The 72,089-nt window shown below is 44.0% G+C and overlaps 1 protein-coding gene and 1 pseudogene across 2 annotated transcripts; both read right to left on the reverse strand.

Moving 5' to 3' along the window:
- Window positions 1-12,393: 12,393 nt before the first annotated feature.
- Window positions 12,394-14,528, reverse strand: LOC310795221 (trypsin-3 pseudogene; annotated as a pseudogene). The gene is made up of 3 exons: window positions 14,321-14,528; window positions 14,062-14,198; window positions 12,394-12,543 (listed from the first exon to the last, which is right to left on the reverse strand). The product of its transcript is annotated as a trypsin-3 pseudogene (transcript).
- Window positions 14,529-32,727: 18,199 nt separating this feature from the next.
- LOC310795223 (extracellular calcium-sensing receptor-like) lies at window positions 32,728-48,473 on the reverse strand (the record flags this gene model as incomplete). The annotated part of the gene is made up of 7 exons (XM_083657286.1): window positions 32,728-33,638; window positions 42,992-43,115; window positions 43,245-43,463; window positions 43,940-44,455; window positions 44,676-44,961; window positions 45,148-45,363; window positions 48,370-48,473. The coding sequence occupies 7 exons, from the start codon at window positions 48,471-48,473 to the stop codon at window positions 32,728-32,730; spliced, it is 2,376 nt and encodes a 791-aa protein (XP_083513412.1).
- Window positions 48,474-72,089: the final 23,616 nt, after the last annotated feature.

Below are 72,089 nucleotides of genomic sequence, written 5' to 3' on the forward strand. Positions count from 1 at the left end.
ACATTACATTGATGGAATATGCCGAGAGAAAACAGCATCTGTCATGCACGAGTGCAAAGGCGTCAAGTCAGCCAGAATGTAGGTAGGTTGTCCGCTTTAGCTCTTTTAAAATAAAACCCTCATTGCAACGTTAACATTTTGAGTGATGCTTTACAGCCACAGTTTCACTGCATATAATCTTAACATCACAATGAGTATTTTGATACAATGTTTGCGGCTTCGATTGTTGAAACACCCTTTTCTCCTCCAACGTGCATCAGTAAGGCTATTTACTTGTTTTTAATTGACATTATTTTTAAAGTTTTAACCGGAAGTTTCCATTTTGTTTTGGCTGGCCTGAAGCTGGCCCTGTGCAGCCATCTGAGAAGAGAAGGGAGGGGGAACAGACATGCTGAAACTTAGGGGGTTGAGAGTGCCATATAAAAGTTTGAAAGGCGATGCTGCTGCTGCTACCTCCTGCTGCTTTCCTGGGTAACAAAAAATGTGTACTATTGGGACTTTTGATGTAAAAAAGGTATTAGTTATTGAATATACTGATGCGGGCATTCCTTTCTTTACTTTGAGTCTCTTTTAATCCAGGCCCCAACCCTATACTTTTTTGACAAAATCTTCCATACGTTTATGGACGATTAGATGGTCATTGTGCTTTTGGCTTTAATTGAGTGTTCCTGCACTGTAGAACCTGCGTTAGATACAAGTGTATATTTATTGTTATTAGCTTTGAGTGTTCAGGCGGCTTTGCTGTAAATCCTGTTCAGATGCAAGTGAGTCTTAATTATTATTCTGGTCTTAATTGTGTGTATGTGATGTTATGCATCCAGGCCCGTCATGTCATAATACGCCTATGAGTAGGATATGACAACACATTCTCACAACAACTCTGCATCACCAAACAAAACCACAGAATCAGCACCAACAACATATGGTCACAATATGCTGAATTTGTTGAACTACAAGTTTGCCCAAGAGATTTTTTTCCCCATATCTAACATTAGTGAAACATACATTAGTGAATCATACTGGAACATGACAACCATCATTCATTCCTTTTTTTAAGACGGCATCTCGCGTGCTACATGCGCTCGATTCCTCATTAGCCTCGCCCGCCCTGCAGCTCGCATCCACAGCTCGGCCGCTGCGCATCTTTGCCCGCCCTGCAGCTCACCCGCTATGTGGGTTCACCTACTCTTATGACATCACAATGCTATGACATCACTGATGTGACATCAGTGATGTCACAATGATTTCCCAATGCCTATGTATGAGATCACTGATGACATCTTCAGTGGGACAAAAATTTAAACAGAGAGAGAACATACAGCTGACCTGTTTTAGAGTCTGTTGAGCCTTTTGAGTCTTTTTTTTGCCGATGGCCGATTGCAGTCAACAAGGCCAATATCGGCTGATACCGATATACAGTCGATATATTGATGCATCCCTTATAATCAGTTTTGTTAGATACTAACAGTTTAATATGAGTTTAATAGAACACATTTAGGACAATCATCAACAGGCATGAGTGAGGTGGTACTATTGGCATGGCAAAACAGCTCAAGCGGTACATAAAACAAAAAGGTTGGGAACCACTGCTTACTCAACCAGACCGCCCTTCCAGCTCCGCCCACCAGCCATGAGCAAAAGGAAACCGACCAATGGGAACACAGCCAGCAGATGGGGCCATCACATCTTATTAAAGCCAGTGTTCTGGGCTCCAAGGTGTCACTGTTTGATGTGTACATCTGAAGATAAAAGACCTTGCGACAGAGCAGATAAGAGCACTAAATACATTGAAAATAGAGGCTCAGGACACACTAGTCCTGCCAACCAGACAGACAGAAAGCATGAAGCAGCTCCTTCTTCTGGTACTCTTTGGATGGGCAGGTACGCTACAACATTAATACGTAATGATGAATTAAGTCTGATGATGCATGAGTTAAAACAGACCATCTAATGGTGCTATAGTAGTGCAGTGCCATACAGTAGCCTACTGGAATTAGTGAATGATCAAAAACATTATGTTCATGAGAGAGAGAGAGAGAGAGAGGGGGGGGGGGGGGGAGGGAGGGAGTGTGAGAGAGAAAGAAGAAACCAGCGGAGAAATTTGCCCTTTTGTAGGCTTCAGTCTAGACTGAGTGAGAACAGTGACTTGCGCTGCTGTCAGAGCGCATTATTTTCGGACTAACAAGCTGTCGGACTAGTGAGATTTTCATGGTTGGGTTAACGAGCTGTCGGACTAATGAGACGTCTGTCCAATGCGTAATTTTTTGGACTAGTGAAGTGTCAGAATAGTGCCATGCCACCAGAGTTGGACAGAGCCTGTTCTGCCCGTTCCTTATAATTTTCTTGCCTGCCTTAAGCCACACGCAAACCGGTGCACAAAGACTTGTGAGGGTAAAGGCACAGTGGATCTGGTGCATCTGCTGCTCTTCGGTGGAGGACGTGGGAAAAGCAAGAAAGAAGACCACACTGTGGGAGTAAAATAAAATATAAATGCTTCAGGGAATTAAATATTAAAAAGTTGCATAATCGGTGGGTACATTGATCAACGTTAATGTTGTTTCACCGTAGCTAGCTGGCCATATTTCTGCAATTTCCCACTATTTATATGCTTAGTACGTTATAATAGCTATAATGTCAATAACAGATACATCTTTGGTTCAACTTTGGTTTTGTGTTAATTTAACCTACCTCAACGTAACGTGAATGTGGCACGAGTCCTCTGCCTCGTGGGCCCGACCGGAGCAACGAGAGCAGAGGTGGATGGCCTGGATGTAGCCGTAGCCTGTTAGCTAGCTTGCTAGCAGGTTGTCTGACCTAGCTTCAGCTGGCTTGGGGAACTTCCACTTCAAGCTAAGGTGGGCGTGTTTGTCAGCACGTAAGCTCACCCCCATAGGCTATTGTGACGGTCCACCCTTCGCCCTTCACGTATAGATATCATAATATTAATTTATATTGAGAAAAGGCTGGATCTTGTCTGTGATGGGAGATGTGTGGTGTACAACTGTGATGGCAGGTCGCGCCCATGTGTCTATTTCGGGGTGGCCAGAATGTCTATAAAATGGCCGCCGTCTAGGCGTGCAGGCTCAGTACGTCCATAGAAACCTCATGTTAGATGAAGAGGTTTAGTTGTCTCACACAGAAGAAGATCGTAGCGGGGGAAGACTGATGTTACCAGCTCATGTTTTAGATATTAATTTGGTCCACTTCTGGACCCACCTGATCGCAAGAGGCAATCGTGGATTCCTCCTGCACAAACCAGCAGAGCGGAGCTGGCCGGAGAACGCTCCCAGACCAGCCCACTAGCTGAGTAAGTGCACTCTCTCTTTCATTGACAAATCCAGCCTCTGTAATGTTCCATATTTCAGTGTGTGAGCCCTGCTGAAAAAACCAGCATAGACCAGCATGAATTTCTTGCTGGTCTATGCTGGTTTATGCTGGTTAGTGCTGGTCTGATGCTGGTCTATGCTGGTTAGTGCTGGTCTGATGCTGGTGGACCAGCATTACCTTGCTGGTCCACCAGCTAACGCTTGCTGGTGAAGCTGGTAAACTACCATGGCCTTGCTGGTGAAGTTGCTGGACCAGCATGGTGAAGCTGGTGGACCAGCATGGTGAAGCTGGTGGACCAGCATGGTGAAGCTGGTGAAGCTGGTGGACCAGCATGGTCATGCTGATGAAGCTGGTGGACCAGCATGGTGAAGCAGGTGGACCAGCATGGTGAAGCTGGTGAAGCTGGTGGACCTGCATGGTGAAGCTGCTGAAGCTGGTGGACCTGCATGGTGAAGCTGGTGGACCAGCATGGTGAAGCTGGTGAAGTTGCTGGACCAGCATGGTGAAGCTGGTGGACCAACATGGTTGTGCTGGGGATTGCTTGACCAGCATGGTCATGCTGGTGGAGGAGATTGTGAAGTGCTCCACAATGGAAATTACCTCCTCTGTACCCTGCTGGTGCATGGCATGGATTTAATTTTAACTTTCGTGTCCAGGCCAAGCCCAGGTCCCTTTTTGGGGTGTTTTACAAAAGTTAATTGTGTTAGTGTGTGTTAGAGAAGCAAATGAAAATGTAATTAATGTAATGAGAATATAATTAGGCCTATCAAAATCTTGGGGACAATTTTTGCTCCTTGATCATGTTTTTTTGGTGCATTCTGAGATTTATTAGAGCATATTTGGCCTTGCCCCTGGCTAATTTCCTACACTGGATCATACCATGAAAACATACAGTAAGGGGTAGACATCACCTTTTCTGTCATCATGTTTGGTTCAGGAGATTTGATGCAAAAATAATTAGGTTATAGTGGAAAGTAAAATGGCTGCCATGGCAACCATGAGGAAAACATCTAAAAGCAAAAGTTTTATTGGATGGGGGACCCTGGCACAAAATTGGGGGTCTGTGGTCTAGTTTAGGGGACCTTGATGTGAAAAAGTTTGGGAAACAATCTGGCCCATCACCCATCCCCTATGGGTTATAGGGTGGGTTATATTAGCCTGGGTAAACCCAGCCTCCACGTGACCTGCTCTCAGACCTGCTCTCAGTCACTACGAGAGCAGAGCAGGTCTGAGAGCAGGTCACGTGGAGGCTGGGTTTACCCAGGCTAGGGTTATATGCCTTCTTTTTTATATTTTGTATCGTCTTCTGGCCTCCATTGACAGCTTGCCAGATAAAATAAATGGTACAGGGCCAAGTTATAACATAAGCAACAAATAACGCAACACACAAGAAAAAAGTTTTAACCATGCCCAACAAAACACCTTACAGGGTAACAGGCTAATATAACACAATACAAGAGGCTAATGCAATTCTATATCAAGCATAGTCCTTTAAAATAACATTACACATGAATGTATTATTATTATTATTATTATTATTACCTTTACCTTTATTGTTATTATTATTATTATTATTATTATTATTATTATTATTATTATTATTATTATTGTTGTTGTTGTTGTTGTCATTATTATTACTATTATTACTTTCAAGCTATGTTATGTTTTCTACTGTAACAGAGGCTTTAATTAAACTCTAGGTGGCCGTGGGTCAGACTCATTTCTGAGGCCAGTTTTCCCATATAGAGGGTATGCACGTGATGTCACAGGCAGAAGTCACTGCATGGTCACGCCCACTGAGTGACAGCAAGACTGATTTTGAATGCAGTAATCAGCCTAGATTAATGACACCTACTGCTCCAAACAACAGAGAACCTGCTGAATGTTTTGCCCATAGGTTTTAGGTTTTGCCAGTCCCGATTGAGGGGGCGTGTTCCAGTGGGAAAGTGACGTCCGTGCTGCATACCCTCCATTCAATTGGAACTATTTTATGGAACTGAGTATCACTACGCCTCTGATATGCTGCGCGAGACCATCTCCAAACTTTCGCGCGGCTGGACCTGTCTGCACCATTTGTCAATTGTCAGTACAGCACTCACTGCTCCGGTCTTCAAATAAACTCCAGAAACAACGAACCGGCGGCTTGAAGCAGATTATTTGTGGAGGTGAGTGAAGTAGGCTTAACTTGTGTGTTATTTACTACGACAGAAAGAGGTTTATTCACGTCAATTACTTGTAAGAAGGAGAGGGGCCGCTGACGGGGGAACACTTTTTTACGGTGATAGAGCGCTGCTCTCACCTTCAGCTCTCTGTGTGTGTGTGTGTGTGTGTGTGTGTGTGTGTGTGTGTGTGTGTGTGTGTGTGTGTGCGTGCGCGCGCCTGTGGTGGCGTTATGGCTGGGTGATAATCCTATATTGTAACAGGCTAGTATTTTGGTTTAGTATTTAGTTTAGTATTTCAGCTGTCAATCAAATCTTCATTACAGGATCATTTTCTCTTCCAAATGAAGGCGAAAATGGCGCCTAGTGCCTGTCATCTGGCAGAGTTTCTAGCCCATAAACTAACTACTAACTTGAGCAATTATGCAAACCAAATCAAACGGTAATGTCTAAGAATGCAAAGAAATGTAACTGGCTCGTTAAAACACGCATTCCAGGAATATTATTTACATTTATAACGATAATGGCGCGCGCCTCCGAGCCTGACAGCCTCCCTGGCTGTCAGGGGTCGTCTCTCGGAGATTCCAGGCGGGCGGGCAGCACCTATGAATCGGATTGTCCGCTCGCCCCGCACGAAGCAGCTGGCTCCCTGGTACTCTGCGGATCCCACTCGTGTAGCATGACAACAGGCTGAATCCCACTGGATTTGCGGGTGGAACACGCCAGGATTGGCCAATCCCAAAGCCAGTCCTCAGAATTGTCAAATCAAATCATCGACACGTATATGGTCCGCCTCTTAATTCGTTTTCAGTGTCTGACGCTCGCGCTGGTGCATTCCGTTCCGGTTCACTTCGACTTTAATGGTGGAGCTGATTTAATTACTGTATAAATATGAAAACAGGGGGAAAGCTCTACCTTACCTGGTATTTGTGATGTGTAAAGTAAAGCTAGAGAAACTGACCCAGACCTTTTTCGTTGGGTTTCACTTTTCAATTGTGCAAATATTACAGTCACTAAACTGTTTCCCTGTAATGCTCTGTAGATCTTGGATGTAACCAGAGCAATCTAGAGAGAGAGTAGTGTCAGCGGAGGACCAAAATGCAAGAATCATTAGCCAATGAACAGCCAGGAATGGGTCTCGCGCTACTTTTGCATGCTAAAATAAAGCCGATAATGTACAATTTGATTAATTTCAAGGGATGAAAAACCCTTTCAAAGTACAACACTGTCTATTTTGATGCAACTCGACAGTGCTGCTTTTTTTACTGAAGAGTTCCACTTTCTACTTCCTGGAAAAAAAAACTGGTCCATTGGAGTGAATGGAGATGTCGGAACTCTTCTATTCTACGGCTCCGGATGTAACCATATTGAGATTTCCATCTCTTTTTCAAGTGGGCCCTGCTCGCACTCACACACACATTAAGGGGTTAAGGGCCTTGCTCAAGGGCACCTCAGTGGTGGTAATGAGGGAGGGGCAAGTGCTGCTTTTCACACATTCTTTTCTAATTGACACTGGCTGGGTTTCCCAAAAGCTTCTTTGCGCTAAGAAGCTAATTCAACCCTTCTTAAGGCCCCCTTAAGAAGCAAACGCGTTTCCCAATTGCTTCTTTACGAAGGCATGCGTTTCCCAAAAGCTTCTTAGCGCTAAGAAGCTTCTTTGACCCTTCTTAAGGCTCCCGTAAGAAGCCAACGAAGCCAACGCGTTTCCTGATTGCTTCTTAGCCTAAAATTATCTTCCAATTATCCTCCGTTAAGAAGGCTGCGTTTCCCAAAAGCTTCTTAGCGCTAAGATGATCTTTCGTTAAGAAGGTTTTGTAAGAAGGGTCTGGAGCCTTCTTAACACCTTCTTAATGACAAAACACTGGCAGATCCAGCCGCGTCAGGCAAAAGGAGATACTTGTGTCCACTGTTCCTCTTGTGTTTTTCCCTTTTTCCTTTCTTTCATGCACCCTTTAGTGTTTAAAATTGGGGAACACTTGAAAATCTCCCCTGTATGTATGGTTACTTGTGTTTTAAATGTTTTACCGTAGGCTATATTCCTCTAATCAGAATGGATTCCTTTTATAATGTTGTGGATTTATATAGCACCTTTCACAGAACCCAATGTTGCTTAAATTCTGTAGTGTTTCTCTGTTTTGTTGTATGCTGTGTATATAAAGCAATTTGAACTGCAGTCCATGTCTGAAATAAATAATGTTTAATAAAGTTTAACATGACCATGATTAGGTGTTAACAGTGTTTCTCAACCACTGAGTCGTGGCCCACTGCTGGGCTCAGAGTGCCATCAAGTGAGCCGCTCCAGTTAAGATGCTTCTTAAGAGCCTTCTATTTTTTTTATTTTTCTCGACTGTTAAGAAGGTGTTTGGGAAACACTTCTTTGGAGCCTTCTTAACTCCTTAACACGTTGAGTGCCATAGCCGAGATATCTCGTCTTACATAATCCAACGGTTAAGTGCCATAGACGAGCTATCTCGTCTTACATAAACATTTTTTTTTTTTGACGGTGGGACATCAATCAACCCCTTTTACGTCTTCTATATCACTATCGGAGGAAGAGAATGTGTATAATCTATTTTACCGACCACTAAGTGGCGACAGTTCTCTCCAGACAGAGACAGAGAGAAAGCCACAGCCACGGGACCCGTGGACCAAAAGCAGCCGCCTCCCGCGGAAATGGCTTGGCGATTTTACAGTCAGAAACGAACGAGCCTCATTCTCATACTGTAGGCGGGGACGCTTCGCGCTGCTGCGGTGGGGGGTTCCAGAAATGGACTGGGTGAGCAGCATAAAGCCTAGAGTCGCACGGGGCTTCATCGGGGCTATCAAACCCAAGAGACAGTGAGACCTATCCACACTCGCTGCCAGGGAGAGAGGCTGCTCTAACTCGCTGCTCAAACTCCCAGCAGCAGAGCACTCCGCAGCACAGACGGAGGGAGGAGTTTGGAGACACACACACACACTCTCTCACAGAGAGAGAGGAGAGAGAGAGAGAGAGAGAGAGGAGAGAGAGAGAGAGAGAGAGAGAGAGAGAGCGCACAGAGTGGGAGACAAGGGCACCCATAATCACAGGCACGTGAGGTGGTTCTAAAAATCCATTTATCTCCAAACTCTCTGAAAATCTCTGAAACCATGCTGTACTCAACGGCTAATATCTACATAACTACTAACTCTGCAAACTAACTCTTTTAGACAGAGAAAGCACACATTCTATTAGTTATTTTTAGATGATTGGTGTTCACGAATTCTTAACAGAAAATAATCCTCGGCTCTTGTAAAATGAGCCAGAATCCTCAAAAAAAAACCTGGCACAACTTACCTACAGGATTGAAAAAATGGCTGGCACTCAATGTGTTAAGAAGCTTCTTAACTCTTAAGAAGCTTCTTTGTTGGGAAACTCAGCCACTGTCTCTTTGTCTATATACTGTGTGTGTGCAGGTTTTCGATGAGATATCATACATTGAGGGAGAAACAGCCAGTGGAGGACACACATTAATCTGTTAAGTAAGTTGAGAACTTTTCTTTTCTCCAAAAACCTATTCCTGTGGTCCTCTAGGCCTACTTGCTTTTTATCCTTTCTGGAAAGGATTTTATTTTATTTTATTTTATTTTTATTTTTTGTGTGTGCTTTGAGCACCACAACATGGCCAGTGTCTCCAAAACTCAGCAACTCACACCAAAACGATCTAGATGGACATATCCTGTGGGTGGCTGTAGTTTTAATTAAAGGTGACTGGCTTGTTAAATAAATGATTTGTGCACATAGCTGATGCCATGATCCCATGGAACCTAATGCATGTGTCACTGCATTTGGACTCTTATTTACCAAATTGTAATGTGTCTGGAATGGATGAGCTGTTTTACCAGGTTCCAAGGTAGATCAGAAACGTGTGATTTAACGCCCCCACTTACAGTATCTGACTTATCAACTTCAAGATGAATTTTAATATGTGTTGGGAACTTGGAACCAATCGGGCTGTGAGCCAGAAAGGTCTTTGTACAGCTAGACCCTGGGCAGACAGTACAGTGAAATAATTTTTAAAGTAGCTCATGCTCACTTTTGTGTAGCACTTTTTCAAATGGCAGTTGAAATATTGACCAAAGAACAGTGTTACTCTGCCACTAATTTATCTCTGTTTGCTTTTCAGTTTGATACAAAGAATGGCTCCAGAACCAAAACCTGGGTGAATCAGATGTGGAAGCTCGAGTGGGGAAGCCTGGATGCTACATCACAGAGAAAATAATGGACATAAACAAACAAGCAAAGAATAGCACTTGAAGGGACACTCCACCGAAAAACAATGCTGATTTATTTTGCACATAATCTCACACATATCCAAAAACTGTAAACCGTTTTGCAGGCATTCATTTAGTTTGACAGTTATTGAGAGTTGATTTAAGTTGTGATTTGTGAATGACATCACTGGTCCACGACTGAACTCAAATCAACTCTCAATAACTGAAATTAATTAATTACGGTAAATGAATGCCTGCAAAACATTGTTTTTTTCCATAAGGTTTTTAGGATTGTGAGATTTTGTGCAAAATAAATCTGCATTGTTTTTCAGTGGAATTCTCTACTTCTGATATGACTTAAGGCCTTTGCTCCTCAAGGGAGCATAGGCTATTGACAAAATGTCGGTGGTTGGCGGTTCTTCCCTGTTCTCCCCAATTGAGCCTGCTCCCAGACATTTCTGCCTGCACACCTCTTCTCCAGCTGTTCCTGGGGTGACCTCTTTTCTTGTCGGGTGATGTTGCCTGTTTGTTGTGTTATTGTTAATTAGTCAGTAGTTTTATTATTTAATTGAGTTTAATTGTAATGAGTCTTTAATTGCCTTCAGCACATTAATTGAGTTGAGTCACACTTTTACTTTTAATACTTTTGATATAAAGACAGGTACAGGCTGACTGTTCAGGTGCACTGCTGTATGTGCGGTTCTCTCTCCCACTCCCTCTCTGTGTTGCTTTTATTTAATAAATAATTATATTGTTATGTAAACCTGAAATAGTCTTCATTTAACTAGTTCAAGAAAGATTACTTTTGTGATGTTTATCTGGTCTGACTACTCTCAGCATGGGGTGCTGGTTAACAAGCATTCAACCATAGACCAGCATGTTGTGTTTTGACACCAGAATAGCTGGTGTATGCTGGTCACACCAGCACACCAGCATAGGTGTACTGGTGTATGCTTCCCATGCTGGTCACAAGACCAGCATATGTGACCAGCATCCCATGCTGGTCACACCACCAGCATACCAGCATCATCGCATGCTGGTCACACCACCAGCATCCCATGCTGGTGGTGTGACCAGCATGGGATGCTGGTCACACCACCAGCATACCAGCATCATTGCATGCTGGTCACACCACCAGCATCCCATGCTGGTCACACCACCAGCATCCCATGCTGGTCACACCACCAGCATCCCATGCTGGTCACATCACCAGCATCCCATGCTGGGATGCTGGTACACCAGCATAACTTGTTGTGTTTTCAAAACACAACAAATTTACCAGCATCCCAGCATGCGATGCTGGGATGCTGGTACACCAGCATAAAAAGCTATGCTGGTGCATGCTGGTTTTTTCAGCAGGGGATCCAGTCCGCTCAAATCGGACTGGGTCAAAATGTCACACTATGCTAATCGGCGCTCATCCCCTGCTCCCCCTAGCTCCACCCTCTCAACACATTCCCACTAAAACCAAGATGGCAACACCCGTCGTTTGAACTCTGCCAGGAAAACGAAATGTAATGGGATAGCTACGTCCATATTATTTACAGTCAATGCTCTGCTCCCTTTCTTTATGAAACTTTATGAAACAGAACTTTTTTATCCCATTTCTATCCCCCATTAGTGCTCATTTTAATTTATTTATCCAGGTGGCAGCTGGCTCCCACCTGAACGTTATTAGCCACCGCCAGACACATTCTTGGTCCAATGTAGAACGGAGCGTTACAGAAAAAGTGCGATCCCCTACATGATCAGACTCCTAAACAATGCATCGCTGCTGTAATGCCTTTGTGTGTCTGATTTATTGCTGTTGTATTTGATTAGGGACGTCATTAGGTCATAGTCTGTTCACTTTTTGGAGATCCTGTTTTAATTATTATTCGTGTTTTGTGTATGTAAACTTTTAAGATTGTAAAATGTACTACCAATTCAACTTGTGTTGTCATTATTACATTATTACTCTTAACCAAATAAAACCGTTTACTACTACTACTACTACTACTAAACCTGGTGTTTGGTACTCTGAACTTTGATGTGGAATTTTCTGGGTGAAATTCCCAGAGTGGTGTAGTCTGGTACATACCTTCTGTCTGGGCCTTAGTGCCCTGGTTACACCAGCATAAAACAATACTGCTATGTTGAAATGAAAGTTTAAAAAAATGGACATGGGTGTATGTAAGTTATGTAAGTAAAACACATTCATTTTAATATAAATCTAGCAATTACACTTCAATCAAGACTGAAATATAAAACAAGATCAGAATGAATATTTTCAATGTTTCTTGAAGTAATGCTCAGCAACTTTCACCAGGACCGTTAAAATTGTAATACATTTTTTTGTTATAAAATTTTAACCAAATATGCTTCATATTCTAAATAAGCAATCACTTAGCAGGAGAGGGAGCTAGAGGCAAAGCAAGTTTATTTGTATACATTTCATACACAGAGGCAAAGTGCTTTACACAGGATTTTAGACTTTCACTTTTCATATACTTTATACAGTCATGCATAGCTGAGCTGTGAATTATGGCACTTAAGGAAAGTGATTTCAAACTGTCTGTGATCAATGCCATGCTAATGACAGTGATAGAACCACACTGTACACACAGTAAATCACACAGTTATACACACGGGTTTGATGTATGCCCAGTTTAATAGCTTCATAAGTCTATGCTGCTCAGCCAGATGCCATGGTCTTCTTGATCCAGTAGAGGTAATTGCACACTTTTGTATACACCCCGGGCTTGCCTTCCTTAGCACAGCCAGCCCCCCAAGACACCACACCCTGGAGCTCCCCATAACATACCATGGGACCCCCAGAGTCACCCTGAAGGAGAGAAAGAGAGATCTTCAAGGTGGGTCCTTCAATTTCAGAGCCAAATCTGAGAAGAAGGAAGCAGCAGTGTGTGTGTGTGTGTGTGTGTGTGTGTGTGTGTGTGTGTGTGTGTGTGTGTGTGTGTGTGTGTGTGTGTGTGTGTGTGTGTGTGTGTGCGCGTGCGCGCGCCAGGGCCGTAGCGGCAATATACATTGAGAACGACAAATCCCCCCAATATGTAAGCCTGATAAAATGTGTCCCCCCCCCCAATAAATTGATGTAAAAAAATAAGAAAAGAGAGATTTACTGCGCGATACAGCTGTTTGTGGCATTACCGCGGAGCCAGCGCTCCTAGGGGAGAGCAGAGCTAACATGGAACTAATAACATGGAAATTGATGTAATGGGTATATATACCACTCCCATAACATGTGTGTATCACTTAGGGTGTGGAGTCATAGCCTATTTTTTATTTGTCTTTATTGAATGTTTCAAAACTGCATGTTTAAATAAGAATAGGCTAATTATTATTTCCACCCACCGCTCATTTAATTTGGTTAGTTACTTTCATGTAAAAAGTTTGTAAGGAACAAGCGGCATCCTGGGAGAAATATGCAAATGTATTTGTCCAATGTGATCCAATGACATTGATCTCTGTCAGAACTTGTTTGGATGTCCTGATGTTGGTCTTGTTATTTATGTTGGAAAATGCGCAACAGTCTGATTAGCCCCCCCCCCCCCCCCCCCCACACACACACACACACATACAAAGTGAAATTTACTATGGCAATAAATACCACCGATTTACATGACTGTATTGCTAAAGTAGAGCCTCACCACACACATACCAGACACAAGACACAATGTAGATGATGTGGACTAACATCATCATACATTAATACAATTGGGCTAATTGAATTTACAAGACTCTCAGCTTTCCAGTCACACTCAATTTCTGCAATTCCAATATTGTTTAGGGGTCCTATATGCAGAAATATTCAGAATAGGCAAAAATAACACATTTATAATGCATGCATTTTTTGGGAAGAATAAAATGGATTAGCATAAAGTGGGCATGTCTGTAAAGGGAGACTGGGGTACCAATATAACCCATTATTATTCAGATATCTTGAGGTGACAGGTCAAGGGACCCCTTTGAATATGGCCATGTCCGTTTTTCCCTTTCCAAAATGTTGTCGAAGTTTGGAGCGGTATTTACCCCCCTTGCTGACAAGCTAGCATGTCCTGGTTGGTATCAATAGATGCCTTAGATCTTCTAGTTTCATATGATATCAGTAGCTTCGCTTTAGCTTTAAAAATGAGCCTGCTACAACCCGGGCAGGGAGGGAGAGGTGACAAGGTGAATAATGACATCACAACAGTCTAATCTTAATGTTAATATTCCTCTAATCTGGTGACAAAATGGCCAATTTCTTTTTTCGCCGGCTGCCGTCCCCCCCAATGTTGAATCCGTGGCTACGGCCTTGGCGCGCGAGTGAGTGTGTGTGTTGTGGCTGTGAGCTTGATCTTACCTGGCAGGAGTCTCTGCCTCCCTCCATGAAGCCAGCACAGATCATGTTCTTAGTGATCACAGAAGGATAGGCCTTACGACAGGTGTAGTCACTCAGGATGGGGGCATCCAGGCACTGCAACTTGTCAGGGCTCGATGCTGGAATAGAGAAAATAAGCACACATAATAATGGCATTAAGTAGAGCATGGCAAATACATTGTAAGATAAATATAGTATTTGCCTTAAAAAAAACACAAAACTATTTTACTGTGAAACTCACAGCTGTTGGGAGAAAGGGTCCCCCATCCAGAGATACCGCACTTTGTCCCACCACCGGCGCAGTTTGTGGGGAGGGCAACAGGCCACACATAGGGGTTCAGAACAGCAGGCTTGCTCAGCTTGATGAGCATGATGTCATTGTCATGAGGGTGGGTGTTGTAGTCAGGGTGGGGGAAAACCTTGGTGGCCCTGAAGTACTGTTGGGTCATCTTGGAATGCTTGATGCTGTGCCGCCCCAGCCATACTTGGAGATATGGCCTGGAAGAGTTAGACCATTATGAGTATCTGAGAAGTGTGAGAAGCTTCCTTAGGGCTCCCCACCAAAAGTTTCAAGGGACTCATAATCATTAAGTAATGAATTACAGAGTAAAATATAAGTTTTCGGTAACCCTTTATTTTACAGGTACCCTAGTTACATATGAACTATTTGTAATTACACATGAACACCAAATGTAATTACACAGTAATTACCAATAGTTATAAATGATGTTCATATACATTGTAACGGACCTGTAAAATGGAGTGAGTCTGTTCGGTAGGTCCGGTACCATGTAACTACATATGAACTACAGTTGAACAGACTCACTCCACTTTACAGGTCAGGTACCATGTAACTACATATGAACTACAGTTGAACAGACTCACTCCATTTTACAGGTCTGTTACAATGTAACTACATATGAACATAATTTATGGTGTCATAATTAAGGTGTTAATGTGTAATTACAAACAGTTCTTATGTTACTAGGGTATCTGTAAAATAAAGGGTTACCAAGTTTTCAAATGCAGTAAAAAAATCCTCCAGTTTTAAACACCAGTGAAACATGCTACAGTGTCAAAGCCCTCGCCATATGCACTGAGATCTACGCCACGGTTGACGAGCCTGCTGACGTGAACAGCCAAGTATAATAATGTAGATGGGGAGATAACACGAGAGAGTGAAAGCTATCACCGAGTACTGTATATGCACTACATTTCCTCGGGCTAACCTATAGTTATTGAAATCCTAGTGAAATCAGAATTTACTCATTTTGCCTCGTCAAGCTGACCGAGTATATAGGTCTAGCTGCCATCAACAAGGCTCCAAGTCGACAAGTCGAAGCTGACGTTCTAGCTTGTGCTCAGCTTTACAAACAAGCTGCTAGCAGTGGTTTAGTGACAAAATGTTCTTACTTTGTTTTGCAGTGTGCAGCAGACAGCACCCACTCACTAGACAGAAGAGTCCCTCCACACATGGACTTCCCGTTGGAGAGATATGCTTGCCAGGGTACAGGCCCTGGGCACTCATACCCTCCAACAATCTCAACAATATTGCTCTCTTTCTCCAGGGCAACTGTATTAAATGAAAAGTGAAAGTATGATACAGACAAAAACAGAAGATGACATGTCATTCCTGTATGCATCATCAGACTTAAGTAATGGTTACGTATCAATGTCGTAGCAATGTTGTAGCGTACCTGCCCATCCAAAGAGTACGAGAAGAAGGAGCTGCTTCATGCTTTCTGTCTGTCTGGTTGGCAGGACTAGTGTGGTGTCCTCAGCCTCTATTTTCAATGTATTTAGTGCTCTTATCTGCTCTGTCGCAAGGTCTTTTATCTTCAGATGTACACATCAAACAGTGACACCTTGGAGCCCAGAACACTGGCTTTAATAAGATGTGATGGCCCCACCCTCTCTGCTGGCTGTGTTCCCATTGGTCGGTTTCCTTTTGCTCATGGCCGGTGGGCGGAGCTGGAAGGGCGGTCTGGTTGAGTAAGCAGTGGTTCCCAACCTTTTTGTTTTATGTACTGCTTGAGCTGTTTTGCCATGCCAATAGTGCCACCTCACTCATGCCTGTTGATGATTGTCCTAAATGTGTTCTATTAAACTCATATTAAACTGTTAGTATCTAACAAAACTGATTATAAGGGATGTATATCGATATCAGCCGATATTGGCCTTGTTGACTGCAATCGGCCATCGGCAAAAAAAAAGAGATCAATGTAATATAATTAACTGTTAACACATTCACTGCCAACAGTTTTTTTTTTTACTGTAGGTAGCTTCTGCCAAGGTTTTTTTTGAGGATTCTGGCTCATCTTTCAAGAGCAGAGGATTATTTTCTGCTAGGAATTTGTGAACACAAAATATCTCAAAATAACTAATAGAATGTGTGCTTTCTCTGTCTAAAAGAGTTAGTTTGTAGAGTTAGTAGTTATGTAGGCATTAGCAGTTGAATACAGCATGGTTTCAGCGTCTGAGAAGGAAAGCTGAGATAATTGCATTTTTGTGAAATTCGATAGAACAGGCAGAACAGTCACTTTAACCATTTATTTTTGGCATCAGTAAGACATCAGACATCTAAACAATTAGTTCTGAACAGTAATTTCCTCCATAACAGCACCCCCACCCCCCTCTCCTTCAAACTCCTCCCTCCGTGGGTGTTCTCCTCCTCCCTCCGTGGCTCCGTGGCTCCGTGTGTCAATGTCACAAGCGAGTCTCTGCTCTCTGTCTGTGCTGCCTGGCGAGGCTGCTCGTCGGGCGAGTCTGGATCGGGAACAGTAATTTCCTCCATAACAGCACCCCCACCCCCCTCCCGTGCGATTCTGGGCTTTTGAGCTTTCTGCTGCGTGTGTTGCACCGAGTGTATTTTAGGAATCCCCCATGTTGTGCGCCAGCTCCAGCGCGAAAGCGAAAGCGTTTTCGCCGCGTTTTCCTCCTCCTTCCTCCGTTTTCCTCACGCTATTTTCTGCTGTTTTTGCTCTGCTTTTTCTAGTCTGGAAAGCACTGTCGCCACTTAGTGGGTCGGTGGAATGGGTTGTACACGTTCGGTGGCTCCCATATTTTTATAGGAGACGTAGGGGGCTTGGATCCACGTCCCACCGTCAATTTTTTTTTTTTTTTTTTGACGAGATAACTCGTCGACGGCAGTCAACCGTTGGATTTTCTTTGACGAGATATCTCGTCGACGGCAGTGAACGTGTTAAGAAAGTCGAATTTCAGCCTATGGGAATCACTGATTCACTGACTCTCACTGGAAAGGGGGCAGCAAATCAAGAGGAGGAGAAGCAGGGTTGGAAAATAATGCATTGGACCACCGCCAAGATTTATATCGCCATGGCGTGCAGAGCCGTGGCGTAAAAACCCACCTCACTTGCAGGGTCGCTCTTTCGGCTTAACGGCCCGGCTTGGCAACTTTTAGATTGACGAAAATGCTGCTAGTTTGTGGCTATTAGTGGGATTTTTGGCCAGTATAAAAGGGGCTGTATAGTAGCCTATTTAGTGTTTCGTAGTGTACAGCTATTATAAATTGTTCCCGAAACATATTGTTTCTCAGTAGTAAGGCACTAGTGAGAAATACACTAATGAGTGAAAAGTATGACCACATAAAGCAATCTTATTTAACCATCCAACACCCTGTGTAATGCCTTGTCACTACTGTATACAAGGTGACCATTAAAATACAGTCAGACAGTTTCTGGTTTGATTTGTCTTACTGCCTGGTTGTGTCCCAGGGCAGAGTCCTGCGCGGGTCTGATTTTCAAGACCCGGTTCCGCCCGGCCCCGCGACGTGCAGTACCGACCCCGCTCCGCGAACCCGCTCATATGATCAGTCAGTACCGCAACCCACCCCGCCCCGCAGACATGAGACCCGCGCCCCGCTCCGCTTCCGCATAATATATATATTTTTTAAGTGAACATAAACAAAGTAACTGCGATCGTTTCACAATTAACACAGGAAGCGAATAGCGGTCTTTTCTGGCCGAGTCACTGACGAGAGCCAACAACGGTGGTCGGTGCAGTCACACTCGGCAGGCATTGCATAACGTTATTTACAATTAAGCACATTGACGGTGTTTTGTCACTGGTGCCAGTATCAGTAGGCCAGCCAGGGCCAGGCAGCAGCTAAAGGAAACATGCTAGCCTTGCTGGCGCTAGCTGTCATGCAATGCAACAAGCTAGCTAGCATAGGTCTAGGTCTAAGATACTGAACGAAATGTACTAACGCTACTGAACTGAAGTCAGTCAGTGACCTACCTGTCTCTTGTGCCTGCCCTGCCCTGAGTGACGACCTGACCACTGACCCCCCCCCCCCTCCAATAAACAAGCCAATACTGCCACTTAGCCGCCAGGATTTGCAACTGCAGTATTTTCTCTGGGTCTGACTGATTGTGACAAAGACGTCAGGTCGTCAGACTCAGACAAAACATGAAGTTACACACTGACTGAATTATTATCGTTATATAAAAAGTAAATAAAACACCCGCGACCCGGGCCGCATGTTGTTTATTCTACCCAGATCCGAGCCCGCAAATAAAATGAAGACAAAATAACACCCGCCCCCCGCATTTTTTTGCGGGTACCCGGCGGGGCCCCGCGGAACCCCGACCCGATGCAGGACTCTGTCCCAGGGTGAGACCTGGCCAACTGAAACTACGATATCGAGACTATTGAGACTGTGTGTCTGTGTCCATGTGTGCTATCTGTGCACGTAGGCAGGCAGTGTGTGTCATAATATCCTGAGGATGATGTGAAGCAAATAGAGCAGGGAGAAGAGAGCCAAAGTGTCACAACTCATTTCTCAAATGTTCTCCTTTCTTTGTTACTTCTTCTCATCCACCCTTCCTCTTTTTAATTTCAACACTTCTGTTTGAAACCCTCCCCTGCACCACAGGTTTCAAAAATGTATTAAACATGGGTAATTTGCAGCTGATGAGGCGATGTGGGAATTTAGGACTTTAATCATGAGAGAGATGAGATGAGATGATGAGATACAATTTATTGTCCCCCAGGAGAAATTTGTCTTGGGCAAAAAGTGCATACAGCCGCATCACAACATTACAAATGTCAAATGGCCAACAGACAAAGATATAGACACTACAGTATTGCAATCACAGTGATGTGATGTGACAGTGATGTGATGTGACAAGATGTGATAATTGCACAAGCCTCATTGCACAATTTTTTAAAACTCTATTCAATAAGAAGATACATTTTCAAAGATCGAAAAATAAGCAAAGTATAAATAATGAAAGTCACACTCAAATCTGCATCACATATACCGAGGGAGCATGCAAATAGTGTGCTGCACATATCCATATAGGAAAGATTGCATATGTTGTTACCTCATGAGCAGGCCCAAACGGAATCTGCTAATTTCTTTTGCATTTTCTGCGCATATTGTTTTTTTTTAATCTGCGGAATTCTGCAGAGTGGATTTCTTTTTGCAGATTTAGGTGTACAACAAACATAGCATAGCATACAAAATATGTTTTAGCAATTGTGGCCACTTAAAATATCTTAAATCAACAAGGAAATATTGGGAGAATTGGGAGACGTGAATTTTACAATTTCTATTATCAATATTATTTAATAAACTCTCTTTAAATACAATAAAGTTGCATAAATAAGCTAATAATCATGTAATCATGTACAAAAAATAAATATTAACAAGCAAACTGTGTGTGTGTGTGTGTGTGTGTGTGTGTGTGTGTGTGTGTGTGTGTGTGTGTGTGTGTGTGTGTGTGTGTGTGTGTGTGTGTGTGTGTGTGTGTGTGTGTCTAAATGTCTTGGAGTGTAAAATGAACACTGAATTTAAAACACACACACAAGTAGATTAAAAAGTGCAACAAGACAATAACAAAGATGTTTACCAACCAAGATGAAGCTGCATGTGTGAGTGAGTGAGTGAGTGAGTGAGTGAGTGAGTGAGTAAGTGAGTGTGTGTGTGTGTGTGTGTGGGGGGGGGGGGGGGGGGGGGGGGGGGCTCTCAGTGCTGGGTGCTCGTGAATTTGGCAATGAGCAGCATCTTGACATTTTCTGTCAGGGTCCTCCTGTACTGAATGAGAAACTTGGTATAATGTGAGAACAGAGGCCCATACCACGAATGGAGGATAAACAGATCCAGGATATGTCTTTTGATCTGGTTTGGCTTAACCAGATCAAAGCAATCAAGCTATTCTGTAGATCGATGCCGGTAATCAGCTAGGTCAGTTAATTCAGGATTTCCTTATCAGCTCTGAGCTCGTGCACCTGAAAATGCTCGTAAACAGGAGCTCGTGCACACGAAAGAGGCGTGGTCTGTAACAACTATCACAATGCAATATGGACAGCTCCAGATTTTACAGCGATAAGCCTATTTCCTCATTCATTGAAAGCCACATCAAAGTGTAGGCTATTAATTAATGGAGCTTTACTGCATGTCACAATCAAGTCTGCGTTGGATATGACATATGAGTCTGTTACTGAAGGACTGTCTAAAGTTACCGCTTTTATCACTCATTTTATCTCTGCTGCTGTTTGGTTTCAGATTAATATAGGCTACTCAATAAAACCACGTGTTTTTTGCGAGTAGAAGTGTAAAGTCAGAATTTACAAAATCTGTAGGCCTATTTAGATCATATATTTAACGTTATAGGATCTGAATCAATACAGTGCGGGCATCGAATTAACTATTGATTGACTATTGCGTTTTTTTCTCCCACAGTTTAAACCTGTGTCAATGTTAAAAATGTGTCGATTTGAGAATAACATGACATAAAATAAAATAAAATGAAAGTTAACGTTTAACTTAAGTTCAGGAGCTGGGCCACGCCTCAACCACTCCCCCAACTTCCTAACCACCCCTCTAAACCACTCCTCTAATTACGTGGCAATATTACTACACCTGGTTAACCTGCCTCACCCTGTTTGTCTCGATCTCTCGACAGACAGGTTGTGCAGGCAGCACACATACATCACACACTTTACACATCTCTAAACTTTGCCAATTTGCTACCGATTAGCAGCGCCCACCAGACATGCTATCGTCACATCACAGCCTCCGTGCCAAAGCAGAGTCTCCACGGCCAGCCAGATGGCATCATCAGTCAATATTCCTGGGCCAAATCGACTCGACAAACGCGGAAGGCGATCCATTCCAGCGAGGCAGCGCATCTTCTTCAACTACGTTTCCCGGTGTCATGCCGAATCCCCTTCAACACGGCGCACCCCGGCCTTCACGTGCCAAACTCCACGTTCACACAACGGAGCCGAATACAGACTTTACCGTCACCTGCACTCAACGTTCCAGAGAAGGAATGTATCCCCTTTCAACATAAGAGAGAGAGGAAAAGCGATACTAAATTCATGCCATTCAGCATCCATCACAACAAACTTTCCGAGCAGACAGCGCTTCCGGGTCCTGCTTGGCAGAGCCAATCCAGAGCCAAACCTGCGAGAGCCATGAGCCAATCACCGTCAGTGCTGTCCGGTTTGATGTCACAGTGCCACTGAAGCTGCAGACGGCTGCAGCCAGGTCATATATTCCCTGGCTCCCTCTGCCAGACATTCACAGCTGATCTCATCTCCATGTATTATTGTTTACATTCATTCAAAACATGATATTCAAGTCATATCCTGTGCCTGCTCCCTATGTCTCCCATCTATCTCAGCTGATCTCAGCTTCCCTCTCATCCCAGTCCCGCAGGCTGCACAAAAACCCTGTACACATGCATCCTTTCATCCCTTCATCCCTCAATTCCTCTAACTCTCATTCAGCCAAGAACAGCAACATGGCTTCTGCCCCCACTTTCTCTGTCTCAGCCAACACGGCTTCGGCTAATCAGCCCAACCCTCCTCTTTTCCAACTGGTCTGTCCTTGTCGCCCCCCCCCCCCCCCCCTCAACCCCCCCTCCCTTCCCCATCACCCAAATGTATAACTCACCTGGCTGTCTTTCTAACCATAACACCTCCACAGCTGATCCCTAGCCTTACCTCAGCGCTCCTGCCTTCGGTCATCCAGCTTCAGCATAGCGCTGTCTACAGCAGGTTCTCCAGCCTTCACCACAGCACCACCTACGGCCGGTGCTTCAGTTATTACTACAGCGCCACCTACAGTCAGTCCCCATCAGAACCGATATTGCCGCTACCACGAGTTTCAAGTTTCAAGTTCCAATACTTCATTGCCTTTCATCATCGTTGACAGGAATTCAATTTAGTGAGCTCAATCACAGAACACAACAAGACACGACGACATACCACAGGACGGTCGTCGTGGTCAGCCCGCTTCACTCAGGGAATGACACAGAGCCCCGCCATCCAGTTCCAGCATTGGCAGCAGCCAATCTAGGCAGGAGCACCTGGCTACAGGAGGCCACCCCCCCCCCCCCCCCCCCGCAACCTACATCCAGCAATCGCTGGACTCCTTCATTCCTCATCCCTTCATCCCCTCGACCCCTTCATCTCTCCTCACATGGCAACAGCCCGGCCCACATGGCTTCAGCCCGGCCCACATGGCTTCAGCCTGGTCCACATTGTCTATCCTCACCAGTTTATCTGTCAGCTGCTACAGAGGCAGTTTTCTCCAACAGCTACTGCAGACGCAGTCAGCCTCATCTACTGAACAGAGTAGAGTTCACTCCATCAGCTACTGCAGACGCAGTCAGCCTCATCTACTGCACAGAGTAGAGTTCAATCCATCAGCTACTGCAGACGCAGTCAGCCTCATCTACTGCACAGAGTAGAGTTCAATCCATCAGCTACTGCAGACGCAGTCAGCCTCATCTACTGCACAGAGTAGAGTTCAATCCATCAGCTACTGCAGACGCAGTCAGCCTCATCTACTGCATAGAGTAGAGTTGAATCCATCAGCTACTACAGACGCAGTCAGCCTCATCTACTGCGCAGAGTAGAGTAGTGTTCATTCCATCAGCTACTGCAGACGCAGTCTGCCTCATCCACTGCACAGAGTAGAGTAGAGTTCACTCCATCAGCTACTGCAGACGCAGTCAGCCTTATCTACTGCACAGAGTAGAGTTCAATCCATCAGCTACTGCAGATGCAGCAGAGGAGGTTTTTCCAGTGAGGCATAGGAGGATGGTCCTCCTCTATTAGATTGGGGATTTTATATTTAAAAAATATATATATATATATATATATATTTTTTTTTTCATTTTTCATTTTTTTTTTTATAATAAAATATCAATCAAATGTGTTTTTCTTATGTGCAGACGCTCATTTTTTCATTCATTATAGCTCCATGCAGACGAGTGACTCTGGCCCTGGTCCCACCTTGGAGTAGGAGATTAAAAAAACATTCGCCCTGTGGGCGTTTATTTATTTGGGAATTTATCTAATGAAAAAATAAGATTGGTTGAAAAAGACAGACAGACACAGAGAACACGTGAGATTGATGTGTTTTTACTGTTTTCCCACCAATCAGGTTGAGCTGGGAGGCAGCCCTCCCTTACCCTGGTTAAACCAGGTGAAACCTAATTGGTTGTGTGTTGGATAGATTGCTTGACATTGATTGACATTCTGTATTGTCCAATGCTGAATACGTCTGAAAATCGGCAACGTTGTTCCACTGCCTGGTCTGTGGTCTCTCACGCTGAATCAAGGAGGTGAAATCCACTGCTTGACCTGACAGGAAGGATTTACTGAGACAGTAGCAGCATATCATATTTCCCTCTTATTTTTATTTACTTTTTTATCAATCAGTAAGTGTTCACAAGCCAGACAGTCGTTGATATTGGATTACCACCAAAACGAGTTTCGAGTTGCGGGGAGACTTGAGCTGCGCGATACGGGCTTTTTGCAATGTCAGAAAACTGGAATATTTGCAACGTCTCGACTGCAGCGTTTCCCCTACAGACAGCACGGATATTCAAGTAAGTCAATTGATTTCAAGTTATCCGAACCTTCTATTAAATTCGGCGTGGAAATGGTTAACCGAGCAGCGCTATTTTTGTCGTATTGAAGTTTCATCCTGTAATTTCTTATACTAAAACCCGCGAACTTTAAATTCACACATTTTTTAACTGAATTTGGCCTGTAAATCGATAGCTGACAGCGGGCTCAATTTTAAAGCTTGAGTGGTGATCTTTATATCATATGAAAGTAGAAGAAATAAGGAATCGATTGGGATGAAGCATGTCAACCTAGGATGTCGGGAAGGGGGGGTAAATAACGCTCCAAAGTTGATAACTAAATGAGTAGTGCAGCACTGTGCACAGGAAGACACACTCTCGTTCCAGATGCAATTAAGTGTAATTTAACGCTATTTGACAACAGTTTCGGCCATAGACTTTGTCAAGTATCATACAAACAGTGCAAGACAGCCATTATAAAGACAGGTTAGCTGATTGAATGGACAACACCTGTCTTGTGAAAGCACACCTGAGTGTGAGACATCATAGGATGAATCAAAACATTGATGTCACAGGTAGGCTGTATACCATAATATATCATGAATCTATGTGAATAAATAGATTTATATAAATAGTAATCACAGCCTAATGCATAGAGATAAATCCTGAAACCTTCTCGCAACAGTTCTAGCCTAAGCCAGTGGTTTTCAAAGTGGGGTCCCCAGCAAAAAGGGGGGATAATCTATTTTCACTATAATTCCATGCCATCCATAAGTAACACAATCTAAGATAGTGTAGAAGTGAGTAACTAGGCTAATTATAACCATAACAGCACAAATAATTGACAAAAATCTCGAAATAAATATACAGTATTTACTCTGAGAAATGAAATAATGAGAAAAGGAACAATTATTGATGGTTAAAACTGAATAATGACATCACAACAGTCTAATCCTAATGCTAATTTAAAATGAGATTTGGGCGTTTTGGGCAAAAACTGCTTGTGGGTGAGAGTATCAGCAGCAGAGCACACGTCATATTTTCCCTGGGACCGCCTCAGGTGCCAGGTGCTGTTCCGTCCTGTAGTCCTCTCACTGGGTGCTAATGCAATGTTCCTCACTGGGTGGAAAGCTAAGAGGCTTGACAGCATGGGAAACATGGCAAATACACACACACACATGCGCGCGCGCGCGCACACGTGAAAAAAAAAAGCCTTAATTTTGGGGAAAGGGGAAAAGGTGCAGGTCGCCGCACTAGCTTCCTCCCCTGTTTCCAAGCTCACCAGCCACCACTGAGATGCAGTCAGCCTCATCTACTGCACAGAGTAGAGTTCAAGCCATCAGCCACTGCAGATGCAGTCAGCCTCATCTACTGCACAGAGTAGAGTTCAAACCATCAGCCACTGCAGACGCAGTCAGCCTCATCTACCGCGCAGAGTAGTGTTCACTCCATCAGCTACTGCAGACGCAGTCTGCCTCATCCACTGCACAGAGTAGAGTAGAGTTCACTCCATCAGCTACTGCAGACGCAGTCAGCCTCATCTAATGCACAGACTAGAGTAGAGTTCACTTCATCAGCTACTGCAGATGCAGTCAGCCTCATCTAATGCACAGAGTAGAGTTCACTCCATCAGCTACTGCAGACGCAGTCAGCCTCATCTAATGCACAGAGTAGAGTTCACTCCATCAGCTACTGCAGACGCAGTCAGCCTCATCTACCGCACAGAGTAGTGTTCACTCCATCAGCTATTGCAGATAGTCTGCCCCATCAGTTACGGCACAGAGCAGAGCAGTTACGCCGTCAGCTGTCGATATGCTCCATCTGCCACCGCAGAGTGCAGTTCCATTCATCAGCCGCAGCAGACGCAGTTCACTCCTTCAGTCACTGCACAGAACGCAGTTCAATTAATCAGCCGCTGCAGACGCAGTTTACTCCTTCAGTCACTGCACAGAACGCAGTTCAATTCATCAGCCGCTGCAGACGCAGTTCACTCCTTCAGTCACTGCACAGAACGCAGTTCAATTCATCAGTCGCTGCAGACGCAGTTCACTCCTTCAGTCACTGCACAGAACGCAGTTCAATTCATCAGTCGCTGCAGACGCAGTTTACTCCTTCAGTCACTGCACAGAACGCAGTTCAATTCATCAGTCGCTGCAGACGCAGTTCAGTCCTACAGTCACTGCACAGAACGCAGTTCAATTCATCAGCTGCTGCAGACGCAGTTCACTCCTCAGTCACTGCACAGAACGCAGTTCAATTCATCAGTTGCTGCAGATGCAGTTCACTCCTTCAGTCACTGCACAAGAACGCAGTTCAATTCATCAGTCGCTGCAGACGCAGTTCACTCCTTCAGTCACTGCACAGAACGCAGTTCAATTCATCAGTTGCTGCAGACGCAGGTTACTCCTTCAGTCAATGCACAGAACGTAGTTCAATTCATCAGCTGCTACAGACCCATCAGCTGCCGCAGAGGCAGTTCGCCACATCAGCCTCAGATAGGCAATTTTTGGGGGCACGTAGGGTCTGGGAAGCCCCAACTCATCCACCCTCACTCCTAACAGGAATACAGACACTTCATCTCAGGAACAGCCACATCATTCTACTAGCTCCTAGAAGCCATCTTAAAAGGCCTCTTACTCGCCATTTTCTCTCCACTCAGCCTCTGTATCAGTTCTCTACATTCGGTCAACATATCTTCAATGGTTAAGCTACTCATAAATCCACGCTTACGCCGGATTCAGGCTGCGGAGGTCCCCCGAATTACTGACCTCACCTGCCTATGGTCTTCTCCTCATCCCAGTCTATCGGTCATAACTACCCGCACTTGCCACTCCAACGGAGCAATAGATTAGCAGAGAATCGGTCTCCCGACCTACTTCCACCTCAACTCCTATCTTAGTTATACAAGCCAGCGACTAAATACAACAGTTTCAGGCATGCCACAGGCATCACCTCAACATCCACTCTCTTCATGGAAACAGGAAGAATTGCCACACTATTCTGGTTCCAGAAGTACCTACACCGAGCCTCAGCTCCAGGCTTATCTCCAGAACACTATTCAAGCCACTCCTCCATAGACGTCAGACTGAGCACATCGAACCAAACCATCGAGCCCCTCGACCCTTCATAATCTCTCGCATGTCGCTTCTGCATCCTCAATGATCTTAACGATCTCAATGATCTTAACGATCTCAAGGATCTGTCGAGCTCACGTGCAACTCAGCTCAACTTAATCCGACTTATTTTGGGGGCCTGAAATCTGCTGGGGCTGAAACACGCCTCACGCCAGACCCGCTCGGGCAGACCACGTCTGAGACGGAACCCCCACCCTGAGTCTCCCTCTGCCCCGGTCATCAGGACGTTCCCCCGGAACACGTGACCTCCTGGAACAGACGGCTCATCTCGCACCCACACTACACCATACACAACTCATTCTCTTCAGTAAAGAACCTTAACGATACTCTTGTTGTGGCGTGGTCCTTGCTAGTGAAATGAAAGTTAACGTTTAACTTAAGTTCAGGAGCTGGGCCACGCCTCAACCACTCCCCCAACTTCCTAACCACCCCTCTAAACCACTCCTCTAATTACGTGGCAATATTACTACACCTGGTTAACCTGCCTCACCCTGTTTTTCTCGATCTCTCGACCCACCCTCCCCCCTTGTATATCTCATCCCTCAATCCCCTATCCCTTCCCGCACCCCTCAACCCTTAACATCCTCATTCCCTCTCACTAGGCACGGTGCATGCCTCTCCACGTCTCGTTCTAGGATCCATCCGGGGGGGGCCTGAAATCTGCTCGGGCTGAAACACGCCTCACGCCAGACCCGCTCGGGCAGACCACGTCTGAGACGGAACCCCCACCCTGAGTCTCCCTCTGCCCCGGTCATCAGGACGTTCCCCCGGAACACGTGACCTCCTGGAACAGACGGCTCATCTCGCACCCACACTACACCATACACAACTCATTCTCTTCAGTAAAGAACCTTAACGATACTCTTGTTGTGGCGTGGTCCTTGCTAGTGAAATGTATTTTATAAAATAAAATAAAATGTATTTTATGTATTTAAAATACACTAAATACCAGGTCTGAAAGTATTTTGATACAAATTACATCTAATTTTTCCCGGTACAGCCAAATACAAATTACAAAATACACAATATATTTGAAATAAGTATTTTATATACATGTATTTAAAATACTGTCCATCTCTGGGAGGGGGAAATCTGCGGGAGTTTTCTGCGGAGTTCTGTGCGCGCATATTCCATCTGGACTGAATAGTAAAGAGAAAACCACAAACGTACTTATAATAATAAAAAATAAAAACAAAAAAATCACAAAGAAATCATAAAATAATCTAATCAAATACAGGAGCTTACAAGAGCTTGAGTGACAATACCTCCTTACGTAGAGGACCTCCTCCCATCATCCTTTGGGATGCTACAACCATGAGAGCTGGTTGTTTGTTAAGTAGTGCAACAGAAGTTGGGAGGAAGGAGGAGAGCTTATAGTGTCCGTTACTGTGTTGGCAACACAGTCTCAGAATATTGTGAAATAGCAACATTGGTCCACAGCCAAAAATGTTTCTATTTCACAATTGCTCTAAAATTGTTCAATGGAAACGTTTGGTAACACTTTCTAATAACTATGTGCTACACTATAAAGCATTAATAAAGCATTAGTAAATTCATCATGAATTCATCATTTATAAAAGCATTATTCATACATCACTAGTAAGTAAGTCATAAACACAGTTATAAACGTTGTATTCCCGATTAATAACTTAATCTGTAATGTGTTTACTGATTGTATTATCATACTTTGTAAATTATAGATCCACCATTTATAAATAAGGATTATATCAATTACAAACCACTTCTTTACGAGTTGTTAATGGTTCATAAGATCATTTAGAAAGTGTAAGTAAATGATTAAACAACTATTTATCTGTATGTACATTTACGTACATATGATTTAGACATGGTTAGTGAGTGTTAATAGATGGATTATAAACATATTGATATATTGGTTATTGATAATGAAACTCATGATTAATTAAGGTAGTTACTAGGCATGTGACGTTTGAACGATCTAAGTCTATTGAACGGCACTTTGCTATGAATGAAGGGAACCGAGTCCTACTTGTCCCCCTTTTGATCGGTGTGCCCAAATTTCACTGCCTGCTGCTCCTCACCACACACACAGTGTAGTCCCCTCTCCCTCCCTCCGCCAGTCCACTGAGCAGGGAGGATAGGTACACTTGTTACTGGCGCATGCTGTAACCATGGGTGGGCGGACTCTAGCTTACTATGAAAACGGGTTACCCCGCGGCGCGGAGTGCATTTGCCAACTTTCTGAGCAGAGCAGGGAAGTGTTGCATGAATTGCATTCAAGGAACTTAAGCAGATATGAAATCACCTTGTGTAATGTTTACAATGCAGATCATCGACATTATCTCTGGAAATATGAGTAATTTAGTGCTGCTGCATTCCACAGATGCAAAGTTAAACTGGTGGGTCTAAGATCGAATCTGATCCAAATCTTACCATATCATTAATGCCCCCCCAATTGATCAACGTTTTTGTGTGAGACGTGAGGAGTGATGACTGACAGCTAGTTTGAGTGATAAGTGAGGCAGGAGGAATGACGTTTTCGTGTGAGATGTGAGGAGTGAGGACTGACGAGTGATGACTGAGGAATGAGGACTGATGATTGACGAGTAACGCTGTTCAATGACTGACGCGTGAGGAGTGAAACAGTAATGCAGGAAGAATGACAGCGTTTTCGTGTGAGGACTGAAGGTGTTTCAGAGCACACTCGACATGGTTTTACTAGGAGACATGACAACTGACAACGCTTAGACTGAGGAACGATAGCCTATACTCTGATTCAGATTCAGATTCAGATTCATTTATTTAAAGAATGGGACTTTACACATTAATGAACAGTACAGCCGTACAGTAAATATGCCAGGTTGTAGCCCAAGGGCTAGTTTCCACCTGTAGTCCCATGGCAGGTTGATGTAATCATGAAAGCGAAAGAAAAATTAATAATACAACAAAGATTAAAAGTACAGAAAGTTAGTAAAACCAAAAATGATTAAAACACACAATTAATAGTACCAAAAAAAAAATAATAGTATAAGAGGTTAGTGAAACCTAAAATAAATAAAATAAATAAAACACACAGAGCATGCTGCAAAACATGGCAAATGATCTGTTAAGTATGTTAATTGTGATCACATTGTTGGTTTGATCTGAGCCATATTGCCACTCTGACGGACGAGGACGCCCTAAAATGGTTGCCGTACGCCCCACTACAATCAATTATTGTATTTATGGTATTGTACTATAGGCCTACTACAGAATATATCTGGACATATCTGCAAAATGTTGTGCTTTTATCAACGATAGGTTAGCTATGCCGCCCCACTATTGTTACAAAAAGAGAATAAATTTGTGAATGAAGAAACTGTAGTAGTGTCTCAATGGCTGACATTCTGATTCAAGTGTAAGATAGAACATTTGCTCTTCAAAAGAATGAAGAAAAAGAAGAAGAAGAAAAGGGCATTTGTACGGAAGCCGAGAACGGCCATGTGTTTATTTATTATTTTTATGCCATTAAAAAAATATATCGTCGCTGTCATTCCAGGACCTCGAATCTCCAAAACAGCAACTTTTCAGGAAGTAAAAAAAACCTGTTTGCTCTTAAAATACTGAACCAAACGTCGTCAAAGTTGGCACGTCTTAATTATAGTTAGTTTCCCGCTGAATGTGCCATTACTTTATTAATATCTTACCTGGATAAGCTCAAATGATGTTGTTTATATTATCAATCCGACTTGGAAGCACTTTCTCCCGGCCAGTCAGGCGGGAGAGAATCGTATGCTCATGCACGAGCCCCAAGCTCCGGGCCGCGGGGGCGCGCGCAGGAGCAACAGCGTGCCCCTCGCCTCTCATCATGGCCGATGCGGGGGCTTTCGCATGGGGTGAGAATAGTCTGACATAACGTAGCGTTAACGTTACTTTATTCTCGTCAGAAAACACTCCGATTTGCATGTTAAAACAAGTTTGCAGCCTAGGAATAACTGGAAAACATTTTATTGATCTATTCACATCAGAGGAAGCCAGGATTAAACAAAACGATATCAGAAATACACAGCATGTCTGCCGTGTGACTTTTTTAGGTGTAATGTCCTGCGTGGGGGGGTACAGATGGAGGTAGGGGACGAATTTCGAGGTTTGACTGACAGATTTAGGGCGAATGGCGTTACGATATTTACTCACAAGCTCGTTTTAATGCTTTTCCATTGGTTGCATTTGTTAAAAACCACACAGAGACGTGGAGGGTGACCAATGGCACTGATTTATGACATAAAGTAAAAAAGTGAAAAAAGGGACATTCGAGGTCCTGGCACAACAGCGACATATCTATATCTCGAGATAACGACTTATTATTTCGTTATCTCGAGATAACAAAATCCGTTTTCTCGTGATAACGACTCATTATGTTATCTCGAGATAACTTCCCCCCCCCCATTATGCTTGGGAAGCCTGTGCACTCTTTCAGCACCATGGAGCTGTCCAGGTAGTGTTGATTAGGGGCAATCACCAACTAACTAGTGTTAGGATGAGTGTTCTTCCTGTGCCTGTTATGTTTTGATCTAAAGTATGTCGTTTTCAGGCATTAGTTTGGTCATTTGCTATGGAGTTGTTACAGAAGCAAAATGGCATAAATAAGTAGCCTAATTACATGATGAACAGTAGGAACGAACAGTATTTCATGGCATAAACATCTTCAATTCTTGCTTGTTTTTACGCACACACTCGCCACCAGGCTATTTTCTATAGCCTATCTCTGATGATGTCCATTTTATTGCATTAACATGGTTTGGACATAAACACATGATGATGACTGATGAATGACTAAAATCGGACTTATCTGCTTATTAATATCAGTGCCAGTGTGTCATTACGCATATCACAGCATTACGCAATGCTGTATGGCCACATGGAGAGAGGTAGAATCCATTCATTTTTCAAGTTTCTGAAGTCAATTTACCTGTGCCTACATTCACCCATTCACACACCGAAGGCGGCCAGCTGTCACGCAGGATGCTGGCACAGCCATCGGGAGCAATTTGAGGTTCAGTGTCTTGCCTATAAGGACACTTCGACATGCGGACTGGAGGAGCTGGGGATCGAACCACCAACCTTCTGATTAGTGGTCGACCTGCTCTACCTCCTGAGCCACAGCCGCCCCATCTTTAGATCAAAACATAACAGGTGCGGGAAGAACACTCATATTAATACTAGTTAGCTGGTGATTGCCCCTAATCAACACTACCTGGACAACTGCATGGTGCTGAAAGAGTGCACAGGCTTCCCAAGCATAATGGGGGGGAAAAATGTTATCTCGAGATAACGAAATAATAAGTTGTTATCACGAGAAAACGGATTTTGTCATCTCGAGATAACTTTTTTTTACGGTCATAAAAATAATAAACAAACACATGGCCGTTCTCGGCTTCCGTACATGGGGTTGCAAGAAGTGTAAGAAATGAACCTCAACAACAACACGTAATATACTGTATACATTATTTGGTTTAATGTCAATGACAGCGCAACCACAGTTTAATTATAAGAGTACCTTTTTTTTTTTTTTTTTTTTTTAGCACATATTCAAAGATACAAAAATACTGATAGTTATCAACAAGAAAGAGTACCCTATTGCATTCATGAATGAAATGTGTTTTTAATGAAACAAGTTCTTGTTATTCTACTATGCCTATTATATTCACTCATGATTTTGATGGCATTTTACCCATCATGTTCTTTTTTGTATTCTTTTCTGGCTTCAATAAGATTATGTAACATTTTGGAATAAAAATACATATTAGCAGTGCAAAACTGGAGGCCAGAATAGCAAATATCTCCACAGCAACACTGAACTTCCCTGGAGAGCTGACATACGCAGGGATAAAGGTGATCCAGACAGCACAGAATATCAGCATGCTGAAGGTGATAAATTTGCCTTCATTGAAATTATCAGGCAGGCTCCGAGCCAAAAAAGCTAGAAAGAAACATAACATAGCCAGGACTCCTATATACCCCAACACAGCCCAGAAGCCTACAGCTGAGCCTAATGCACATTCTAAGATGATTTTGTCTTTAAAGAGTGTAAAATTCTTGAAAGGAAAAGGAGGAGAGATAGTTAGCCAAAGTATGCAAATCAGGACCTGTATGAGAGTGAAAGCCAGAACACTGAGTCTCTGCTGAGCAGGGCCGAACCATTTCATGATATTACTCCCTGGAAGTGTAGCCCTGAAGGCCAGTAACACCACTATAGTTTTCCCCAGAACACAAGACATGCAGAGGACAAAGGTGATCCCAAATGCTGTGTGTCGCAGCATGCAGGACCACTCAGAGGGCCGGCCGATGAAGGTCAGAGAACACAGGAAACACAGAGCCAGGGAGAAGAGCAGCAGGAAGCTCAGCTCAGAGTTGTTGGCCTTGACTATGGGGCTGTTCCTGTATCTGAAGAAGATGAAAGCCACCATTGCAGTCATGCAAGTTCCTAACAGGGACGCCGCTGCGAGCAGTGCCCCCATAATCTCTTCATATGATAGAAACTCGGTGTCCTTCTTTTCACAGTCATCTCTTTTCTCATTTGACCAGAATTCAGGATGGCATCGCTCACAGGTGATGGAATCTACAAGTTAAAATTAAAACAGATATTACATTTCCTGAGTAGCTCCCTTATTTTCCCACGGCGGTGGCAGCAGGCCAGGCCGGAGTCAGAAGATGCCAAAGTCAGGAAGTAGGTCATCAAGTGGGAGGGGGCGTGGTCAGGAAAGGGGATGGGGCTACGGAAAAGGGACCGTCGCTAGAGATAGGAAGGTCGTAGGGAGCTGGGGATCAAGGGGTGGATAAGGGGAGTGGCTGTGGGGATGTGGGTGGTTTAGGCTAACGGTTAGCCATGATGTTGAGGTACACCAGAGACAATGGGATATCAAAGCGAGACACCCCATCTTTGAGTCACTTCCTGTATTTGTGTCACGTGGGGGTTGCCTATGGTTTTCCATGGCCACGCCCACTTAGGAGACTTGCAGCAGGACTTGAGTCTATTGGAGTCAATAGGAGGAGTGAACATGATCTCAGATTATGACAGATTCTTTCACCCACATAGTCATCAAAGTAAATATTCTGCCCATTTTCCTAAGCCACATATCTTTTGAACATTCTGACACTAAAATGGCATTTTTCAGACAGATTAGGAGAAAATCTGATTTGTTCAAGACCTGTCTGTCTTAGCAACACACTCTCGCAAGATTTGGCAACTCATGTTAGCAGGGATGTTAGCTAAAGCTACATGTGAAGTTCGTTGATGTAGTAGCTAAATCTGAGGTTGGAAAATTTATTTTTTAAATCGAATATCTTAGTTACAACAATATTGAGCTAGACTCAGCTCTCAGTCTTAATCCGTTTCACTACCTTAAGACTGAGAATATTGTTATTTAAATCTTTTCATAACGTTAGGTGGTGCTGTTGGAAGCCTTGCATCGGAGAACCAAGCATGAGTGTTGTGGGCGGGCCTGCTTTCTGGGGGCAGTGACGCTCATGCAGAACCGGTGTATCGAAAAACATCGCCGCGTTTGCGGAGAAACATATTAATCACTTAGAAACAAACATAACCTGTTAATAGGATGTGTTTCATCCGGCCCCGGCGGCTAGAGGTCTTTCCCCCAGCGATAAGCCCGACTGCCGAGGCTAACTTTACAGAGCCTGCTGATGACTTCACAGTAGCAAGCGGACCACTTCCGGGTAGGAACAATTATTGTAAAATAAACAACAGGTATAAACTCTCTTTGCAGCACATCAGTGTCTTGCTCTATATTGGAACTATGAAACATTGCATTGCCGCTACCAAATAAAATTTGAATAATAAATGTAGGCGTGCCTGCTGCCGGCCGTTCTCGCCGGGCTCGAAGAGACAGATTTTGACAATGAAATTCCCAGATGTTTGGTGGTTAGGTGGCGCTGTTGGCGCCGCTCACCAAACGTCTGGAAACCGAGACTAATATTGAGCTAACAAGGAGCAGCTTTGTGTTTATATGTGTGCGGTTTGTGTGGAGTTCAAGTTAGCTTGCTAGGTCAGCACTAACCCCGGGTCACCAGGATCTCTCTCGCACAACACTTCACGGGAGAGGTGACCATTTAGGAGAACTGCTAGTACCATTTCTTACAAGTGGCAGAGCCTGCAGTGCCGTATCTCCAATATTAACAAACTCTGGGTAGGCTACACCCAAATCATTGCCTAAAGGGCCATAAGGGTGGGCTTCAAGGTATTTGCACTTCTTCTAGGGAGATAGATGGTTCAGTAAAACTACATGACAACCAGATAGCTATGTATAGAAAGGAGTCATACCATGACAGCTACATTGCACATTATTTTGTGAATAAAACATTATTGAACATTATTTTGTACCCAAAAAAAACTCTTCGCCTTTGCCATTTGTTTGGAGGAATTCAAGGTGTTACAAGCATCCCTTGTTCCAACTTCCAACTGTCCCTCTGCCCTACTTTGTGTTGTGTGAAGGGGTGGAGCACAGCTTGGAACAAGTGGCACATGTGCTAATCTAGTTTTATTTGGCGTTTTCAAGGAAGATTTGGACTTTTGAGATAAATTATAAGGACTAAAACATCAGCAGGAGAGGACAACTAAAGTTATCGCTGCTGGGGCAAGTTGGTGAGTGTTGATAGGCTAATACGTTGCCGTTTATTTTGCCTAGCATTAATCTGCCGCTTTGTTATGCAGAACGTGCGTAGATTTGACTTGGCTTCTAGATGGGAATGGAAAACGTATAGGTCGTGATATTGTGGCATGTTGTGCTGCTGGTTTGACTGCGGCTCCCGGTGTGTTTTGTTGTCGCTCACCTGTTTCTTGTCGGAGCGGATCTGTCCCCTCTCTCCCTCTCTGTTACGTAAAAAAATATTGTGTGATACAGCGACCTCGTATCAGGCGTAGTATAGACCAGAACTGCAACGCGTCATCGCACTGCACCGCGCCCCTTTTTGGGGGAATGCGGAAATCCTCTTTGACTCAGGCTGAACGGACATGACGACAGTCCAGTCAACCTTAATTTATTCATATATCTCGACCGTTCAGGTTCGGGCAAGGTCGCAAAATAATTAGTAGACATGTTTATCAAACCAAAAAAACACTTGAACCCGAAATTAATGAATTGGTATTTTGTCTATGCTAGCTAAAAACACGGCAAAAATACCATCACAACAACGCTATTCATTCTTTCTATCCCCCAAAAAGGGGCGCGGCCTTGACGCTTTGGATGTGCAGTTCTGGTCTATCAGTGTTGAAGTTTCCAACGCTCAAAACACTCACATTCTATTAACTTGCACCCGGCTGCTTTCCTTGATCTTAAAATAAGTCCACACAGCTGACATGACAGTACACTGGCACTGCTCATCTGTAGGGGTGGGCGGATCTATTCCAAAAATAGATACTACACAGATGAGTGTTCAAAATCTTGGTAAAACAACACCTTTCAACTAGAGAAATTGACACTCATTAGGAAAGTATGGAAAATGAGGTCATTTGATACAGTACATGTATGGTGTGTATGTAAATGGCTATGTATGGGTGTAATTATGTATATATTTCATAGTGGTAGTTGGATAAATTGAATAAGAACGTGGACTATGTCTGAAAAGTGCAAAATTATATATTTAGTGTGATTTATTGATCAGAAGCTTGTCTTGTGGTATTTTAATTTTGTAGGTACGTATGTTGTACGCCTATTATGTAAGTTGTATGTTTGTTACTGTCTATTTTGTGGACCCCAGGAAGAATAGCTGCAGCATTGCTGTTGACTAATGGGGATCCAAATAAACTTGAAACTTGAAACATCTCTCTCTTCACGATGACAGCACGTTGCTCAAAGTTTAGTTACACATTAGTCTGATTGGGTGGAAGCAGCATGGTGGACTTAGCTGTCTCATTGGCTCTTAGCTCTCTCATTTCAGTCGGTGCCGGATTGAAATCCCATTCCGCTCCCTGCAAGCTCTGCATTGGCTCCGACCCACTCTGACTGCGGCTGCAACCATATTTGGATTTCCTTTCCATGCCCCTCGTGTCGAATCTGTATGCCTCTGCTGCTGTACGTGTCGAATCTGGCGAGCTCAAATGCCTGTGCCGCTGCCTTTGAAACAATAAGAACAGCAGCGCTAGTCGCTAGCTCGTTGCTACACGCTGAAAACGATTGATGTGGATTATGCAATGAAGCAGCCTGCATGGTATGTTCGGTGGATGGCTGTAAACAGCCTTTTTCCCCTCTAGTCCACAATAGAAAGCGTCCCCAGCCGGGAGAGTGATGCATTTACGTGATAGTTTTAGGGCAGGGGTGGCCAAACTACGGCCCGCGGGCCAACTGCGGCCCGCTGCCCGTTTTTAAGTGGCCCGCCATGAATTTAGAAAAAAAATAATAAAAAATAATAATATATATATATATATACACACACATATATATTGTAGCGTATCGCTAATACGCCAAGGAACCGGAGAGTTGTAGTTGGTACAGGTTCTTTATTGACAGGCTCATTCAGCTCCTAGCAGCTAGCTTCTCAGCTAGCTCCACACACGACACCCGCTCTAGCCCGCTCGCAGAACTAGACTGACATCCGGCCCGCGGCCGCTGGTCCTATATACCCCCTTCCCCCTAGGAACACACCCACACACATTAGTTCCTAGCTGCAATCTAGACACTTCTATTGCACATCACATTACAGGTAATACCTGGATTACCTGGAACGCTACATACTCCCCGCCCAACAATAGGTCAATGCCCACGTTGACACCCACAACCCACACATATCCCCCTGTACCAAAACACAACACCCCACAACATTTTTCCATCACCACATCAATTTCCCCACATAGTCTCTTATCTTTTTACCACTTCTTAATTTTCGTTCCACCACCACCATTTGCATTTCTTTTCATTTCTTCCCTCTTTTCCCATTCCTTTAAATTCACCCCACATTTCAGTTAACATTCCCATTCCAATAGCCCTCTTCTTTAACACCACTTAATTTTGCATTCACTTCCACCATCATTTAGTTACTTCCCATTAGCACCCTTTTCACCAACATTTTCAATTAACACAAGCCCCAACATTTACATTCCCTCTTTTCTCTTTACACACATTCCAATTCCCAATACCCCCAACATTTACCTTATTTCGTTTTACCTCTTTTCTTTATACTCATTTCCATCCCCCCTTTCAAAGCTTCTGTCCCACCTGAAGCACTCTAGTCCTTCTCAACCCCCAGTGGGGTTAGTCCTTCGCAAGGTGACTCTTTTCGGTCCCTTTTCTGTGCTCTACAGTCCTCACACGCACTGCAGTATCTCCGCACGTCCTCCTTTTGTTTGCCCCAGTAGTAAACTCTACGGAGGCGGCTAAGTGTCTCTTCAGGCCCAAAATCACTGAATCCAGGGCCCTCGTGCGCCACCCTCAGTGCCAATTCTCGCAGGCAACTAGGTACAACCCACTGTGTCCCGCTTTTCCCGTGCCCCTTTCTCACCAAAACCCCATCTCCCCTCAGATGCAGGTCCGAAAACATGTTCCACAGTCCTCTCGTGGCACCGGAACACTTGTGAATCTCCTCCACAGGGGGCCGGCGTCCGGCCACTACCCACGCCAACACCGGACCGATATCCGCGTCCTCCTTCTGTCTGCTTATCCACTCACCCGCGTCGACATCCCAGATGACCCTGTCCTCGTCTGTGGGCTCCACCTCTTGCACTCGCTCGTCCTCCCGTCCCGCTCCCCCAGGGGGCGGCGTGTTGAGGCCAGCAGGGCGAACACCATCGGCGTCGATCTCCACCTCGGCTTTCTGCAGTGCAGCCGTGGGGGGTGTGTAGCGGCTTGGTTGGGCCGGCTCCTCCGGCGTTGGCCCCTCTCGCTCACCCGGGGACACGAGTGCCGCTCCCCCGACTGTAACAGCTTTGCAGATGACGTCTCTCTCTTCCTTCTGGCTGTTCAACACAATTCCCATTATCCTGATGGTCTCGTCGCTGATGGTGATCTCCCCCACTACTGGCTGGTATGCAGAGCAGCTAGCCTGGGCCGGCTCAAACGTCACTCTCCTGCCCAGAACAACCGGCTCTGCACTGCTCCGTTGCTCCGCTGCTTGTAGCTCAGGCTGCTCCACTGCTCCGCTACTCCGCTGCTCCTCTGCCTGTTGCTCCGGCTGCTCCCCCGGCTGTGTGTCTCTTCCTGCGTTCACACTCTTAGTGCAGTCTCTAGCTAAATGCTCAGGCGACCGGCACGTCCAACAAAGTCTCACCTGTCCGCCGCCTGCACGTCTCTCCTCTCCCGCTGTTCTCCAGTCCCCGACAGCTTCTTGACACTCTCTAGCTATGTGTCCCGATCCACCGCATGCCCTGCTGTCCCCAGTACCTTTGCTCCGCATGCCCGGTCCGTCTCCCGGGACCGTCTCGGCACCACCTCGCCACGTGGCCCGGTTCTCCACAGGTCCAACACAGTCTTTGCGGCTCCTCCGTCCGCTTCTCTCCGTGCTGCGCGACCTCTCGTAGCAGCTCCATAAGCCCCTCTGCCCAGGCTGGCGTCGCCTCCAACAGCCGTCTGATCTCCTGCATCAAGCGGGCTTCCATGCCCGCCAGCACCGAGCTGATCCCCGTCGTCAGCTCCTCTTTTCTCCCATTCGCCAATGGCCATTCTTCACCGTGCACCATCACATGTGGCCCCTGTAGCAGCTAGCACACGCAGCTAGCTTGCTACCGCTAGGTCGCTCGAGCCTTTGATCTCCCACTTTTCCTCCGCCGTTCCTCCTCACTCTCTCCCCTCTCGACCGAATCAGAGGCGCTACCGCTTCACTTGCTGACACCAATGTAGCGTATCGCTAATACGCCAAGGAACCGGAGAGTTGTAGTTGGTACAGGTTCTTTATTGACAGGCTCATTCAGCTCCTAGCAGCTAGCTTCTCAGCTAGCTCCACACACGACACCCGCTCTAGCCCGCTCGCAGAACTAGACTGACATCCGGCCCGCGGCCGCTGGTCCTATATACCCCCTTCCCCCTAGGAACACACCCACACACATTAGTTCCTAGCTGCAATCTAGACACTTCTATTGCACATCACATTACAGGTAATACCTGGATTACCTGGAACGCTACAATATATATATACACACACACACACACACACACACACATATACATATATGTTAGGGCTGTCAGCGTTAACGCGTTAATCGCGCGTTAACTCAAATTCCTATTAACGCCACTAATTTTTTTAACGCGCGATTAACGGTTACATGCTGCCACTCCGACGTGCTGCCACTCCGACGTTCTGCCACTCCGAAATATCGGCACTCAGAAAGGGGGTCTATATTCCCCGTTTTTCACTAAGCTCTCCCAGCCCCCACGCCAAACCTAACCTCCCCCCATGCCTAAACCTAACCTCCCCCAGACCCTAACCCAAAACCTAACCTCTCCCACCCCCACGCCTAAACCTAAGGTCGGCATTGCGGCTTCTAAGGTGAACGACCGCCAGTCCGAATAATGGAAGTTAACGTTCGGAGTGGCAGCATGTCGGAAAGGCAGAGGAACCCCGCGATTAACGCATGCACGTTCTGTGATGTTTGAGCCTTGGTCCGCGCCGTAGTTTTGGAAATCAGGAAGCAGTAATGTTGATATCAAGCAGAAACAAACCTCCGTGAGCAGAAAAGGAGGAAGAAAATTGTTATAATGGCAATTTCAGCTTAAAATTGAGAAGATGTCCCGCATTTTGGGTGAGGGAGAGAAAGAGAGAGCGTGTCAGCGCGATCAGACCGTTGCAGGGAGAGAGAGAGACACACACATGACACACACACACACACAGACAGACGGAGAGCGGGGGGCGGAGAGAGGGAGAGACTAGAGAGAGAGGCAGACAGTGAGAAAGACGGGAGGGCGACCAGACCGGAGTCAGAGAGAGACCAACGGAGAGTGGGAAAGAGAGACCGAGAGAGAAAGCGAGAGGGGGAGAGAGAGCTGGCACACAGCTGCTCCTGGATAGCAGGTTAATTTCACACAGAGCATCCTGAGAGATGTGTATTCCCAGTAACTACTAGCAATAATAACAATATACCAATGGCCAAATACTTAACCATACTAATGATAATAGCTACTACCCATATTAATACAACAGTGCATCTTTGCACAAAGGTCCCATGTTTGAGGTACCTCGGTTTAAGGTAGATTTAGAACAGAAAAAAAATTGTGCGATTAATTTGCGATTAAATATTTTAATCGATTGACAGCCCTAATATATATATATATATATATATATATATGGGCAAAATGGGAAAAGTTGGGTTACTTGTGTAGCCTGACCGGACTTCACTTTTTTGTCTTTTAATGTTTTTTTTTTACATTTTTAATACTGAATGTTGGTGAAATTATCTCTGTCTTAACCCGTTTGAAAACATAAAAAAATACCTATTGCACATCAATAAACTATGTGTCATATATTTATTTAGGTGGAAATTAAATTTCTTTATAGCACAAGTGTTTTCTGGTCCTCGTGTTCCCGGCAGCGCACCCCTTAAAGGAAAATTACGTTTTTTTACACCGCAGACCCTATTTCCAGCTTAAAATATGATGTTTTACTGGTGTCCACCCGCTATGCTGACCACCCACAATGCCGACCTTAGGTTTAGGCGTGGGGGGTGGGAGAGGTTAGGTTTAGGGTTAGGGTCTGGGGGAGGTTAGGTTTAGGCGTGGGGGGGTGGGAGAGGTTAGGTTTAGGCTTAGGGTGGGAGGTTAAGTTTTGGCGTGTGGGGAGGTTAGGTTTCGGCATGGGGGCTGGGAGGGCTTAGCTCCAGCTGGTCCACCGACACGCTGCACGCCGCCTCGCTCAGCTGGTTCTGCTGGTGGGCTATCGGCATTGCGGCCTGTCGGCACATAGACGCGGCACCGTTTTACTCACCCAGAGAACTTTGGTTTCATTCTGATCGCCATAGAAGATATTCAGGTCCGAGTAGAGTCCTGGAACTGGCCAAAACGGGCGAAAACGGAGCATACTTAGTACACACTGTAAATAACGTATTTTCTGCAACGTAGCGGTTCATATCCTCAATATCTCCCCCATAAATTAATGTGGATCCGTCTAGTCTCCTCCGGGGCAATATTGGGCATGCAAGAAATATATTAGAGTTTATTTATACGGGCGGCTGTAGCTCAGGAGGTAGAGCGGGTCGTCCACTAATCGCTTTGGATAAAAGAGGTCGGTGGTTCGATTCCCGGCTCCTCCAGTCTGCATGTCGAAGTGTCCTTGGGCAAGACACTGAACCCCACTACCATTTAAAAGTACTTAACCCTGTTTATCTGGCAACAAGAAAGGAATGCGAGGCTGCAGGCAGCCTGCAATCACAGAGAGCAGGGCAGAGAGTGGTGTACTTTCACATTCTCACTCTTCCTTTAAGAGCTTACAAACTATATTTATCGTTCAAATTTCACAATAATCTTTACACAGAATGACAGCCAAGGCTTCATTTTACTAGAATCAGGTAAAACACGAAAACGGCCAAAGTAAACATTTCCTCATAAAATCACGTTTCAAAGGGAAACACATTAGCGCGACATCCGACTCATTTTGATGGAGCAGGTCACATTTAGTCTAGTATTAACAAATATAATTGAATCCTTTCCTTCCACATACAAATCAGATTTGCCGCATGCCCATCTGTCTAATTGCCTGCCAGTCAAAACGTCATCACATTCATTGCTTATAACCCGAAAAAATTATGAAGTAATGAGGAAATATTTGAAATGTAAAGTGTATTATTAGGTTATTACATTAATAAAGTTAAGGAAATACATTCTGAGGTTGTATGGATGTGATTTTTTGACATTTTCAATAGTATTGTGAACACGTTTATTTCTTCTTGCAATAGGGGGGCACGACGAAAGGCTAATCCTATTTGCGGAGCTTTGGCATGGGAAAATTTGGGAACCCCTGCTTTAAGTAATACTAGAGTACCTGTGCTCTTGCTGATTTCTCCCTCTGCACATGGTATACAGTCATAGCAGCAGACCGGCTTTCCTTTCTGGAGGACCTTACGGTTTCCTGGGGGACAGCTCTCACTGCACACTGACACAGGCACCTGCATGAACAAAAAAGCAATATAAAATACACTTTCATAAATGCTGTTGTGTTTCCATGTCACCATTTGGAATTCTGATGAAATCGACATTACGATACAATAATCCCGCAATGATCATACGGTATTAACCTGTTCTGAGTTATGTGCCCAAATTATGGATTTATTGTGCAGATTGAGCTGTTTTTCTGCAGGTAAAGATCCGTCGTAAAGACCAACCGTGACAAACTCCACATTTCCATTTTTGTCCGGCTGCCAGTTTATGATTTCATCCTTTGCTGGTGGGTCTCCATTCTCATCAAAGTAAACATCCTCTCCCTCCTTTGTCTTGAACTGAACCTTTTTTATGTGCTGCAAAATCTAAGCAGATAGATATTACTTTACCTTTATACTTTATTCCATTCAATGTAAACCACCTTGTATTAGCTCTGCAGAATGATGGACATGCAACAATTTATAAAAAAAATACTGTAAAAAAAAAAGGAGAGTTGATGTGAAGCAAATCATTTTGAACTACAGTATCGTTCAGCCTTCAGTGTTCAACTCACCGTGAATGGATCTGGCTGTAACTTATTGCCACATTTTTCTTTACAGCCAAGAACACTATGTAGTGCGTGAGCCACAGCATAAACTGCTTTATAGACATTGTTAAGGATGGGCATCGATGACATATCAGTGAAACTGTTTTGCTGTCCAGACAGATCTTCAGACCCTGTACAGTATCTCCGATTCCCTTCTGAGCCCTTCGTCTGTTTGAACCTACAATCAAACATTGTCTCCCAGAATTCTGTGAACAATTCATGACTATATGAATTGAGTGACTTTACATCCAACATGAAATCCCTCATGCCTGTGACATGGGCCTTGGGGAGGGTAAGACCTATAGTCCCATCCAGGATCTGGTGTCCATTCATAGTTACAGTGTAGGAATCAACAATCCAGCCCTCAGTGCCTACCCACTGGTACCCAGTCAGGTTGTGGGAGGCCATCTCATGTATTAGCATTTCAAAATCCTGGGTAGTAAGGAAAGCGACAATCACCTGAGAAGTGGAAGCTTTGATAATGTCAATTATTGCCTGTATTTTTTCTGGTGGATCTGTTCTAAATACGGATACAGAGTACTCTAGACAGATGCCCAGCTGTTGGGCCGTCTCAGTGAATATGGCCATGCCGTCATTGCCATAAGCGTCATTGCTCCTAATTGCCCCGACCCAAGTCCAGCCAAAGTGCTTGACCAACTGCGCCAGACCTCTGGCCTGGTATAAGTCACTGGGTATTGTTCTGAGGAAGGATGGGTACCGGACTTTGTCACTGAGACAAGCACAGGTGGCCCAGTGGCTGATCTAGGGAGTAGAAAGGAATGATGTGCCCAAGATGAGGATGCAAATTCTAAAACAATGTCACAGGAAAACATAGAGCACATTAGCAGCAATTCTCTTAAAACTGCCTTTACTGTGAGCAGTCAGACATATTGCAGTATAATAATTACTGTATTGTCGAGAAAATAACACAACATAAATAGATCAAATGGTGGCAAAAAACAACAAAAAAACAACAACCCACCATTGGGATATGAAAGGGTCTAATGACAGTGGATATAGCCATGGAAGGAGAGGAGTAACTGTCTCCAATAATAGCCAGCACTTGGGCCGGTCTGGTGCAGGGTGCCTTGGAGGCTGTGGATATATCCTCATTACCATTAGCCAAGGCCAGTGCCACCGTTACTCCCCTTGCAATGGAGCCACATGAATCATAGATCTTGTAGCCCAGAAAGATGCCAGGCAGCAAGTCTGTGCTGTTGTTAATCTCCTCAATGGTAAAGAGCATAGCCTGAGCAACCTGGAACTCTCTGAAAGTCAAACTTGCCCCAGACAGTTGTAAATAGTTTGTGTTAGAGCCAGTATGTCCTTGAAATGAAACACAATTAAAAGTGAAACTATATGAGCAAACATTTCTAATCCATTTTGTATAACTACCCAGTGCTTCTAATCTTCTATCTTACTTATGTCAAGCAGCTTGCTACAGGGTAATTTACCTTGTGCACTGCAGTGGCGGTGGTCTGTACATGTAGGAGTCCTGTCTGCCTTTCCAGCTGCTGTGGAAAGTGAAAATTCCACCCAAAATAATGTCCCCATTCTTTGAAAGCTGGGGGATCTCTGGCTCCCCTATCTGCCGACACACTGGCTCCTCGGCCCCAGAGACAGATGCCACCAGCAGCAGCTGCAGAAGGACCCAACCCTGCTCTGTCCACCTTTGGATGGACATCATACTAAAGACCATTACACACCAAGAGTGATGCGAATATACAGCACAAAATTGTGAAGCGACTTTTCACCCACCTGTCAATCACAGCAACAGATGTGTACACGTCAGCAAAGCTTCGCAGTTGGTATGCACGGTTGCATTGACTGATATAAGTTCAAAAGATATTATTGACATGCGGATTAATCGCATGAGATTAAAAAAAACGCTTGTGTAAGGAGTTTAAGAGACAAACCACAAGGCAGCTGCAGATGCGCCCTAACATGAGAAGGGCAGAGCTTGCATCTGTATTTATAGATATTAAAGCATGACAAGTAGTTATGGAACAGTGATGTTCTATGGCTCCACAGGGAGCACAGGACAGAGGAGGGAGGTGCAAAACTGGAAAGTTCTTAATGAGTTTTGGCTGTATCTTATGAGTATATAGCCTATTCAGTCACATAAAATTGTGGTATTTTTACATTCAATATTTGCAACAATTCAACAAGTCTGATTTGCACTAACTGGAAAAATAATTGTCTATCTGTCCTTCGCGAACCGTTCATCGGATTGACTTCAAACTTGGGGAGTGCACTGCTAGGAATCCGACGGGTAGTAGTGCAGAATTTTGTGCAATTTGAACACGTATATTGCAGTCATAGTGCCACCCACTGGCAACACAAAAAGTGGTAAATCTCTAGAACTCGTTCGTCCGATCGACTTCAAAATTTGAGGGTGCGCTCCTGGGGACCTGACAGAGTGCAGTGCTGAAATTTGTGCAATTCGCCACCTACTGGCAACACAAAAAGGCGTTTATCTCAAGAACTATTCGTCCGATTGACTTTAAACTTGTGGAGTACGCTTCTGGGAACCCGATTGGGTGCAGTGCTGAATGTGCATGGCATTGCACCACCTACTGGCAACAGAAACCGTTTATCTCGAGAAGCGTTCATCGAATCAACTTCAAACTTGGGGATTGTGTTGCTGGGAACCCAACAGATTGCAGTGCAAAATTGTGTGCAATTTTGACACGAGCATAGTCATAGGGCCACCAATACAAGCAGACGAAATACGCCCTCCGAGCTACAATAAAAAAAGCGCGGAGAGAATACGGAAGGCAGCTGGAGGCAAAACTGGACTCCAACAACCCCAGACACCTGTGGAGAGGGCTCCATGCTGCCACAGACTTCAAAGGGGAAAGACAGCAAAACGCCAACGCGTCACCCACCCTGCCAGACGAACTCAACGCGTTCTACGCCAGGTTCGACCCCTCTGCCAGAGCGCCTCCCCCCCTCCTCTCCTACCCCTCTCCTCCCCACCACCCCCCCTCCCCCCCACCTCAGCCACCTCTCCCCCCCATCACCCCTCCTCCTCTCCTCCCCCCCATCACCCCCTCTCTCTCCTCCCCCCCACCACCCCTCCTCCTCTCCTCCCCCCCACCCCCCCCACTGCCCTCCTCCCCCCGACCACCTCCCCTCCTCCCCTCCCCCCCCCACCCCTCAGCACCCCCACCCCCTCCCATTCCCACCCATAATTCAGGTGGTTTGAATGGGCAACCTCACCTCCTCCCCACTGACCATCAGCATAGGAGCGCCCCAGGGGTGCGTCTCCAGCCCCTTCTGGTCCTCTACACCCACGACTGCGTGGCGACTCAAACTTCGAACACCATCGTGAAGTTTGCAGACGACACAGCAGTCGTGGGGCTGATCTCGGGGGGGGGCGACGAGACGGCCTACAGAGAGGAGGTGGGGGCCCTGGAACAATGGTGCCAGGACAACCACCTCTCTCTGAACGTCTCCAAGACCAAGGAGATCATTGTAGACTACAGGAGGGGGGGGTGCCACACGGCACAGTGGTGGAAAGGGTGGACAGCTTCAAGTACCTGGGAGTCAACATCCACCAGGACCTGACTTGGGCCGGTCACACCGCCACTGTTGTCAAAAAGGCCCAACAGCGAATACACGGACTCAGGCGCCTGAAGAAATTTGGGCTAAGGCCAGAAATCCTTAGGGACTTCTACAGAGGCACCATTGAAAGCCTGCTGACTGGCTGCTTCACCACCTGGTACGGGAACTGTACCACCATGGACCGCAGGGCGCTACGGAGAGTGAGACGCGCGCCCAGCACGTAACAGGATGTGAGTTGCCAGAACTGCATGAACTGTATTAACAGCGGTGCCTCAGGAGGTCCCTGAAGATCATCAAAGACACAAACCATCCCCACAACAGCCTGTTCTCCCTGTTACCCTCAGGGAGGAGATACAGGGTTCCAAAAGCACGCACAAATCGCTTGAGGAACAGTTTCTTCCCGCAGGCCACGAGACTCCTTAACATACACAAATAGTGTAGTAGCCGTACTGTACCGTACTGTAGCTGCTACCATTACATATGTCTAATGTTTAATTGTATGTTTAATAAGGAATATGCTATTTGCACCTGTATGTCAAATACGCCGAATTTAAAATGTTTAAGCACGTCTAAAGTATGCACATGACATTTGCACCTATGTGCAGTGAATATGCCACTGTCTCTGACTTGTCTTATCACTATACTGCCTTATTGCTTGTTGTGTCTCTTGTTGTTTTTGCACTCATATGCCCTGTTATATTTGTACTATGTTGTAAACGGAGTCCACAGCACAAGAATTTCACACGTGATACTTGTACCATGGAGTGACAATAAAAATCTTGAATCTTGAATCTTGAATTTTTCGAACCGCTGCTACGACCTGTCAATCTCAATTTCAACCCGCCTTCAAAAACCAGCAGTGGCTGTGAACTGGCACAAACTCATTTATGTAGTATGCAGAGTGCAGCGATTCAACATAATATTTTAGTCTGGGGAGAGACTAGCAGGCAACTGACTTACATGTACTTAAATAAATAAAACTTATCTAACCATTAACAGAACTAAATCTAAATTTAATTTAATACTGGTGTCTGGTGGTGACTTCCATGATTCATTATAAAGTAAAATAGATTATCATGGCATTCAAAAGGTACATTTACTGTACTTGCCCATCTTTGTATCTGGGATCCACTAAAGTAGCGATGCTGTAGAGTGGCTGGGTTTCAACATCAGCGAAGCATTTCTGCACTGCCTCCAGGAGTGTTTTCTTCATGGTCTTGATTCCCTGGTCAGTGCTTTCCTCCCGAGAAAGAACACGTCTGAGGGCTAATCAACGGCTTTAGCTCAGGAGGTAGAGCGGGTCGGCCAATGATGCAAGGGTTGGCGGTTCGATCCCCGCTCCCTCCCAGCTGCTGTCGTTGTGTCCTTGGGCAAGACACTTAACCCCAAATTGCTCCCGATGGTGTGTAGGCACCCTGCGTGGCAGCCTGCCGCCATTGGTGTATGAATGGGTGAATGTAGACTATCTACTCATTGTAAAGCGCTTTGGATAAAAGCGCTATATAAATGCAGACCATTTACCATTTACCATTTAATCAATGAACGAATGGTTTATTTCTAACAATATAAAAATAATAATAAAAAAACAATACAAAATATACGTATAAAGAATACAAAAATACAAATGACCTGTTATGGCAGGGATTACATCAGCTGCAGTTGCAGTCTCCTTGCTCACATCCACTGGTTGACTGTCAGTGTGGCTGGTAGGCTGTGGTCAGCTGCATAGACAGACACTGAGACCCTGCTTTTGCGCCAGGACGCTGTGCAGCATGTAGAGGCTGCTGTTCCATCTCACCTGCACATCCTGCTATAGGCGCTTGATGTCCATCTTCAGATCAACCTGGATATCTTCCAGACCCCTGCATATCCCAGGGGGGAATGTTTGAAATGGCCTACAATCTTCCACGCGTTATCCAGTGTGTCTGTGATGCAAGTTACTTTCAAAATGTAATATACTACATATTGCTAGTTACTTTCATTTGAAAGTAATGTTACTTTACAATATTACTGTCTGTGTAGAGTAACTCGTTACTTATTACTTTTGCATTACATTACCAAAATAACTGCAGTAGCAGAATGACATTGGAACCATCCTGAAAAAGAATTTAAAATGTCTCGAAATCAGTGTAAACTGTCTAAAATTCTAAATGTTATCCTTTTCCTTTTGTAACCAGGCCTACTAAGAAGCTTTGATACCTTGGAATGACCAACTACGCCACCTAGGGAATTGCACCCCAGGAAATAAAGTTCAATGCAATACACTTTGTATAAGGCACACAAGTACAGTTGTAAAGAGGCAATAAGATGTGGTTTCAAGCTCACACAAATATGTTTATTTATGTAAAATGTGCCTGTAAGAAGGAATACTGGAAGCTGTGGTAAAGGGGGAACATAGGTTAGGTATTTTGTAATTGCAATTGTAATTACAATAAAATACTTCCTTTATTACGATTTAGCTATATTAAAATCTCACAATGTCAAAAAATAGACAATTTCTCTTAACACATTGAGTGCCACAGCGCTTCAGTAAAATTGTCTGGAGCCTGTGCCAGATTCACTTCCATTCAGTTGAAAACAGCTATAGAATTTTTTCTATTATGGCTATATTAACGGGGCTGGACTTTAATGAAACATTGAACACTCCTGCTTCTTCCAAAGAAGAAATTTTGTTTCTAGACAGTTCCATTATGAAATTACAGCCTCTCAAAAAAGTGCACTTTCAAGGGTTTTCTGTCGTTTTTTTTTACTTTCCAAGATATAGTCCCTTTTATGAATACCTTTTGCACTCTAATTTCGAGCACATTCACTGACTCTGGCTGGTGTTTTCTGATGTGGTGGCGTGTGGTGTGGTTTCTGTGCAGCCACACACCCCTCTCCCCCCCCCCCCCCCCCCCCCCCCCCCTCTCCACCTCTGAGCTGCGGGCTCCTCCCACACGCACAGAGTTTGCTTTCTCGACTCCGTTTTTGCCCCGGACAGATCCCAGCGCCCATCAAGGAAATGATGCGCGCTGGCAAACGCGACTGAACGAAAAGGCTTGGCCCGTTCGGCTTCGGATGCTGGCTTTCTAGGAAATCGTGTGGAGATAGATAGAAGCATAAGAGCTCAGTTGTGAGCGCGGATGCAGCCGAGCCCACTCTCGCTGTAGACAGAGCAATATATACGGCTCTGGCAGAAAGCATGCATCGGTTTCCACTTTCATCACGGCTTTCTCCGCTGTCTCCTGTACAAAGTAAAGGATCTGAGGTGGGTGGAGCAGCTCCTGTGACGATGTTTAAGGTGGCGCCGTGTGATCCCTTGAAGGGATTCATGCTCACTGGCTAGGTACGACCTTAAACAGCAGAATTATGGAATAATATGAATTATGATTTTAGGACGTCCACAGACGTCCTTGGCACTCCTCGTTACTTTTTTTTAGGACGTCCACAGACGTCCTTGGCACTCAATGTGTTAAAAGGCTATGTCGCCCACTATACCAACAGGACGGGGGGGGTTTGATGAGGACGCCGAGACTAGGGGAGGCTTAGCTAAAAGGCTGACGACGACGCACACCACACGTGTTTGTGTCTGGGTCACTCTCACTGCAATCTCACTGCAAAAAGGTGAACAAAAGTATTTAGTGCATAGTTAACTCGAACATGCAAGTGATTAGGGAAGGGGCCACCTACGCTGCCAATCCCCACCACCTCGGCCACACTCCTCAATACCCACCTGTGGTGTACAGCAGGCTTGACTTCCAAAAGTAATGAATGAAACAAAAAGTAACAAACTAGACAAAAGGTGAACCACGCCAGGCACTCGGGGCAGAACAACTAAATGCTAAATATAACTAAGGCAAAACAGCAGGGGCGATAACCTGTATAAAGAAACAAAAATACAAATTAACAAGGTCATGACTCTCAAACCATTATACACTTATTAAACTCAAAAGAAAGGAAAATACCTCTGGTGCATCAAATGACACCTTCTAACAGTAGTCGGGTCAGGGGGGGGAAATCTCCTCTGGAGAGGTAAACTGGGGTTTGGCTTGAGTGGATGGTCCCTATTTGAGGATAGTCATTAGTCAATGTTAAAACTATTAAAACCAAGAAAACAAATAAACTATTTACCTTGGTCCCCATTCAGTTTACCAAAGGAGCCAGGTCCAGGCTAACCTGACGCTGCCAGATGGATGTAGGTTGGTTCACATTTGTTTCACAACCTACATCCATCTGGGTTTGGCCAAGCTACCCTGCGGTCACTTTTTTCAAGCTACTTGGCAGGTGATTGGATGTACCGTCTGTCTGTCACCGTCTGGGCGTGCCAACGCCAACCAATCAGATCGACTTGCCTTCATGACGTAGCAGCTGCAGCGCCTGGAGAGAATTGTAAACAGCTAGGACTACAATTGAATGTTAAGAGCTAGCGTTAAATAGTTAGCATGGAGGTCGCAGATTTTTGCTGTTTTTGTAAGGTGAATATTGGGTGCAAACATTGCCTATTCAATTTGCCAAAAGAAAGAAGAATAACTGCAGATGTCTGACTGAGGATGAAGTGCAGGTGGGCCATTTTGCATGTTAAATGTTATGGATTAACTGATGTTCCACAACTAGCAGCCACCCCAACCTCCAGGCAGCCACTGCCCATGCTAAGAGCCCCTCTCCCGGCCATAGACACGCAGCCACCCCAACCTCCAGGCAGCCACTACCCATGCGAGGGGCTCTTAGCATGGGTAGTGGCTGCCTGGAGGTGGCTGTGCTGGGTGCCTATGGCCGGGAGAGGGGCTCTTAGCATGGGTAGTGGTTGCCTGGAGGTTGGGGTGCTACGTCTGATGATTGATGATTAATGTTAACATTAACAGCGATTAATTACTAACACATATCGTTGTTCGTTTCTTCAGGGAACTGATGACACAGAGTGGCACGCACCCTGGACGGCTAACGTCATGTTCATGTGCAGTTCAGCTCTCAAGGAAGGCGGTTGCTTTTTTTCTCCCTCTCTCCCTATCTCTCCCTCCCACTGCCTGCTCACTCGTCCTGACCGGCTACTCTTGCACTGTCTCTTCGAAACTATCTGAAGTAATTATGGAATTGATAAGCTGGTCTCTCAACGCAATTGACAAAAAAAATCCACGAGAAGCGCTGGTTCGGGGGAACCCATCTGCCCTGATGGTACTTTTTCTGCAGGCTACGTGATGGACTCATGGGAGAAGTGGCGGGTTGTCTGCCTGGCCGTTCTCTCCGTGGAGGACATCGAAGATGTTTATCTATTTGGATTTATGATAGCAGGACATTTGCTTCTTGGATTGAGCGTTGCCCTAGTCTATCAGAAAATAAAAATGTTGGGAGCCACTCAAAGCTGCCCATCAAAGCTGCCCATCATGTTGAACATGTTAAACAAGGTTGGCCGAGCCGTGAGTACTCAGACTGTTATGACTTCTGATCAGAATCGCAAGATGGATGGTGTGATTTCTCATCTGAATCGCAAGATGGATCATATTTTGGAGAAACTCGACGCTCTGCATGAAAGTGATTAGTTGGAGACCATGCCTGGAGCGGAAATCAATTGGAATGCTGTTTTCCCTCCGCTAAGCCAAACATCCTATCGCATTCCGGTGCCCCCCTCTCGCCCGGCAATTAGTGTTACTCACTAATTGTTTCAATAAAATATGTAAGATAAATACTGTAGATTGTTTGTTTCCACCAGTTTGATGGTAACTCATTCTTACAACTACAAAAGTGTATGTAAAAAAAAAATTGTTTAGCGGCCATATTGGTAGCCTATTTACTATGCAAAGTAGAGTGCTATAGATAGATTCAATCATAAATCTGAGTATTACAATGTGTTTCTAAAACTCAAAAACCATAAAATGGACACCGAGTTTACTAAAAGCATCAACAGTTATGGTAAAAACTCATATTCAGGTAGTCGCCATCTTGGAAATATGCAGATTAGGGGTCCACACACATCTTCATTAGTAAAGATAAGCATTCCAACACCTTTCTAATGGTCAAAAAACATAAGATAGACACCAAGTCTGTATTTCTAGCTCATCTCTTTCAAAAGTTATAGCCAAAATATTTTTCGGACAGTGGTCATATTGGATCTGGCCGCCATGGTGACCCCGGGGGTCACGGGCTCGGGCACTCTGGCTCAATTGTTAGAGCATGCCCTGGGCTAATTCTGGGCAAAATATGTTGCTTTTAGACTTGATTTGCATGAACTTAGCCTCAAATGTCCCTAAAAGTCCCGCAACTATTATGTTTTGCATGGTGTTATAAATCGAGTGATAACACACATTTAGCTACCATTGGTGCAATGCTCTCACATATTTTCTAACTCTAGAGATGTATACCTTGCCAAAAATCAATATGAGCATTATTCCCAACCCTTCTGGCCCATGGACTAATATCTAGATAGATTTCTTTTGCAAGATTTTGAGAGTAAATTAGACACTTTTTTCAAATGTTTTTGAGTTTTACTATACCAAACCTGTTAAAATCATTAAAACAACCCTCTCAATCCATTCCTCATGCAGAAATCATACAGAAAAGTGGTGTCATTTGTCTCTGTATGACGTCTAGTTCAAAAGTTATGACCCTTATCCATTTTCATCAGACATCGCAATATGCCCGCAAAGATGGCCGCCAAACGGACCCATGGGACACTATTTCAACGGGGTAACAACAAAATGTGTTTATTAGACACCTTGAGGAGTACAAAAATCTATGTTAGAAAAATATATCTTTCGGGGACCCCCCGTTCCTACTAGACTAATAAGACAAGTCAGAGACAGTGGCATATTCACTGCACATACTGTAGGTGCACATGTCATGTGCATACTTTAGACGTGCTTAAACATTTTAAATTCGACGTATTTGACATACAGGTGCAAATAGCATATACCTAATTAAACATACAATTAAACATTAGACATACATAATGGTAGCAGCTACAGTACGGTACAGTACAGCTACTACACTATTTGTGTATGTTAAGGAGTCTCGTGGACTGCGGGAAGAAACTGTCCCTCAAGCGATTTGTGCGTGCTTTTGGGATCCTGTATCTCCGCCCTGAGGGTAACAGGGAGAACAGGCTGTTGTGGGGATGGTTTGTGTCTTTGATGATCTTCAGGGACCTCCTGAGGCACCGCTGGTCAGGCGCGGACTGCATAATCGAGCACGTCGGGCAAATGCCTGGTGGCCTGGCCTGGCCTGGCCTGCAAAAAAAATTAAAAATAAATAAAATTGGTGCCCGCAGTCAGGCCACTCACTGAACAGCAGGCCAGGCGCCGCCTACTGGTTTACTAGTGGTTTTATTACTTTATTCAGGGTTAATGTGGGTGCATCTCACTGTGAAATTGGACTCGGCCCAAATTGGGCTTCAAACGGCCCAAATCGGGCTTCAAACGGCCCAAATCATGCTTCAAACCACCCAAATTGGGCTTCAAACGGCCCAAATCTGGCTTCAAACGGCCCAAATTGGGCTTCAAACGGCCCAAATTTTTCCCTTTTTTTTTTTTTTTAATACCTTCAAGCAGCAGTTTCAGACAATGGACGTTTCGGCGAAAGCCTTCCTCAGCATTGTGCTGACAGTAGACGGACATGACGTATAAATAGTGTCAAACCGGAAGTACAATCAATTACATTATCAAATACTGGAAATATCTCACACCATAAAATATCAAAAAATACAATATCAAAAGCATCAGAGAATATCGACAAACAGATAAGGTACAATTTAAACAGTACACTTGTATAGATATGTCTGTATATATTACACAGCAGGAATGCATCAATGTTTTGCATACGAAAAGAATGAGGCTGGATGGCCACACTTGTGTTATATAAGCACAGATAGAAAGTCAACATATTTGAATAACAAAAATAAGTAAGAAAATATTAAAATAGAATTAGAAAAATACATAATAAAGTGCATACAAGTGAATGCATTGGATAGAGATACTGCAGGTCCACACATAACGCTCCCACACTGCATTACAGTGCAAGAGCATCATGTGTAAACCCACAACACATCCACCCAATGCACTCCCTAAAGGAAACAACCTAGCAAAAGTTCTTCATTCAAGCCCTTGGGGTGTTCTGTCTGCAAGGTATGTATCCAAAACGCCTCTCTTTGTAACAGGGCCTTGTCTCTGTCACCCCCCCTCTTGTCAGTGGACTGACATGTTCTATACCCTGGAACCTGAGGGAACACACGTCGTGACCAAACTCATTAAAATGCCTGGCGACAGAGGACTTTACATCTCTGTTTCTAATGCTACTCTTGTGTTCTGAAATGCGAGTTTTCAACTCTGATAGTTTTTCCAATGTATACTAGCCCACATGGACACTTCAATAGATACACAACAAATTTAGTTTTACACGAAATCCTACTCTTAATCGAGTACTTTCTTCCAGAGTGAGGATGGAAGAATGTCTCTCCTCTGATCATAGCATTACGGTGAAAACACACCGCACGCGTCTCCTGCACGTAAGCTGCGCAGCGCGACCATTTGCGACCTTGTGCGCAGCCAGTTTTCATTAGGACACCATGTTATCAGATCTGTCAGTCCACACCGAATTGCGCGCAGCGCGCCGCTCAGCTCAGCTCCGCGGACGCTCAGGGCCGCTCAGCTCAGCCTGGAGTTCTATTTTCCTGCGCGGCCGTCTGCGCCTGTGAGCGACTCTGTCAAGTTGAACAGATCAGATAAGGGCAGACAGGAACTCCGAAACCGGACATTCGTCAAATAAAACCAATTTCAAAGTGAAATAATGTTTATTTACGTTGTTGATTGCCCCTTTGGAAGTGTGAAAAGAGAGAAAGAGCAGTGGGAGAGGGGGAGCGGCTTCTAGGGGCTCGTTGCCTGTGGAGCAACAAGTAGAAAGCTAGGACTCGCCTTCTCTCTACAACAGCACGCACTGGGAAAACGGGAGGAGAACAGACAAATGATGCAATTGCATTTTATAAAGAAGGTAGCCATTAACTGTTATCCCAAACATATTACTTTAGATATTTATGTCATCATTTACTTGGCCATGATAAGGAAGACAGGAGATCTGGGGCAAAATATATAGCGGACGAGCAGAGCGCGCAAAGAGAGCTGCGCTCTCTGTGTGGACACTTTAAGCGACTTCTGCGCGGAGGTGCGCTGCGCGGCGCATGCGCGCAATTTTCGCCTCTGGTATGTCCCCAGCGTTACACTGAATACAGTTAAAACAAGGAAAATTACCATTCTGTACATCAGACAAAAAATGGGAGGGGCCAGGGGGGCGTGTGTAACAGTCAGCTCTGACGACCATATCTCGGACATTTCTAGCCCGTTTGAGCAAACAAGGGAGGCTCACCAAATAAATGGCCCACTTGGGGGTCACTTTGCAAAATGTTCCAGTGACTTAAAATACATTTTTTTATTTCCTGAGAAGCAGGTGAAAAAGTAGCGGCACACACTATTCTAGACCCTCGGGCAGGGGCGGACTTCGGGACCAACAGGTCCTCACGCTTCAACCCCCTAACTCTCTGTAGGCTGTTTTCAAGGATTGTGTTGTTAAAACCTTTTGTCCTAAACCTTGTACATAGTTCAGCAGCCTGCTCTTCAAACATGTGGTCAGAGCTGCAAATCCTCCTGATCCTCAAAAGTTGACTGTATGGCAAACCTCTTTTAAGGCTGGGGGGATGATAACTAGAGTAGTAGAGTCAGTAGTTGTTCAGATTTGTTTACAGAAACATCAAGAAAGGAGACACTGTATTCTAGTGATAATTTAATAGATGGCAATCTGGAATTAATATATATATTGAACTCCTCTAGTTGAGAGTGTGTCCCAGAGAACAGAAAAAATATATCATCAATATATCTGAACCAACACTTTAAAAAAATGGAGAAGGGGTTGTTATTATAAACAAAGTCTTCTTCAAACTTTCCCATAAAGAGGTTTGCATAATTAGGGGAGCATGGACTACCCATAGAAACCCCCTGACATTGAAGGTAGTAAGCATTCTCAAATTTAAAATAATTACTATTAACTCATTCATGGCCAGTTTAGGACTGCCAATATTTAGCACAGGCCAAAGATTTTCATAATTGTTGGTCATCTTTCAAGACCCACAGTAAATTATCTATTAGCACCAAAGTGATTTGCAATACCTCAAAATGAAGATGTACGTCTCTGGGTTCACCAGGGGAAAAAAAGTGAGCTTTTAGCATGTTCTGTACTCTACTTATAGCCATTTATATACACCCTGTTTTCACCCAAAAGGTCTCTCTGAGAAAAGAAATTGCAGAAAATGGCATTTATGTACAGCACACAATCTCAGGCAGAACTCGCTCTCAATTATTTTATTTTGAACTGTATTGACATCAGACATGTAAATATTATTCATTATGACACAAATGACAAAAATAAATAAATATATATATATATATATATATATATATGAAGTGCTTTTTTTACATTCAACAATACTGTTTGCTCAGTGTGAGTGTGCAGACAGACAGACAGACAGACAGACAGACACACAGACAGACAGACACAGACACAGACACAGACACACACACACACACACACACACACACACAGAGAGAGAGAGAGTTCTGTCCACAGCTGCTGCTAGATCGCACCTCCTTCCCCCGCACCTCCTTCCCCCTCCTTCCCCATCAGCGTTTTGCCTCCTCTGCCTCTGCTCGTTTTCCTCCTCTCGTTCGGGCTGGGACGAATGCTGCGACACGACACAGGAACGGGTTCGGCTTGGCTTTGGGACCAGGCGCTGCTGGAACCGGATCGATCATGTTCGTCACGGGTTTGACTAGGCAATCCAGGTTCGCCCTGCAGCAAGGCAGCAGTGCAGCGCGCCGAGGGGCGTTTCAATGGCGTTTTTTCCTCTCTACAAGGAAGCGCGTTTCTCTGTTATTCCTCCTTTCCTCCTTCTTCCTCGTTTCAAACAACAGCTGCGGTATGTGTTTGATAACGTGCTGTCGGCTTGACTTTGAGGTTAGGGACCTGTGTCTGTGTCACAGGCTGGGAAAGTGTTTGAACTAAGCGCTGCACTAATAAAAACAAAAACACGTCAAACACGTCATTGGCGGGGAGGGCTATTTCTGATAACACGTCAAAGACGTCTTTGGCGGTGAATGAGTTAAGGATCAAGCTCGATAAATCAACCAAAAAGTCAGTGGGGGGCTGAAGCGTCAGTCTTCTATTCAAAAAATGTGTTAGAGCTTGCAAGCCATCCACATGAGGAACATTAGTGTAGAGACTGTTGACATCCATGTATGCAAAACATTGATGCATTCCTGCTGTGTAATATATACAGACAAGTGTACTGTTTGAATTGTACCTTATCTGTTTGTCGATATTCTCTGATGCTTTTGATATTGTATTTTTTGATATTTTATGGTGTGAGATATTTCCAGTATTTGATAATGTAATTGATTGTACTTCCGGTTTGACACTATTTATACGTCATGTCCGTCTACTGTCAGCACAATGCTGAGGAAGGCTTGCGCCGAAACGTCCATTGTCTGAAACTGCTGCTTGAAGGTATTAAAAAAACCCAAAAGGATTTATTTTGAGTGCTGGCTTTTTGTCCTTCTGCCTCTGTAGAAGTCCCTAAGGATTTCTGGCCTTAGCCCAAATTTCTTCAGGCGCCTGAGTCCGTGTAGTCGCTGTTGGGACTTTTTGACAACAGTGGCGGTGTGACCGGCCCAAGTCAGGTCCTGGTGAATGTTGACTCCCAGGTACTTGAAGCTGTCCACCCTGTCCACCACTGTGCCGTTGATGGTGATTGCGGGGTGTGCACCATAGCAACCTACTGTGTTATCGCGCTATACAACCGCCGCCGAGATTTGTGTCGTGACCCTGAAAGGAACTCCAGGCATACTCAGACATTGACATACGGACTCTCTTCAAGGACTCACACATACACAAACACGCACGCACACACGCACATCCCACCCCATCCCACCCCAACCCCCCGCCTTGTTACATCCTCTGGCTTTCGCATCCTCCTACACCCCCCCCCCCTTTTTCCCTCTGATACATCCAAAACTGGCGCTGTATGTACGGCAGCCTCTTGCGTTTGTTGATGAGCTAGTTGCAAAGGGTGCAGCGCACGCTGGGACCTGGCATCAGGGAGTAGATGGTCTTTTGGAATCTGTACATATTGCAACAAATGTATATGTATTGTAATACTGAAGTGTGCCTTTATTACTTTCAAACTAGTAATAATGTTCTGAGTGTTTAATAACCACTACTGCCTGATGTAAACCAAAGTGCCCTTCTGGGACATGTATTAAAAATGATTGATTGATTGATTGATGGAGCCTCGCTCTCTAGCCTCGATCATGGCAATAACATCAGCCAAATGCTTTGATACAATATAATGATTTAAAGCTACTATTTAGCATTAAGGACTGGTGAATTTTAAGATAATGTCAGTGGAATGGTAGATGTTTACGCATAACTGGAGAATGTTTTTTGCTTACTTTTGGGATAATAAACTAAACGGAGAAAAGACGGCCGTGTGGTGTTGTTGTTACATAATCTGCTGGTCTTGAGGCACGATTGGATAAAATGACAAGATGATGTAAATTAGTAAAGATGTTGATGTCAGATGAATATGCGAAAGGGAGCTGCCTGGAGCCCAGAAGATGTCAAGGTACCAAGGTATGCACAGAGAAGAGGAAAAACACCCTTAGCAGCCTCCAAAAATCTCTTTTTAACAATTCGGCACATATAGGTTAGTACAGTAAGTACATCATGCAGCATGTATTTGGATATAATCTCAAACTTTAATAATGGTTCCTTGTTTATTTATTCCTAGTATTGGCTCCCATGCCGTTTGCCCCTATCAAAAGTACAAGTGCTAAATCTTAAGCTATGTTCTATCGATAAACTATATTTAGCAATCAGCAGCCAGTAACACATTAAATTGCCAGATTTTAACGGAGCTTGGCGTAATAACAATCTAATCTCATCATGACATAGGGATAGGCTATATTTTTCTAGCCAATGCATTTAGAACATTCTTTTCACTTTGATCTTGCTATAGTGTAGCGTATTTACATGCTTGCAGTATTTAAACTGCAGTTAGATTGGTTTGAGAAGCATAATAATATGGAATATGATATATGAGACATGGGAATGAAACAGGGAGGGGGGGAACTCAGAGCGCTTCGGTCAGCTTTTCTGACCGGACTGGATCGCTCTGTGGAATTGGAGCTTAAAAGGGAAGCTTGTGATGCGTTTACTGCACTTCTCCAATGAGCAGGTAGTGCATAATTTTACGCTTAAAAGGTGTGGTTATAATGCTTAAGGCCGCGTGTAGCGCTGACACCAAAATATCGAGTGGGCCGATCCACGCCCACCAATCTGCGCTGGGCCGGGCGCTGGGCGCAGTTTATAGTACGATGCAACGATAGAGCCCTACAGGTTTACTGGGCAGTGGTGAGAAGGGCTTTGTGTTTGTGTGACTCTTGCGTGAATGGCTAACGGCTAGCCATTCTACTAGCCTTACAGCTAGCTGATGGCTGCTAAGTTCTCCCAGCCTAGCAACGGTCTGAAGGCTATCTCCCCAAATTCTACAACAATGTCTTGTTTACTAACGTTCATAGTTAATAACGTTACAGCAATACAGTTACGGTTTCGTACTCACTGTAAGATCAAGTGTTTGACGTTTATGTTAGGTCAGTGATCCTCACTATTTCTTCGATGAGAGCCGCACTGGCAGGACAAAGTCAATAGAAGAGCCACTTTTACCGCAAAACACCAAAAGCCACCCCAACCACGCACATCTGCCTACCATTTTTTTGTTTTACTGTTTTCCACACACACACACACACACACACACACACACACACACACACACACACACACACACACACACACACACACACACACACACACACACACACACAGTCTCGTATTTGTGGGGTTGTTAAGACCACCATCCTAACACCTATTTGTTAGCACCATGCTTTCTAGACATGGTAGAGACATAAGAATGACACCCCTGAACTTTAAAAAAATCAATGAATCTAATATCATGTAGGAATATTAAAATTAACATAGTTGAAGTTCTTTGTATTTTTACTATTGTAATTAGGTCCGTCTCCCTCTGCTGGCGTCACCTATAGTACTGCAGCCTGACATGGTAGAGACATAAGAATGACACCCGTGAACTTTAAAAAAATCAATTAATCTAATATCATGTAGGAATATTAAAATTAACATAGTTGAAGTTCTTTGTATTTTTACTATTGTAATTAGGTCAGTCTCCCTCTGTTGGCGTCACCTATAGTACTGCAGCCTATTTAAAAAAATATCAAATAAATGGTGGGTGAATTATTTCATGCCTGTCAAGCTGAATTGTGACAGCACCACATTAGACTTAGTCCCATTTAAAATAGCAAAGGATATATTTACATATTTGGGTGTAACTGTAACCAGGATAGCGTAAATACTTTTGCAGGAGAACTGGCAAGGGATAATAGCCCAACTGAAAGATATGCTTGTGTGGGCTCTGCATGAATTCTTATGTTTATAAACAATATTAGCTATTATAAATGGTATTGGTTATAAAATATTGATTGTGGAATAAGTCAGGTATTAGAAAATTCCCACCACACCTCTTTAATACTCCTATAAAAATAGACCAATCCTTATATGTATGTAACATGCTCATACACAATGCTTTATAAATATGGAAACAGATCAAGATATTATTTGAGAGTCCCAGGTATGCACATTGATAGCCCAATCAGACAAACCTGGGAGAGACGACACTGCCTTCAGGGAATGGAATAATAGGAGAACTTCCACTAATAATGATTAGTATTTAGTTTAACCTTTTATTTATTTCTAACTTAAATCTCAGTTTGACTTGTATGCCAAAAAAAATTACAGTTAACTGCAGGTTTGCAGTTTTATCAGACCCTCCATCCTACATGGAGGATATAAGCAGGGTAACACCTGGATCAAGGGGTAGTATCTCAGCTTATTTTTATGCTTGTGGGCCAAGTAGAAATCACAACAGAAAAGATCAGAGATGATGGCACTATGTGGGTCGTATGTTTTAACAATATACACCCGTGCTCAATTAATCCAAGACACAACCTGGTACAATTTAAAGTGATGCACACGACCGGAACATTATTCTGAATGTAAAATCACAGAGGCTTCCCTCACACATTGACTATTGTAACCCTTGTTACAATAAGAATGTACAGTATGAGAAAAAGAGGGTAAGGAGCTAAAAGGAAAATGTATTTATCATGGGCCAAGTCTCAGAAGTGCCAGAGAGTATGGAGCTAGTAAACCAACAATATCCAGAATAAATAGAATTGTAAGCTTGGCTGTATACAAGATGACTGTTAATCCTTAACAGGTAACGTTTGTAAATGTACCAGAAATTAAGTTAATAAAGGAAAATAAACATATATCTCATCAGCTGCTTGTCTGTCCATTTCTCCTCAATAATACTGAAGTTATTTTCTGTTTATGCTGTTATTATGAGAAATGTTTCTATGTAGCAGTTTTTCTTTTCAGGTAAAGTATGTAGATAAACTATTAACCTTGGTTACCCCATGGTCATGTCCCAAGAAAGAATCTGGAACCCAACCCTCTTGTGTCAATACTAGGAGCCACTGAAGCTATTTAGTGGACCCAAGGGATACATATTTGGGCGCTGATGTTGGGCTCTGTCATTTCCCAAAAAATTATACTGCAAAAATGGAAGCAATCCAGCCACAAAAGTATAGGTACACAGTGTACCTCTACTTTTGAAATGTGGCTCAGAGAGATCAGTGATGTTCTCCACTTGGAACAACTTAGACTTAAACTATCTGATAGACTTGTGATATTAGAAAGAACCTGGGGCCCAGTCTTGGCACACATGGGTGAGTTGAGAGGTGGTGATGGTGAATCCAATAGAACAGGTCGCACTTGAAAATGAGATCTAGGTCTCAAGGTGATTCACCTGTATAAATAAAGGTTAAATAAAATAAAAATAAAAATAGGTAATTGCTGCCTTCATGTCTTTATTTTTAAGTTTTGTGTGGGCTGCACAGTCTTGTTCCGTTTGTTATAAGTAGCCTATTGTGTTAGGGTAAAACAAAAAATGTGCATTGCTACTCTGAATATTAGATCCAGATTTTGCAATCTCCAATAAATAAACACAAAAAAGCCTTAAGTCTAAAGACTAAAAAGCCTGATGTGACATCAGAGCCAAGGGCCCGCAGATGAGCTGTTTAGTTGCTGAGTTGTTAATTGCGGTCTTATTGCATGTATTCATTGTGTTCTTGAAGACATGCAAGTTCGCATGTCGTTTTTTTGTAGGCATTGTTTTTATTTCCGTCTTTGCAGAGATATGGTTAGTTTAATATCTACCCCTCACTCACGCCCCAAAATAGTCAAAGATTTGAAATTAGCAATTGGGATCATGAACTTGCTATTCATGTCTTTACTGAGGGAGTAAATTAATTAAGAAGTCAGATCATATCCTTAATGACTTCTCTACAACTGGACTTCTCTTTGAAGACAGACTACAAACGAGCGAGTTAATTTATCTCAAAACACCCCCTGTACAGTTGTTATGAAAGGTGGAAAAAAACAAAATGATTTGGTTAACAGGCACTTTATTATTACATTTTTCAGTTCTATTTCTTTTTATTCATTTTTACTTTTTAACAACCAGATTTTTTTTTTTTTACTTATCCCACCCTGAACATGTTCGGAGGCCCCCTGAGGATGCCCTGAGGAGGATGTCTGATTTGTGAACATTCTCTTGCTGAACAAAAGAGTACAGTTTCATAAACTGTTTTTCAGCAGACCGTATTTCAGGCTTCTAGCAAAAACAAAAACTTACTAAATTCCCACTGATTTACACATGAGTGAACCTGCACGATGCCAACTTCCGTGTCGATTAGAACAAATGACAAACTAATGTCAAACAACTTTTAAAACTTGTGAACAATGCAATAAAATCTATAAAGTGCCATTGGGGTTCAGTAGAAACTATTAGAATCGCTTCTGATCCGCAGTGATTCTATTGTGGACATAAAATGTCACCCCTTGGATCTCTCCTTGAAAACTTGGTTCAAAGTAGTAAAGACCTTTAGCACCTGGGAACCATATTCAATGATCACTTGGTTGGCTTACGACCCAGATTTCCGTCCAAATAGGCTTGATGCATCCTTCAGGAGTTGGAAGGAGCGAGGGTTAACCCTGTATTGGGATTTATTTGAAAAATACTCTTTTAAAAGCTTTCAGGTTTTGAAGGATACGCATGGTCTAGGAAATCAAGATCTATTCAGATTTTTGCAGCTGAGAAGCCATACAGATAGACTATTTGGTAAAGAAGAGCTGAAGAGGTCGGGGAGGGGGTGCTGAAGGTCTTTCTCTCAGCGTATAACGCTGACCAGGGTTCTAAAAACATATCAAAACTATATAGGGGTATTCAAGTGCTGAGGGGGGAAATACTTTGTATCTAAAAGAAAAATGGGAAGGGGAGGGGAAATTCAATCTGGAACGGGAGGAATGGGAAATGATAACTGAAAGACAGTGGAAGACCACAAACTCTGGTTACATGCTGCCACTCCGACGTGCTGCCACTCCGACGTTCTGCCACTCCGAAATATCGGCACTCAGAAATATTGCCACTCAGAAATCCCACCACTCCGATTTCCATAAGGTCCGCCACTCCGAACTTGATTTGACTGTCTGTGAAAGCTGCTGTATAAACATAACTTATTTATTTACTCTCCCAGCCCCACACCAAACCTAACCTCCTCCCATGCCTGAACCTAACCTCCCCCAGACCCTAACCCAAAACCTAACCTCTCCCACCCCCACGCCTAAACCTAAGGTCGGCACTTCTGAATGGCGGCTCCTTTAGAAAAACGAGGAAGGGCCGACATTTCGAATAATGAAGGCAGGAATTTTCGTAATGGTGGGGCCTATGAAAAAAAGGTGAACGACCGCCAGTCCGAATAATGGAAGTTAACGTTCGGAGTGGCAGGGCTTCGGAAAGGCAGACAGTTACCACAAACTCTCTGTCATGGAGGCAGTTCCAATGGAAAAACTTAGTTAGATACTTTTTAACGCCAATTCAATCAAGGGGAGGTCAAACAGGTTGTTGGAGGGGGTGTGGAGAAGAAAGAGCGGATCATTACCATATATTTTGGAGTTTCCCTGTGATAAGTATGTTTTGGGGGGAAATAAGAAAGAGTATGGAAAAGGTGCTAAAGATTGAGATTCAACATTGCTTTCAGGTTTTGTATTTGGGAAGGGTGCCCAAAATGATCATTGGTATTGAAGATATGTACATGTTTAAACTGATGCTAGTCGCCAGCAAAAAGGCTATAACGAAGAGATGGTTGAATAAAAGCCCACCGACTCTGTCAGACTGGCTGAATGTAATGCATAGCATATATGTAATGGAAAAGCTAACATTTGCTCTGAGACTCAAGACTGATGCCTTCGAAATGTACTGGGAGCGATGGGGTGATTTTGTCAAACCGTTGAGAACAGATTTCTGTTGAAATAAGAGACTGATCCATGCTACACGTGTCCATTTTATATTTATATTTTTATTTTGTGTGTGTATGTCTCTTAAGTGTGTTGTCCTTTGGGTTCACCCTTATTTTGTCGTGACTGTGATTTTTCTTTTAACTTTTGTTATATAAAAAAAAATAAGGAAAAAAGAAAAGATTGTAAAAATGTGAACTACTGCTGAAAACTGAAATAAAAAGAGAATAAAAAAAAAAAAAAAAAAAAATCACCCCTTTCCAGTCCCTCTCAGCTAGGGCTTGGGGGGGTGCAGCGATGCACCTCTCACAGTCTTTCTTCCCGGGACCCTCTTCAAATTGACTCTTCTACAGCATGGACCTCCTCCGATGACCACTTTTTTTTTGTCTTTTTTGCACCTTGGAAAATAGATTACAAAGAACATGAAATGTAGTAGATTAGAAAATGCTCAGAAATAAAAAGGGGAGAGGCTGCATCTCTTTCCAACTTTCACACTAATGCAGTCTTCCCTTAAAGCCCCTCCAGTGTATTCTGTAATTTTTAAGATATTTCATGCTGAGTCATTACATTACATAGGGATTGCTCTTCTTTTTCTTAATGTGTTTTTTATCATCGTATCTTGTTATTTATTGTACTGTAATATTCTAATGTTTTGTAAATGACTTAGCAATGTAACAAGGTGTCCTTGCAAATCCAACCACATATCCTGCCTCAATGACTACCAACCAATTGCTCTCACATCCGTAGCCATGAAATCATTTGAACGCATCATTCTCACCCACCTCAAAACCAGCACCACCCTCCTCATGGATCCACATCAATTTGCATACAGAACTAACAGGTCAGTAGAAGACACAGTCAACACAGCCATCCATTACCTCCTGCAACACCTGGATACCCCCAACACCTACGCCCGCATTCTCTTCATGGACTTCAGCTCTGCTTTTAACACAATCAAGCCGGCCAAACTCATCAATAAGCTACTGGATATGAACACTGACCCCTGCATCTGCCACTTGATCCACAGCTTCCTCTCCAACAGACAACAGAAGGTAAAAATCAACAACATCACATCTCACCCTCTGTACCTCAGCACAGGAGCCCCCCAAGGCTGCGGCCTTTCATCCTGGCTATTCTCTCTATACACCAACCTGCTCATATCCCACTACAACTCCGTCAACATCTACAAATACGCAGACGATACAACCATCATAGGCCTCATCACAGACAATAATGAAACTGAATACCGTGCGCAGATCAACCAAACAGTTACCTGGTGCACAGATAATAACCTCCTACTCAACTCATCCAACACCCAATAACTCATCATCGACTTCAGACGCCAGCCATACCCCAAAACCCCCATACTCATTTCTGACAAACCAATAAGCACCACAGACTCATAAAAATTTCTCGGCACTCACATAAGTAATAACCTCAAATGGAAAACCAACACAGATCACATCTACAAAAAAGCCAATCAGAGACTCTTCTTCCTCCGTCAGCTCAAAAAATTCAGAATAAGAAAACATCTCCTGCTCCGGTTCTACCTGGCCATCATACAAATCATCCTCACCTTCTCCATAACAGTTTGGTACAGCAGTCTGGACACTCACTCCAAAAACAAACTACAGAGAATCATCAATAAATCCTCCAAAATAATCCACACGCCCCTTCCGTCACTTGAATCACTCCACCGCCAAAGGACAATAAATAGAGCTAAAAAATATATTTCTGACCCCACTCACCCAGCACACCACATCTTCCAGCTGTTGCCCTCCGGGAGGCGCTACAGGTCTCTGCCCACCAAGCAACCAGTTTTAAAAACAGTTTCTTCCCCACTGCCATAAGGACACTGAACTCTCTATAACAACCCCTATATCTCTGCTGCTATGACTGTATTGTGTATTGTTATTGTGTTTTATGTATTACGATGTTCAATGTTGGACCATGGCTTATGTATGATACTGAGAACAAATTCCACCAGCCTGGCTGTGTGGTCATTAAATAATCTAATCTAATGAGAGCTTGCTCTCAAGGGCCCTCCTGTATAAATAAAGGTTAAATAAAAATAAAATAAAATTGGCTTGCCTGTTGACACCGTTTACTTTCTTTCATTATTTTTTTCTCCTACAAATAACCTAATTTTGTGCTCAAAGTAAAAAATAATAATACTGTTTGTAAAAACGGGTGATGATACGTCATGTCATGACTGATATCATAATAAGTAATACTGATATACATATCTAGTGGTAGCCGCTGGCATTATCTAGCTGTTGATGACTCAAATATCACGTTCGTGCTTTGCATACTACATAATAGAGAGCCGCAGGAACGAGTCCGGAAATCATCGATGCTAACAGTCCTGGTTCTTCACTGTTTTCGCCTATGGGAGTTTTGAATGGGTTTTTGGCGCAATGCTTCTAATAATCTCTCTGGGCAATGCTGGCTTAATCAAACGCGAACCAGTGTTTAGTAATATCATCTTCACACACGAGGACCACTTTTATGAGTTTTGAAGCTTTTACGTGCCGTTAAAAGGGCGGCTAGCTAGCAAACGGCTAAATGAGACTACACTGTTGAGTCGATGGGGATATATACGTCAATAACGTCACCACTTCAAAGGACGAACACGGAAATTCTCTTTCCCTCACCTGGTTCAGCCCTGTTCAGCCCAGGGTAATCAGTGCACACATCAACAACAGTCCAGGTTGAGTGCTGACGTGACGTGGAAGCCTATGCGACAGTGTGTAGTTTTGGATTAGCTTAGCTCGAGCTTTTTACTTCTAGGACTCGCATTTATGCTACAAATCTCATGAAAGTGGTCCTCATGTGTGAAGATTATCCGACGGAACTCTGGTTCGCGTTTGATTAATCTTGCGTTGCCCAGAGACCGTATTTGAAGCATGGCGGCAAAAACCCATTCAAAAATCCCATAGACAGAAACAGTGGAGAACCAGGAAGTCCGGGACTTCCGCCTTCTGACTACAAAATACGTCATCCCTGCGGCTCTCTATAGTCTCGCTGGCCAGCCTCCCCTCCCTACCATCCGAGGAGTCTGGCACCATGGAAACAGGCAACAGGGATAATAAGCCCTCCCCTGCTCTACAGCTGCTCCCCATTGGAGCGACTGTTTCAGTGGCTGCTGGATGTCTGCTCCCGGCTTATTACAAGCTCTGTCATTGACTCCGACTATGTCAATCAGAGCGGCTTCCACTCCCTCCTGCCTGTGTGTCGCTGTAAATAGCGCCCTGCTGCCTCAGTGAAAACAACAACGCTAACTAGTTAGCAAGCTAACGGCAGAAACCTACACGCTATCTCGTTGCTACACGCTGAAAACGGCAAGTTGGATTGTTGAAAACTATTTTCCAAGGGCACTGCCGCTAAGCGCCGCCCATCGCAATCCCACTATGGAGACCTGCAGCGCCAGACTTCTCGGACGGAAGGGAGAGGAGGCTGGCCAGCAAGAGTAACTACATAATAGTTTGTTCGGGACGGTAAAGATGTCATATGGATACCACTCATTACTAGCAGACAGTCTGTGCCAAACTTCGGTTCCGACCAAGACTCAGGAGGGCCAAATCAGGGATAAAGGGTCACAAAACTCCTGTAGTGTGAGCCCAACTTTAGGTTGCTCTCAAGTTACAGTGTAGGAGTTGCTCTGAGCTTCTGGCATCTAGACATCAGGGTGGGAAAATTAAATCCACGCTACATGCTTACCTTCTGCGCTGCGCTCTTCACTCAGCTCCTGCTGGGAATTCCCCTGTTTCTCTCGAGCCATGGTCACTTTTACTGGAAAGCATTCGTAAAAAAAATTAACTGGTACAGAGGGCAACTATAACCGAGTCACGAATCTGCGGCCCTCGTGTTGGTAGCAGGGAATGGACTGCTACACTACCCGGACGCCCAATTTCACAGCTATAATAATGCTATTTTTGGTTACCGAGTCAACCTTGCTGAGACAGAGCCTACATTGCTTACCTTCTGAGCTCTGGTTTTCGATATGCTGCCGCTTGGAAGGTCGTTTCCCTCGGGTCACCCTCGCTTCTCCTGGAAAGCATTCATTTTAAAAAATGAACTCGTACACAGGCCAAGAATAACCTTCTGCATGTTGTGTAATTTGTATACATGTCACACATGTCACACATGTCACACTTCCTTCAGAAGTTGTAGTTGTCATAGACTGTGGTCCATAGTTGATTGTTCTATTGCTGACAAAAAATGTGTTATTGTAAGTCGCTTTGGATAAAAGCGTCTGCCAAATGACGTAATGTAATGTAAAAGCATTGCTGTGCATACATGCTGTGACCAATCCCATCCAGAAAGTCAGATTTTGTCTCTATTCTGACTCGTGTACTCACCATGGGATAAGATAATAATCCAAAGTTACTGGAAACGGTCAGTTTCGAAGTTCTGGTTAGAGGCGGAACACCCTCTTCCACCTATAAAAAAATAATTTCACTAAATTAATTCAATAAAATTTTAGTTAGTTCAATTTAAATTGAAGCATTTAGAAAAGGTTGCTTTGTTTGGCTGCATGTTAAATAGGCGTATTAGCCAAGTTAGTAGATCAGAATTTCCCCTTATTTTCCATCCACACGTGCGACTGCATTTAACGCCACTGCGAAAAAGTTGTAAATAAAGTCAAAAGTGTGTATCTACCTCAGAGTCTTCTGAATGGTGCAAGGTGTCATACCCACACTCACTGGGAGACAGAGTGGCATCACTGTCTCGGTCAGGCACTTCCTCTCCGCTCTGATGTTGACGGGAAGGGGGGGGCATATTTAGAAACTTACACAATGAATCAGGTTTGTAAGTCACTCATCACATGAAAATATGGTACTTGATGTATTTAGTTTTTCATGCAGAGCCATAATTCTATGGAGCAGTACTTGGCAATGCGTGAACATCCTATCCTGTAGGCTACTGATGTTTATCTCCAGCCTGGACTGGATTGGCTCTGATTAGAGGGAGGTAATAAATATGAAAAGATTGCTCATTGTTCTGCAACTCTGATGAAGACGCATGGCGTAGAAACGTTAGTCTTTCAATAAAAAAAGTTTTTCAAAAGGATCCGTGTGCTCCAGTGGCCTACTTTGGTTTATTTTGGACCTAAAGTGTTTTCTTTCAAGTTTATTGATATTATTTATCATTTATTATTTTTCCTCAAGGATTTGTCAGATTATCGTTAGCCTCACAGAGGGTCATGACCACGTGAGAATGCCCGGTCGATTCAGAACACACGATACGCTCGGATACTGTATACACAATTGAATTCACATGCATCAATGCCTTTTTACGTAGTTTTAACTGACAAATCATACAAGCGTACTTTGATGCTAAAAGGCGGGCCTGTTATGAGAAATGTGTACAGGTTGGCTGGTCTGCTATTTAGGTCTATTTTCAAAAACTTTCCAGGAGCCGTGTGAGAACCCTGACAACAGTTTGTTATGATACCACACTTGGGTCTATTAACTGCTTCAAGTCAGTGAAGGGTGGCACTACCCAACAAAACAGTGCTAAACAGAATATGGCCAGAAGCAGAAGTGTGAATTTGATCTGAAAATAAAAAAAAGTGCCATGAGATATGTTCGCCTTCCATTTCCTTAGGCCAGGGCTTATTTGATTTGCTTCCTGTGATGGGCTGACAGCACTATTTGGTTTTTGATTGCGGTGAATTTACCATTCCACCTTTTGTTTACCTCTGCTGTACAGCTGTCATGACGTCGGCTGATACTAGTGGTACAGTGATATCTCAGAGACATATATTTGGTTGCATTTTGCATGGTCATTGTGTTAAAATGCATCACACGACATAAAGTTCAGTGCCTTGCATTCGTAAGTATTCAGCTCCAACTCATCAAGTTATTAGTCACAACCCAGTTCATACCAGGGTTCACACACCTTAAACATCAAATTCAATGACTTTTCAATTCCCTCAAACTCAAGGACCCAAAACGGCATAGTTTGAGACACGGATCATGGTTAATGACTATTATATCACAGACATGTAATAATGAGAACTAGTAGGCTTTCCAGAAGTTCACAGACAACAATTAAAAGAGTGATGCTTCTCAACTTTCAAAAGAAGTTAAATTTCTATTCTTGCACAAAATATATAAATTCAAGCACTTTCAATGACCGAATGAGATTGATTTGAGTCTATTTATGTCTATTTTCAAAAACTTGGTTTGCCCCCCTCAAGTTCACATACTTTTTTTCAAGGACCCTGAGCGATAGCAAAAAAGGAGTACAACATACATGACAGAACTCTGCGGCTGTGCAGGGCTTAGGGATAGCATCTGTTTCCATCTGCTCTTCTTCCTTT

Source organism: Poromitra crassiceps (assembly GCF_964638095.1).
Source record: "Poromitra crassiceps genome assembly, chromosome: 21".
In the NCBI taxonomy this organism is placed as follows: Eukaryota; Metazoa; Chordata; class Actinopteri; order Beryciformes; family Melamphaidae; genus Poromitra; species Poromitra crassiceps.